This window comes from Pinus tabuliformis, chromosome 4_2 (genome assembly GCF_031772625.1).
Source record: "Pinus tabuliformis cultivar Carrire ecotype Pingquan chromosome 4_2, CPIR1, whole genome shotgun sequence".
Classification (NCBI taxonomy): domain Eukaryota; kingdom Viridiplantae; phylum Streptophyta; class Pinopsida; order Pinales; family Pinaceae; genus Pinus; species Pinus tabuliformis.
In genome coordinates this window covers 580,932,213-581,004,301 of record NC_142304.1, presented here as the reverse complement: position 1 = coordinate 581,004,301, position 72,089 = coordinate 580,932,213, and the positions used below count along the sequence as shown (strand labels likewise).

The 72,089-nt window shown below is 39.6% G+C and overlaps 1 protein-coding gene and 1 pseudogene across 1 annotated transcript; one reads left to right on the top strand and one right to left on the bottom strand.

The window, feature by feature from the left end:
* Positions 1 to 29,697: 29,697 nt before the first annotated feature.
* On the top strand, positions 29,698 to 30,345 carry LOC149170634 (protein RGF1 INDUCIBLE TRANSCRIPTION FACTOR 1 pseudogene; annotated as a pseudogene).
* Positions 30,346 to 63,787: 33,442 nt separating this feature from the next.
* Positions 63,788 to 65,382, bottom strand: LOC149170633 (uncharacterized). Its single transcript, XM_089425663.1, has 2 exons — positions 64,130 to 65,382; positions 63,788 to 63,857 (listed from the first exon to the last, which is right to left on the bottom strand). Exons 1-2 carry the CDS (start codon positions 65,380 to 65,382, stop codon positions 63,788 to 63,790), a joined length of 1,323 nt encoding a protein of 440 aa, XP_089281789.1.
* Positions 65,383 to 72,089: the final 6,707 nt, after the last annotated feature.

The window sequence follows — 72,089 nt, the reverse complement described above, 5'->3', positions numbered from 1 at the left end:
GCAAAGACTCTCTTTCTACCCAAAAAACACAAATTTTCTTCATTCCTAAGCATTCTAGTGTTTGCAGCTCTCTAGTAGGTTGATAGTCCAGTTTTGCTTTACTTTAGATATTTTTTATCATGTTCACTTCCTGATTTGCAATATTCCTTTTGCATGCTTTCCTTTCTTACAACATTTCCCAGCACTTCCTTCTATACATCATAGTTTAGGCCATTTTAATGCAAAACCCTGTTTTTCCTAGGATGCACTCATTTCATTGGTTGCTTGATTTTCTTGGTTGAATACCAGTTTCTATGTAGTAGATCTCTTCCATCAGTAGGCTAGCTTACCAGCAATCACACCCTCCATCTGATCCATGCCCTATAGTTCTCCCAAACCTCACGTCAATTTTGCCCTAGTTTCCTTCATTTTTCATAGAACTTCTTCCTCTCTCCTTGAGCAAACCCAATCATCTTTCTCTCTCCTAGTGATTCATGGTAGACCTTAGGCACCCTAACACCTCATTCCAACCTTCATCCACCTCTTACACCCACTCTCATAGCCTCAAAACAGTGAAAATTGCTCTCGGCCTCCTCTAGTAGGCCTCCTATGGTTTCCCTATTTTCCTCCTACAGTTTTCTTGTGTCCTCTTATAGGCTTTCTTTTGATGGCCGAGTGTGAGAAAATCCTCCAGAAGGCCACCTAAGACCTCCTACGACCCATCCACACCATCCTACATCTTCCCAAGCTCCAAAACTGCCCTCTAATGCCACCTGTTCGCTGCCACACTCACACACAATAAATTAGATGCATGTTAAATTCACATAAAAACACATAAAAACCCAAAAATATGTTTTTTGCTTATTTACTTCTAGAAATAGCATGGTTATATGTTGTTTACCTCCTTGAGTAGGTAATGGCATTTCTTTCATGGTTTTCATAGTGTTTTTGGCAAAAATAGAATTAACTTGTTAATTAGGGTTTACTAGGTTTTGCTTTACATTCCAGTCTTTCTCCTTTCTGCAGTTAGAATAGCATTTGTAGAGTAATCTTTCCTTTCTTTCATCACACATAGAGCTTCTTCTGAAATTTATAGAATTTGGCTTGAGCTCCTAGTGATCTCACGTCAGTTGACCAAGTGACAACCTACAATGAGAACTAGTACTTGTGCATATAGCACCAACGCTTCCAAGTTTGTTACGAAGTACCGAGTTGATAAAAGTAAAGTTTGTAGCCCAGGAGTTGCAGCATTCTTGCTGCAATACAGGCTCTCACCACTTTTTGGCGCTGTTGTCAAGGAAGCGTCAGAGTATTCTGTGATTACTTCTTTCTTCTATTTCCTATTGCAACATTCTGCTAATAGTTTATTTCGGAAAAAGTATACTAGTCATTTCTTTTCTTTCAGTTCTGCATTTCCTTTCTTTCCTTTTCAATTCTGCAAATTTCCATTCAGAAAGTTCATTTCAGCTAGATGCAATTTGTTCTGTTCAATCACAATTTCAGTTTTTGCTGGTACTTTCAATGTGGGGAAAGGAAACAAAAAACCAACCAAAAATATTTCCTTTCATGCCTCGTAGGAGTAGAGATAACTTAGGAAAATTTTTGCCCAACACCTCCACTGCTTCACATAGCCAACCTTCTCTCTTCTTTGGTGGCTGCAATCAAGAATAACCCTTACGTGAACATCCAGAAATATTTGAAGAACCTATAGGGGAAGAAGAAGAAGAAAACATTCCTCCGGAGCCAATGGCTAAAAACAAAAATGCTAGGGAAAATGGAGAGAGAATAGAGGGTACCTTCCCCATTTGGAAGACCAATGGGGACACCAAAATGAAGAATATAAGTCCTTCAGCCCTACCTCACTTCCATGGTCTGACTACAGAAGATCCTGACACCTTCCTGTTTGAGTTTGTTGTCATCTGTCGAACTTACGACTATGCAGAAGATGAGAAAAATTTGAAACTGTTCCCTTCTACTCTCAAAGACGCAACACTACGCTGGTTCATGGGATTACTTGGCAATAGCATCACAACTTAGGCTCAGATGCAGCAGGCCTTTAGCAACAAGTATCAAGACTATTGTAGGTCGAAAGATACTAAAGAAGAAATCTTCCAAATGACCATAGGAAGTGATGAGTCCCTGGAAGACTATGAAGAAATGTTCCAGCTCAGTTACAAAAGGGCCAGGTGTACACTTGACCTTGAGTCTCTGAAGTTGGTCTTGCTCAGGGGAATTCAGGAAGACCTTTTAAACACCCTCCATCTACTGGCTGGGGGAGACATTTGCCAACTATCCTATGAGGACATAATGGCTATTTTTAGAAACCATTCTAGAGTAGCCAGAAAGAAAGATAGGGGGAGTCAACCCATAGCTAGTACCTCTTCTTCCAATTCATCCATTAAAGGTGAAATTGGAAACATGCTGGCAGAGTTCAAAAGTGAGATGTTGTAGACTCTTGCCATGCAAATGGATACCTTACATATCAAAAGAAAACAAGAGGAAGCAAAGAGGGCTTTGGCCATTTTTTGCCCTAGATGCACTAGGAGGCAACCTAGGAATGAATGCCCATTGAACTCTATAGGGGTTTTTTTAGTCTGTGAAGAAGATCATTCTATAAATAAGTTCCCTTCCTTGCCCAAACTTAAAGCTGTATACCAAGGGGTCAAAGGAGTCACTGAACAGATCTATTACATAAACCAAAGGAGGCTGCATGGACCTAGACCATACCAGCAAGGGATGCAAGGGACATCTCAGGCATACTGCAACCCCAACCAAGTCACCTACATACATTCTTGGAGCCCCCCTACTCATCCTTCCTAGTCCACACCTCCTCCTTGGTCCTTCACATCTCAATATCATGCCCAACCAACCACCCATTGATTTCAATCTTATGCTCAGCTGCAACCTCAGTGGAGTGCATCTCATCAGGGGTGGAGGCCCCAATACAACTCTCTTCCCGCTCTTCTTCCTCCACCACCTACCCAACCACAACCATTACCTTCTACTCCACCAAGGCAATCCCAAATGCCTACCCAGCCAAATCTAAACCCGAACAATACACAGGCTTAGCAAGTGTATAGTGGGGAACCATCATGCCCAACTTATGCTATGGAGATTCAAGAAATTAACTTGTGATCCAGGAAAGTTCTCCCAGATAGCCAACCTCCACCTAGGGAGGTTGAGGAAGATAACGAGGAAAGAGAACCTAAAGCAAATCCACCCTTTCCTGAGAGACTATCCATGAAAATCCAGCCTACCCCAGAAGAGATTGAACTCCTAAGATAGTTGAAACATTTATGTGTGAAGATACCACTTATCCAAGCCATAAAAAGTGTGCCTATATACAATACGTTGATCAAAGAGAAGTGCTTTAAGAATCTAGGAAGGTGCAAGACATATGCCCCAACCATCAATGTCATAGCACAATTGTCTGACCTGATGTTGGGGCAGATAATTTGTCCAAAATATCTAGACCCTAGAAGCCCAGTAGTTGATGTCCACATCAATGGCACAATGGTTCCACATACGTTGATTGATCTAGGAGCTGCCATTAACGTGATGAAAAATGACACAATGCTCAAACTTAATCTCCAAGGCTCCTTGAGGAAGACCAAGATAGTGCTGCAGCTAGCAGACTGATCCACAGTGACCCCTGAGGGGATTGTGGAAGATGTGATGGTATCCATTGATTCTTGGGAGTACCCTGCTGATTTCTTAGTTCTCCAGCCAAAGGCAAAGCTCACTGGGTATCCTCTCATTCTGGGAAGACCCTAGTTCGCTACAACCAATGCCTACTTCAGCTACCGAACTGGGAACATGACCATAAAGAACAGGCACATGCCCAAGCAGTTAATCCTATATCATCTTGCCCAACCCTTGCTAGAACATGATCTACCTCTCTAGTTGGAGGAGGAGGATGAGGATGAAGTTTATTCTACACCACTTTGTTCATTCGAAATTGCCATGGGGTGAAAACCATAAGACGAGGACGATATGATTGAAAATTTGATTCAAAATCCACCTCCCAATGTATCACCATTAGAAGACATAGTAAGAGATCCCCAAAACAACCCCTCAACTGATCTCTATGTGGCTGACCCCACTTCTCTCCGTGTTAAAAGTATAGAGTTCAGCCCAGAAAGAACATTGAAAATCAATCCATTCCTATCTACTTCCTAGGAGAAGGAGATATGCAGCATACTGGTGGGCTCCAGTATTGTAGCAATAATGCTACAACTCCTGGAGCTTCCTTCTCTAATTTTATCAACCCGGTAGTTCGTAACAAACTTGGAAGCGACGGTGCTGTATGCACAAGTACTAGCTCTTGTCGCAGCTGTCACTTGGTCAGCTGGCACAAGTCCGCTAGGGCTCAAGCCAACTTCTATATGTTCTCAAAAGAAGCTTTTTAAGTGATGAATGAAAGCTATCTCAAAGGAAATTAACCTATTTTGCAAAAATGAACTGAAAGTCAACAAAACATGGAAACCCTAGTAAACCCTAATCTGACCAGCTTAATCCTTACGATGCAATGGTGGGAATGCAACTTCTAAAAATGATGCCATTACTTCTAATGAGATGAGATGCATGAGTCTAAACTACTTTCATCTGAAGAGAACATGTTTTTGTATTTTTGCTCAAGTGGTTGGAGTTATTATGACTGTGCTTCTGAATGGGTCTTGACTGTGCAGGGGTAGTTCGAGGGGAGGAAGGCTTGGAAAAGGTCAGGAGGACTCTGAGAGGGTCCAGAGGATCCCTAACATCATTCCACAGAAGTTCACAACCTTCGGATATCTAGCAACCGTGTTTGCAAGCTTCTACAGGATGTCTGCAGGGGATCCTACAGGAAGCTCGGGATTTCTACAGGAAGTCTGCTAACTTCTACAGGATGTTCTGCAATCGGAGTTTTGGGTGACGGAGGAGTGAATGAGCTGTATGGGTGGATGGGTAGGATGAGAAGGGAGCTTGTGATGGCTTATGGACAAAGAGATGAGATGGAGAGGGGGTGTGCAAAGCTGGTTGGTTGATAGAAGGGTAGAGGCAATGGAAGGCCGAAAAGATAAAACAACGTGGATAATAGAAGAGTTGGTGGGCAAATGATCTAGCTGGGAGGTAAGGAGATGGCTTAGGCACGACTGAGAAGGATAAGGGAGTAATAGAGTGGTGTTGCGCAGTGTAAATGAAACAAATCACCTCTGTCTTGCACAAAACCGAGAATTCATCAACCTATTCTAACTGTTTTATCAACAACCAAAGAACAACAATGTAAGTTTTAGAGAGAAATCGTGCATGGTGCTGGAACAAAGAGTTATTGCTCAAGATCTAAATGCATGGACACTTCTACAACTGAAATATTACTCTAAAGCTTGCATGAACATGTAAAACTGCGTTTTTGGTGGTTGGCACGGTCTACACCCCCAAGCTCTAAACAGAGGTGGAAGTGAGTGTACAATCAACCTTTTCTTGGAACTCTGTTGGATGCTAATCCTCCTACTCTAATCTAAACTGCTGAAAGCACTTTATCCATAAAACTAACCTACTTAACCACATCAAGAAATTCAAATCAGCAAACTGTGTTTTCCAAGTGCATGTAAAGGACAAGAAATATGATGCTGAAGAAAAGACAAGTAACAATACAAGGAAAGGAGGCCTATTGCTCTCAGGTTGGGCCCAAACCTAAGAGCTATAGCTCCTCTAAGGACTCAGAATTGAACTCAAATCTACCTGCCTTTTATTAAAAGATCATAATCATAAGTCTGACAACATGCCAAAAATGGCTTCCAAAGAGCAAAACAGAGCTGTAGCTCGTACTTCAGAATTTGCAACAAAGGTTCAAAAGTCCCCATCGAAGGCTACAACCTCAATATTTATACATTATGAGGGCCAAGTTGGCCTCCTAAATTAGTGGGGCTTGGCTGTCCAACTAAAAGTAAACTGTTGTTCCTGTAGAATCCGTTGGCTGCCTTCTAGCTCGGTGGTGATAGCTGTTGGGGCTCAGAGTTGGGGTGGAGATCATGAGGAAGGTCATTCAAGGCTGTGGACAACCTTCCTACAAACCCGCAATGCCACCTTGGCTGTCTCCTTGCCTCCATCTGCATGGTTTTGCTCCATTTAATGTCAAAAAGACCTGAAATAAACATGTATTAGCCACATAGGCATAATGACTGCCCTCCTTCCTACAAATAACATGAATATACTAAGAAATGATGCATAAGTGATAAAAAATGAAGGGTTGAGCAAGGTAAGTAGGCCAAATGAGCCCAAAATGTTACCAAAATTTGGGGCTCATCATCACCCCCCAGCTAAAATATTTGCTCATCCTTGAGCAACTAGTCCAACTCTTCATCCTTCATTGCCTTTACTGCCACCCTTACATCCCAAGCCTCTGTAGTAGTGTCCTCCTTGTTGATATGAAACCCAACCTTTCTGTTCACCTCTTCCCACTGTTCATTATCATCCTTCTCTGTGCTGCCTTCCATTAATCCTAGCAGCAGTGGTGGGCTTAGTTTTAGGCCAATCCAGCTGGCCTGGAGGTTTTGCATGGATTTCTTATAGAGGTCCACCCGTGCAAGTGCTTCTCTCATCTGAGTTGGGGTATGATACTCTCTAATTTTCAGACTGTGGGCCAAGGTATTCCATCTGCGGTGGCAAGCTTGGACAACATTGTCTCCTAACAGTCTCTCCATGTCCTCAAAATGAGCTATGGCTTGGGCCTGTTGATCCATATATCTCAATGAAGCTTGAGGGTCAGTGGACAAATGTTGGTGTGCCGAGATTAGTGCAACTGGGTCCCCTGGTTCTGGTCTGATGAGCAATGGCTCATTCAGCTCTCGGTTCATGACTGCTTTGGCTTCTGCTGCTCTTTTGTCCTCATGGTTTAGCCATGAGGCCAATGCCATTAATTGCATATCTCCTAAGGCCGTATTGGGATCCCATGAAACTACATTAGGCAGGGCCAAATTATGGAGGTAGAACTCCGCTAATTTGGCCTTATATTCTGATGAGCTGGTGCTGCATACTTCAGTGAATTGCTGCGGGTCTTCGAGCTGAGAGATACCTCTTTGCGCCAAGGTATTGATTTGAAACTGCAGCCATTGGTCTTTCAAGTACAGGCCATAGGATTTGGCCGGTGGTCTGCATTGTATAGCATCCATGGCCCAACTGGCCATGCAGGCCAATTGTGCCTCTTTCTGCTGCAGCTGTTGTCTGAGAGCTTGCACCTCAACTTGTGCTTGTTGTTCTGCTTCCTGTAGATGCAAGGTTGGCTCCCCAAGACCAGTTTGTAGTTCATTTTTGCCTTGCTATTCTGCTATGGTGTCATTGGAGGATGTACCTGTCCCTGTCCTCAGCTCCTGTAGCTGCAATCTCAGCTTTTGGTTTTCTTCCTGTAGGAACACTCGTTGGCAATTTGCCACATGTTTAGCCATGGATAATTCACTTCTGGCCTCCTTGAGCTGCTCCTGTAAGGGACCTATGTCCGCCACACCCTTTGACTTAGCTATTTTCATCCACGTGTGTGTACGGACTTTTTCTTCCTCCAATGCAAAAAACAGTGGCACAGTAAATTTTTGAGGTATAATTTTGCCAGCCTCTAAAAAGTTGTAATATGAACTCAGACTTGGCTGAGGGCTGGGCTCTGGTATATGCTCTTTCTCCACTTCTTTTGGTGGCTCGACTTCGCCCTCCCTCGGTGGTGATGAGGGTGCTTCTCCTTCCATTCTCTCAGTTTCTTTAAGCCTGGCTAAGGTTTCCTGTAGAGCATCCTCAGCATCCTGTAGCCAAGCTTTTGTAGTCAATTGGTCTAACCTTTCTTTCCAAGTAGTTTTCTTCGGGCTCCCCCTCTCATAGGTGACTGATATCCTCGAGGGGGACCTCTCCTTGGGCAAAGTAGGGGCATCTTCGATAATGATTGGGCTGCTGGACGGAGGCTGTGGCTTGCCCGTCTTTATTCTTACACTTCTTCTAGCTTTAAAATATAGAGGGGTCTCCCTCTTTCTCTTCTCCTTGGGCTTAGGAGGTGTGCTGAGGGCAGCCAGCATAGCTGCTGCCTCCCTTGCAAGAATGTCTGCTTTCTTCTCCTTGGGTTTCACTTTTTCAGGGCTTCCTGTAGAAGACCCTGTTTTAGTTAATTTCGGGCTTCCTGTAGAAGACCCTTTTTCAGTTGATTTCGGGCTTCCTGTAGAAGCCGATTTCGGTTTTCCTGTAGAAACAGGTGTCACCACTTTGGTTTGTTTTGCTACATGAGTTTTACTTTTTGACTTGGTTGCGGTTGCTGTCGAGGCACTTTTGCTGATGTGGACCTTCTCAGCCTTGTCCACTCTGCTTTGCAATCTTTTCTCTCTGGCTGTCAACATGGGTGTGGCACCCTTTTTCTCTTGTTTCTTCTCTTGCTTTTTCTTCTGCTCCGTGGTCGTGGTCTTCTGGCCTTTGTCTTTCTTCCCTGCGGGCACGGATTCTTTCTCCTCACTGCTAGATGAACCGAGCTCCTCGGTCAACATCTTTATATCACCATCCTTGGTCAAATTTCTGAAGGCCTCCCATGAGAGAGGAACCTTGTATGTGTGAAGCGCATCCTCCACGAGGAGTTTGATGAGTCCATGGTGGGCTACTTGGTCTGGTGTGCCTTCTTTCAACTTGGTGGCACACTCAATCAGAGACTGAAGTAGAAAGTAGGGGAGACTGAGTTTGTTTTCTACAAGTAGGTCCATCTGGTGCCTTAATTCTGTGAGTAACCGAAAATGGTACCCATATACAATGCTAAAACGGCCTTCGCAGGTGATGTACTTCATAATCTGCAGGCTAACTTCACTCCACGGTGGCAGTAAACTGGTTCTACGAACCCCATTTTTATCTTCTGAGAATTCCTCCTCTGGTGGAAAGAATTCTTTCTTAGCCTGTTGGCCCAACTTCCTTTCTTCTTTATCCCATGGTAATCCCATTGGGAGCTCAGTAACTCGGCTGATAAATTGTGGAGTGAGTCTGAGACTCAAACCCCTGAAGTTGACGGTGGCCAATGTTTTGGATTTCGGCCTCAGAGCTTGCAAAAACTCCTCTGCCACCTCGTCGTCACAGCCCTGCAATTTGTCACAGAATGATATCCATTGCGCTCGCGTGAAGAGCTCCACCACCTCAGGATTTTCTCTTAACTTCATTGAATCAGTTGGTTCCCTTCTGATGAACCCACCCGGCATGGTGAAAAACCTACGACGTTAACTGGAGGTGGCGGGTGCGGAAGAAAATTGGCTAACTGGGACAGAGCGTAGAATTACGCCTCTGCCACGCATACAATTCACAAAACTTATCTCCCGATGACCTTAACACAACTTAATTATACTGACATCCTGTAGGACGAAAATTCATGCAACGGCAGACAATATTTGCAAAAATTTTCTACGACCAGACTGTAGACGTTGATTCTGCCACCCTCAAAACCAATTGCATGGAGAGTTCAGGCTTACCTTTTTAATCCGCCACCTTTTGACGTGAGGACCCAATTTCCTGTAGAAACAGCCTTCCTGTAGAAGCAGCGCGAGAATTCCGGAGGATACTGCAGTGGGTCTGCCCTCTCTGTGCTGCTTAACAGGCGTTCGAATGGCCAAAGACTTGGAGTGTCGAGCTGCGGAGGGATCCGGATGATCACTCGAGTTTCAAACGGTGAATGATAAATGCGTGGGGTGGCAATCTAGCCGATTAGATTTGAATTCGGTGGAATCCGTGGCGCGGGAGTGAGCTGTCCCTGCCGGACCGTTGGACGACGTCACTCCATGATTTTTATGCAAGTTCCCTTACTGCCGTATCATTCCCCGCAGATCCGCCGCCGTCATTTCTGTTAAACTCGTTTCTCTGCGACTGGATGGCTCTCACGTGCGCACTGCCCGTTCCTTTTTGCCACGACCACCGCTCAAAGATCTGACTAGACCACTGACTGGTCAACGTGGCCAGTCGAATGGCCATATGACCGCTCAACCCATTCACTTTACACTTTGCAAACATTTTCAAAGTAAAATTCATGCAATTCGACGGAAGAAAGGGTCAAGGCACTTACCTGTGCAGCCGCAACACGATGTTCTAGGCTCTTGGACGATGATGGCTCGATTTGTTTGCTGCTGCCTGATTGCACAGGTTCGGAGGTTCCTTTTTACAGGCCACTGACGATGAATTTGATGCTTCGGCTGCATGTGCCTGCGTTTTCTTTGCATGTGGCAAGCGCTTTGAATGGTGTACACTCTAGCAGTTTTTCCTCCTCGGGTGCATGCTGCACGACGAAGGCAGTGGCCTCACGGTCATGCTCACAGAGCTCATGGATGGCTGGGATGGATATGGTATGACATCTCAGCATTTTTTTCATTTTCAGAAATTGCTTTCTCTTGATACTCAATGATCTACTTTGATGGTGCAGGTATCTTCATTGCATGTCGACAGGGGTAGTAGAAAGAGGTGACAGCAGTGTGTAAGGGTGAAAATAGTAGCTTGCATGCGTCCAAACCGATCCTTGGTCGTTAGATCTCCTCATACAATGAATTCTGGGCCGTCCCGAACTTCTACAGGAAGTTTCCTGTAGAAATACAGAACTTCCTGTAGAAAGTTTGCACCTTCCTGTAGAAAGTCTGCATCTTCCTGTAGAAGACTTAAGCTGTGATGAAATCGTGCCCATACCTTGGAGAAGATGAGTATTCTTGGAGGAGGTGCTGGTGAGGTCTCCTGGCAGCATGATAAGGATCCTTGACTTTGAGTTGAGAGACCTCCTCTCCTTCATAGAACACCTGCAACCTGCATGCATTTCCACATTATAAACTTGTTGTCCCTGTCTTCTTTTGCTTATTGTTTTTTCTTTTTTTTTTGAAAGATAACAGGGGCGCCTCAATGAGGTTTTCACCCTTGCCATCTGCCTTAAGCGCCTCAGAGAGGTTTTCACTCAAGGATCTTTTTTCAAATTTTCCTTTTTTTTTTCGAAAGACAATAGGGGCGCCTCAATGAGGTTTTCACCCCTACCACTTGCCTTGGGAGCCTCAGAAAGGTTTTCACCCAAGGATCGTTATTAATTTTTTTTTATATCTTTTAGGGTATGCCCAAAGCAGAGGCAGAACCCTTCTCTATGACCAACACTGATTTCTCCATAGTTTTGATGAACTCTTGTCTTGAGAGAGGTTTCCTGTAGATCTTCAGTCGATGCCCATTGACAAGCATGGGGATGGCCTCCTCATCAATGGTCCGAATAAGAACAGATCCATTGTCATGACATTTTTCCACTGAATATGGTCCCAGCCATCTAGTTCTCAGCTTCCCCTTGAAATCTTTGTACCTGGAGTCATACAACAGTGCCCAATCTCCTGGCTGGAATTGCTTGTCATTGAGGTGTTGGTCATGCCACACCTTTCTCTGAAGTTGAACCACTTCTAAGTGAAGGAGGGCCTGCATCCGGTGCTCGTCTAGTCCATTCAGCTGCAATAACCTTTCTTGTTGTGCATGGCTGAGATCTAGGTCCAGCTGAGCTGCCATCCTCAAAGTGTTGTATTCAAATTCAATGGACAACAAAGCTTTCTTCCCATAGACCAGCTCATAAGGTGTGAAGCCGGTGGTGGTCTTCCAGGTGGTGTTGTAAGCCCATGTGGCCTCAACCAGGCGATCTGCCCAATCTTTCCTACTGCTACTCACCACCTTAGTCAAAATCCCTTCCAATGCTCTGTCGGTGACTTCCACTTGCCCATTTGCCTGTGGATGATAGGGGGTGGAAGTCCTATGCTTGATTTTGTGATGAGCTAGTATGTCTTCAATTAAGTTGGATGTGAACTGGCTCCCTTGATTGGTGACCAGCTCTCTTGGGTAGCCAAATTTGTAGAAGATGTTCTCTCTTAAGAACTCAGCCACCGTTTCTTCTATTGCTGCTTTGATTGCTTTAGTCTCTGCCCACTTTGTCAGGTAGTCAGTGCACACAATGATGTAAGACCTTTGCCTCGAAGGAGGGTTGATTGGACCCACAAAGTCCATACCCCACTTCTCAAATGGCTCAAGGGTCACTTGAGGTTGGAGAGGCATCTCATCCCTTTGAGTCGGTTTCCCCATTCTTTGGCATCGGTCACTTTGGCTGATATACCTTCTGACATCTTGATGAAGTGTGGGCCAATAGTAGCCTGCCTGCAGGATTTTGAAGGCAGTCCTCTTTACTGCAAAATGTCCTCCACAAGGCCCATCATGACAGGTAAGGAGGATGTCAAAGACTTCCTCCTCCCTTACACAACGCCTTAAGATCTGATCAGGGCCAAGCTTGAACAGGTTGCCCCCGATCCAAGTAAATGAGGCACTTTTTCTGATGATTCTGCTCTTGTCTCTTGAAGATAGGTGCGGAGGGAACTGTGCTGAAACAAGGTAGTTTGCTATATCAGCAACCCATGGAGAGAGTACTGAGATAGCAAACAGATGTTCATCGGGCATCTGGTCATCCACTGTTCCATCCTCATCTGCAGACAAATCCAATCTAGATAAAAAGTCAGCAAGAACATTTTCTTTACCTGGTTTGTCAACAATGGTCAAATCAAACTGCTGCAACAAAAGTAACCATCTAATAATACAGGCATTCACATCTGGTTTATTCATTAAATATCTAATTGCAGCATGATCATTATGTACAAAGGTTTGATAGCCAGTGATATAATGTCGGAACTTGTTCAATGCATGGACCACAACCAAGAATTCTTTCTCGGTTACAGTGTAATTCAGTTCAGCTTTGGATAAGTTTTTGCTAACAAAGTAAATGGCATATGGAAGTTTTTGTTCAAATTGTCCTAAAGCTGCCCCTATGGCTTTGTTCGAGGCATTAGTGTGGATGTGGAAAGGTAGGGCCCAGTTGGACCTCTCAAGATTGGGGCCGACACCAACTTGTCCTTTAATTCATTCAAAGCCCTCTGACAATCGTCAGTCCATTTAAACTCCACATCTTTTGCCAACAGGCCAAACAATGGTGAGGCTAGCTTGCTGAAGTCTTTAATGAATCTCCTGTAATACCCTGCTAATCCTAAGAAACTCCGAACATCCCTTACCTTTTGGGGAGGTGGAACCTTCTTGATGAGAGAAATTTTGTTAGGATCCACCTGTAACCCTTGGCAAGAAATGGTATGGCCTAGCACGGTCCCTTCAGTCATCAAGAATTCACATTTTTCAGGACTAAGGGACAGGTTCATCTCAATGCATTTGGTTAGGACTTTTCCCAGATTGGACAATGCTTCCTGGAAGTTGGACCCATAAGGAGTGAAGTCATCCATATAGATTTCCACTGCATCATGGACCAGCTCCGAGAAGATGCTCAAGACAACTCTCTGGAAGGTAGCAGGAGCATTGCATAGCCCAAAGGGAAGAACTCGATAGGTAAAGGTACCCCAAGGACAAGTGAAGGTGGTCTTATCTTGGTCTTCCGGGCTTATTTAGATTTGGTTGTACTCGCTAAACCCATCTAGGAAAGAGAAGAACTTCTTTCCAGCCAGTCCATCCAACACTTGATCTATGAAAGGTAGAGGGAAATGGTCTTTCTTGGTAGCTTTGTTCAATTCTCGGTACTCCACACAGATTCTCCACTTCCCATTTTTCTTGGGAACCAACACCAGAGGGGACACCCATTCACTATCTGAGATGGGGTAAATGAATCCGGCATCCAACAGTTTTTGCAATTATTCCTTGACAATGTCCTTAAGGGCTGGATTCATTCTCCTCTTGGGTTGCCTAACTGGTTTACAATCCTCTTTGATGTATATGTGATGGGTACAGACCGAAGGATGGACTCCTTTCATCTCCTTATAGCTCCAAGCAAAAGCATCTAGATGACTAGCCAACAGGCTACACAGCTCCTTTTCCTGGGAAGGAGATAGGGAGGAGCTGATCTTTAACGTTCTCTCAGGGCCGAACTCCACATTCTTGACTCTGGGAGTGACAGGGTTGGCTACACACAGGTCCACTAAGGTGCTGGCTTGGGCATCCTCCACCAATTTCTCTAAGGATAGTGCACTGGGAGGTGGATTTTGGATCAAGGTCTCAATCAAGTCATCCTCGGTTGGGGGGTCTCTTCTAGTGGTGTCTAGGGTGCACAAAGGTGCTAAGTACACCTCATCCTCTTCTCCTTCCTCCAACCAAAGTGGTAAGTCATGCTCTAAGGAGGGTTGGGCAGGAGGGTATAGGACTAGCTACTTGGACATAGGACCATTTTTTATGGTCATGTCTCCTACACGACAACTTATGTAAGCATCTGCAGTGGCTAACCAAGGCCTTCCCAAAATAAGAGGATATCCAGTAAGCTTTGCCTTTGGTTGCAGAACCAAGAAATCTGCAGGGTATTCCCAAGAGTCAACAGAGACCAAGACATCCTCCACAATCCCTTCGGGAGTCACGGTGGAGCGATCTGCTAGTTGCAGGAATGTCGAGGTCTTCCTCAAGGAACCCTGAAGATTGAGTTTGAGCATGGTATCCCTGGTCATCACATTAATGGCAGCCCCCAGATCAATCAAGGTGTGCGGTATGATGGTGCCATTGATGTGGACATCTACTACAGGACTCCCAGGATCTAGATACTTTGGGTAGATGACTTGTCCTAACATAAGATCAGACAGTTGTCCTAAGACATTGATGGTTGAAGCATCTCTCTTTCACCTACCTGGGTGTTTGAAACACTTTTCCTTAACCAGTTTGTTGTATATTGGCACATCCTTGATGGCTTGGAGAAGCGGTATTTTCACACACAACTGCTTGAGCTCTCCCAGAAGCTCATCCTCCTCTGGGTTGGGTTGTGTGGTGGCTGTTAGTCTCTCAGGAAAGGGTGGAATAGCCTTTGGTTCACTTTCCTGTTTGTCTTCCTCGTCCTATGGGGGAGGAGGTTGGCGATCCGGAAGAGTCTTTCCAGATCGAAGATTGATCTCCTGGATCTCCACAGCATAGGTAGGGCATGATGTTTCCCTAGTGTATACCTGCTGGGCCTGTCTATTGTTGGGGTTCGAGTTCGGTTGAGCAGGCATTTGAGGTTGGCTTGGAGGAGCAGGAGGTAATGGTTGAGGTTGAAATGGTGGTGGAGGCAAAATGGCGGGAGGAGTGTTGTACTGGGGCCTCCACCCCGACTGAGGTGCATTCCACTGAGGCTGTGGCTGGGCATGTGAGTGATATGAATGAGTAGTGGGCTGAGTAGGGTACTGAGGTGGATAAGACCATGGAGGAGGCATAGACCAGGAAGGATGAGCAAGGGGACCCCAGGAAGGCATAGGAGTAGATTGGTTGGAGCTGTAATAAGCTTGGGGTGCCCCTTGCATCCCCTGCTGGTAAGGTCTAGGTCCTTGTGGCCTCCTTTGGTTGAGGAAATAGAGAGGTTCAGTGGGGGCTTCTGTCCCTTGGTACATGGCTTTAAGCCTAGGTAAGGTTGGACATTGATTTATGGGGTGATCTTCCTCACAAACGAAACACACTTCAACCGAATGCAATGGGCACTCGTTCTTAGGGTGTCTCCTTGTACATCTAGGGCAGAAGATAGCCAAGGCCCTCTCAGCTTATTCCATCTTCTGGTGGATCCTGAAGGTGTCAAGTTGCATGGCAATGGTCTGTCTCACCTCACTCTTGAGGTCTTCTAATTGATTTGCAAACTCATGTTTGGAGAAAGGAATACCAGCAGAGAGGAGGTTTCCTCTACCTCGTTTCCAGGCTGCCCTAGAGTGGTTTCTAAACATAGTCTTGATGTCCTCATAAGGTAGTTGGTAAATATCTCCTCCAGCTAGCATGTGAAGGGTATCTAAGAGGTCTTCAGGGACTCCTCGGAGCAGGACCAACTTGAGGGATTCAGGGTCAAGTGTGCACCTGGCCCGTTTATAGCTAAGTTGGAACCTTTCCTCATAATCCTCGAAGGACTCATCATTTCCCATGGTCATCCGAAAGATTTCTCCCTTGGTTTCCTTGGACCTACAGTAGTCCCGGTACTTGGTATTGAAAGCTTGCTGCATCTGAGCCCAAGTGGTGATACTATTCCCAGGTAAGCCCATGAACCAGCGTAATGTTGCATCCTTAAGAGTTGAAGGGAAGAGTTTCAGCTTATGCTCATCTTCAGTATAGTCATAGGTTCGACAAAGGACAGCAAACTCAAACAGGAAGGTATCAGGATCTTCAGTAGTCAGTCCATGGAAGTGAGGTAAAGCGGAGGGGCTAATGTTCTTCATTTTCATGTCTCCATTGGTTTCTCGGATGGGGAAGGCACCTTCTATTCTCTCATCTTCTCCTCTATTGTCAGCCATAGCTTCAGATGGGATGGTCTCTAATTCTTCTTCTACTATAGGATCTTCGTATATCTCAGGAGGTTCACCTATAGGTTCTTCTGGATCACTGTCACCAAAGAAGAGAGAAGGGTGACTCAGTGATGTGGTGGGGGTGTTGGGTAAGAATTTGCTTGTTTTATTTCGATTCCTACGAGGCATGAAATGGAAAGACTTTTTTGATTGCTTTTGTTTTTTCCTTGGTACCTGCAAAAACTGAAACAGATTGATCCACAACTAACTATCTTGCTGAAATGAAAATGCAGAATTGAAATGAAAGCAGGAAAGAACTAATGTACTTTGCTCAAAGGAAATTGCAGGAATGGAAATGCTAGTCTACACTTGCAGAATTGAAATGCTAATCTATGCTTGCAGAATTGAAATGCTAATCTATGCTTGCAAAATTGAAATTGCGGAATTGAAATGCTAATCTATGAAAGCAGGAAATGTCTATGCTACTTTTGAGAATGGAAATGAAATAAACTACTTGGCAAAAGGCGAGAGTAGGAAAATAGAAGAAAAGCAACAATTACTAATACTCTGACGCTTCCCCGGCAACAGCGCCAAAAAGATGGTGGGCTCCAGTATTGTAGCAATAATGCTACAACTCCTGGAACTTCCTTCTCTAATTTTATCAACCCGGTAGTTCGTAACAAACTTGGAAGCGACGGTGTTGTATGCACAAGTACTAGCTCTTGTCGCAGCTGTCACTTGGTCAGCTGGCACAAGTCCGCTAGGGCTGAAGCCAACTTCTATATGTTCTTAGAAGAAGCTTTTTAAGTGATGAATGAAAGCTATCTCAAAGGAAATTAACCTATTTTGCAAAAATGAACTGAAAGCCAACAAAACATGGAAACCCTAGTAAACCCTAATCTGACCAGCTTAATCCTTACGATGCAATGGTGGGAATGCAACTTCTAAAAATGATGCCATTACTTCTAATGAGATGAGATGCATGAGTCTAAACTACTTTCATCTGAAGAGAACATGTTTTTGTATTTTTGCTCAAGTGGTTGGAGTTATTATGACTGTGCTTCTGACTGGGTCTTGACTGTGCAGGGGTAGTCCGAGGGGAGGAAGGCTTGGAAAAGGTCAGGAGGACTCTGAGAGGGTCCAGAGGATCCCTAACATCATTCCACAGAAGTTCACAACCTTCGGATGCCTAGCAACCGTGTTTGCAAGCTTCTACAGGATGTCTGCAGGGGATCCTACAGGAAGCTCGGGATTTCTACAGGAAGTCTGCTAACTTCTACAGGATGTTCTGCAATCAGAGTTTTGGGTGATGGAGGAGTGAATGAGCTATATGGGTGGATGGGTAGGATGAGAAGGGAGCTTGTGATGGCTTATGGACAAAGAGATGAGATGGAGAGGGGGTGTGCAAAGCTGGTTGGTTGATAGAAGGGTAGAGGCAATGGAAGGCCGAAAAGATAAAACAACGTGGATAATAGAAGAGTTGGTGGGCAAATGATCTAGCTGGGAGGTAAGGAGATGGCTTAGGCATGACTAAGAAGGATAAGGGAGTAATAGAGTGGTGCTGCGCAGTGTAAATGAAACAAATCACCTCTGTCTTGCACAAAACTGAGAATTCATCAACCTATTCTAACTATTTTATCAACAACCAAAGAACAGCAATGTAAGTTTTAGAGAGAAATCGTGCATGGTGTTGGAACAAAGAGTTATTGCTCAAGATCTAAATGCATGGACACTTCTACAACTGAAATATTACTCTAAAGCTTGCATGAACATGTAAAACTGCGTTTTTGGTGGTTGGCACGGTCTACACCCCCAAGCTCTAAACAGAGGTGGAAGTGAGTGTACAATCAACCTTTTCTTGGAACTCTGTTGGATGCTAATCCTCCTACTCTAATCTAAACTGCTGAAAGCACTTTATCCATAAAACTAACCTACTTAACCACATCAAGAAATTCGAATCAGCAAACTGTGTTTTCCAAGTGCATGTAAAGGACAAGAAATATGATGCTGAAGAAAAGACAAGTAACAATACAAGGAAAGGAGGCCTATTGCTCTCAGGTTGGGCCCAAACCTGAGAGATATAGCTCCTCTAAGGACTCAGAATTGAACTCAAATCTGCCTGCCTTTTTTTAAAAGATCATAATCATAAGTCTGACAACATGCCAAAAATGGCTTACAAAGAGCAAAACAGAGCTGTAGCTCGTACTTCAGAATTTGCAACAAAGGTTCAAAAGTCCCCATCGAAGGCTACAGCCTCAATATTTATACATTATGAGGGCCAAGCTGGCCTCCTAAATTAGTGGGGATTGGCTGTCCAACTAAAAGTAAACTGTTGTTCCTGTAGAATCCGTTGGCTGCCTTCTAGCTCGGTGGTGATAGCTGTTGGGGCTCGGAGTTGGGGCGAAGATCACAAGGAAGGTCATTCAAGGCTGTGGACAACCTTCCTACAAACCCGCAATGCCACCTTGGCTATCTCCTTGCCTCCATCTGCATGGTTTTGCTCCATTTAATGTCAAAATGACCTGAAATAAACATGTATTAGCCACATAGGCATAATGACTGCCCTCCTTCCTACAAATAACATGAATATACTAAGAATGATGCATAAGTGATAAAAAATGAAGGGTTGAGCAAGGTAAGTAGGCCAAATGAGCCCAAAATGTTACCAAAATTTGGGGCTCATCACATACTGAGAAAACATCTAGATGCCTTCACTAGGAGTTATAAGGAGATGAAGGGAGTGAACCCTTCTATATGTACTCATCATATATACATCAAGGAAGATTGAAAGCCAGTCAGGTAGCCTCAAAGGGGGATGAACCCAACACTTAAAGATATTGTTAAAGAAGAATTGCATAAATTGCTTGATGCAGGATTCATCTATCCCATCTCTGACAGTGAATGGTTCTCTCCTTTGGTGCTAGTGCAAAAGAAAAATGGTAAGTGGATAATTTGTGTCGACTATCAGGAATTGAACAAAGCCACTAAAGAGGACCATTTTCCTTTACCTTTGATAGATCAAGTGTTAGATGGTCTGGCAGGGAAAAAGTTTTTCTCCTTCCTAGATGGGTTTAGCGGGTACAATTAGATTCAAATCAGCCCGGAAGACCAAGATAATACCACTTTCACTTGTCCTTGGGGTACCTTTTCATACTGGGTCCTTCTTTTTGGTTTGTGCAATGCTACAGCCACTTTCCAAAGAGAAGTATTGAGTATACTTTCTGAACTGGTCCATGATGTAGTAGAAATATACATGGATGTTTTTACTCCTTAGGGCTCTGACTTTCAAGAAACTTTATCTAACCTAGGAAAAGTTCTAGATAAGTGTATTGAGATGAACCTATTCCTCAGTCTGGAAAAATGTGAATTTTTTATGACCAAAGGGACCGTGTGAGGTCATGCAATATCTCAACAAGGACTGCAGGTCGACCCCAAAAAAATTGCCATCATCCAAAGGGTCCCACCTCCTCAAAAGGTGAGAGATGTTAGAAGCTTCCTAGGCTTAGATGGATATTATAGGAGATTCATTAAAAACTTCAACAAGTTAGCCTCTCCTTTATTTGGCCTCCTAGGCAAAGATGTTGAGTTCATATGGTTGGAAAACTGTTAAGAATCCCTAGATACCTTGAGGAGCAAGCTAGTGACTGCCCAAATTCTCAGAGGCCCAAACTGGGCCCTAACCTTTCACATTCACATAGATGCCTTGAGCAAAGCTATAGGAGTAGCCTTAGGACAAATTGATGAAAATTTACCTTATGCCATATACTTTATAAGCAAAAACTTGTCAAAGGCAGAGTTAAACTATACAGTGACCGAGAAGGAACTCCTAGCTGTTGTGCATTCCTTAAACAAATTCAGAGATTATATCATAGGCTATCAAACCTTTGTGCACATTGATCATGCTGCAATTAGATATTTAATGAGCAAACCAGATGTAAATGTTCGCATTATTAGATGGTTGATTTTACTGCAACAGTTTGATCTGACCATTATTGATAAGCTTGGTAAAGAGAATTTTGTTGTTGACTTTTTGTCTAGAGTAAATTTGCTTGCAGGTGAAGAAGGAATGGTGGATGACCAAATGTCAGATTAACACCTATTTTCTATATCAACTTACTCTCTCCATGGTTTGCTGATATAGCAAACTACTTGGTTTGAAAACAGTTCCCACCACACTTATCCTCAAAAGAGAAGAGCAAGATAGTAAGGAAAAGCGCCCCTTTCACCTAAATTGGAGGCATTCTTTTAAAACTTGGCCCAGATCAAACCTTAAGAAGATGTTTCAGGGAGGATGAATTCTTTGACATCCTCGTGAGCTGTTATGACGGGCCTTGTGGAAGTCATTTTGCAGCAAAAAGAACCGCCTTCAAGATATTGCAAGCAGGCTACTACTGGCTCACTCTTCATCAAGATGTGAGAAGATACACGAGCCAGTGTGATCGATGTCAAAGGATGGGGAAACCCACTCCAAAGGATGAAATTCCCATGCAACCTCAAGTGTCCTTTGAGCCATTTGAGAAGTGGGGCATGGACTTTATGGGGCCTATCAACCCCCCTTCAAAGCAGAAGTAGTACATCATTGTGTGCATTGACTACCTAAGAAAGTAGGTGGAGACAAAAGCAATCAAAGTTGTGACAGAGGAAAAAGTAGCTGAGCTTTTGAGGGAAAATATATTCTACAAGTTCAGGTATCCGAGAGAGTTGGTCACAAACCAAGGTAGTCAGTTCACTTCCAACCTGATCAAAGACCTACTCACACATCATAAGATCAAGCACAGGACTTCCACCCCTTACCATCCACAAGCCAATGGGAAAGTGGAGGTCACTAACAAAGCATTGGAATGGATTCTAACCAAGGTAGTGAATAGCAGCAGAAAAGACTGGGCGGACAGATTAGTTGAGGCCACTTGAGCCTACAACACAACATGGAAGACCACCACCGGGTTCACACCCTATGAACTAGTCTATGGGAATAAGGCTTTGCTATCAATAGAGTTTGAATTCGATACCCTAAGGATGCCAGCTCAGCTGAACCTAGACCTCAGCCATGCACAGAAGGAGAGATTACTTCAGCTCAATGGATTGGATGAATACAGATTACAAGCCCTTCTCCATACAGAAGTAGTTTAGCTTCAGAGAAAGATATGGTATGACAGAAATATCAGGGAGAAGCAATTATAAGAGGGAGATTGGGCACTACTCTATGATTTAAGATACAAGGATTTCAAAGGCAACCTGAGGACAAGATGGCTGGGACCCTACACTATGGAGAAATGCAGTGACAATGGTTCAATTCTGATCAGAACCATTGATGATGAAGCCATCCCCATGCTTGTCAATGGACATTGGTTGAAAGTCTACAAGAAACCCCTTTCGAAGTGAGATTTTATTGAAGATTTGAATAAAACAGTGATGGTAGTGGAGCATTTCTTAGCTTCCACTTCACCCACTCACTGAAGAAAAAAGAGAAAAAATAAGGAATTAAGTGAAAACCTCCATGAGGCACTTGAGTCCCATCATTGGGTTGAAAACCTCTTCTAAGGCAACCCAGTGATGCAAAAAAAAAGGAAAAGAATAATATCCCTGGGTGAAAGTCTCCCTTGGAGGCACCCAAGGTAGGCAAGTAAGGTGAAAACCTCTCTGAGGTGCCCTAGTTGTTTTCAAAAAAAAAAAGTAGAAAGAATAAATGAATTTTTATTGCATTGTAGGTTTGCAGGAGGACTACAGGGAGCAAAAGAAGGTGCCAAGGGGACCCTGAAATTCATACCGGCATTCATCTCATATTCTCCACACCTTCCTCCATCATTTTTTTCATCTCTTTCACCCCACTGTACCTCTTCTTCCAAAATTGTGTTTTCTATAGGAGGCTCAGTTTTTTCTACAGGAGGCTCTTGTAGGAATTACAATGAGCCAAAAGTGTCTACAAGAGGCAGTTTGAGGGACAAGAAAAGTTTCATGATGAACCTATAATCCCTCTTACCATATTCAAACCTCCTTGTCATCATTTCCAAGCCTGCATCACACTCCAAGCATCATTATTATTTTTCTTTTTTTTTTCGTTCCAAGAAAAAACACAGAAAAATAGTTTTTCAGTTTTGAAAAGAAAGACAAAAATAAAAGGAGGAAAAGGCACCATTAACTTTACCTTAAGCTTACCTACTATCCCTCCATCATTCATCTCCACCTCTAGCATCATTCTTGAGCTCCAAGCATAGGGAAATAGCTGAATTTTCAAGGGGAGAAGCAAATACGAAAGCTCATGTAGGAATTCCTGTAGTAGTTGATCCCATAGAAGTCTAGCACCAGCAGCAAGGGACAACACATCTGGAGGTTGAAAAGGCACATGCAGCTCAGCTCTAGAAAAAGAAGAACCTGCAAAAAAACACAACAACACATCAACAAGTAGAGACAACATGCATGAGGGATAGTGAAGGCATGCAGTAGAGAAAGCCACAACACCTCACAGTTGATGGTAGCAAATACACTTGGATTACAGTTAAGTAACTAAGTCACTCCTCTATCTATATTTGTGTAATTAGGAATCATATGAAGGCAACGAGATGGTTGAAATCGAAAGAGGGGAAGTTGGCTCGTTAACTTGGCCACCTTCATTTAGTTGACTCCACTTAACTGAGATATCACCCACACATGCACACAGTCAACAAAAGCAAAATATGTGAAGGAAAAGTAGTGGGAGGAAGAGTTAACTCCGATGTAGTAATGAGGGGATGATTACAAGGGGGGTCATGATGACCAAGCAAGTGGAGACCAATGGTCCTAATCTAGGCAACGTACACCTTGCTAACTCAGCACTCATAACCGAAAATAGCCATAAAAGGTAATGAGCACTCCTCCCCGTGCATTCTCATCACCTTTTCTTTAGTTTCTCCTCGTAACTCAACCACACAGCAGTCTTCTTATGCCCCCACAGCCTCATATCCACCATCCTCCATCGATTTCCTCCATATTTTTTCTCTTGACATCTTCTATAGGAGCCCTATAGGTTTTCTACAAAAGCACCTATAGGAAATCTACAGGAGGGATAACAGGCTTCTACAGGAGGGGCAGTGAGTTAGTTTGAAGGGAGGAAATGTGATTTTTGGCATGAATTTCGGTTTGAAGAGGTAGGGTTCATGAATTCCCTCTATTGAATATCAAAATGTGTAAGAGTTGATCTCAAATTGAAGATAAAATGAGTCTTTAAGAGGGTTGAAATAAATAAATAAATAAATTAATTAAAAAAAAAAACAAAAAAAAACACAGTCCCCTCTATTTTTCTCCTTCACTCAAAATTATTTGTCTCCACCTCCATATCTAGTTTTTCAAAATAAGTATGGGTAGTGTGACAAGGGGGTTTATGAGAAAAGAGCCCACTAACTCCACTAGACTCCATACACATCCTCAAGTGGTGGCAATATTTACAAGGGCAAACTGGATGAATTTCTTTGAGAAGTTTAGAGGGTCTGATGATGAAATTTCCCATGAATTTTCTCTCTCTCTGGTCTCTCACACAATAACTCATGCTACTGTAACCATTAGAGGCCTCTCCATTGAAATAACCCCTGAATTCATTAGTAGGGTCACTCCCCTTCCTCTTGGGCTGACTTGGAGTAAAAATGAGAAAATAATTGGCCAGGCTGCCAAGAGGAAATTTTTCCAAGATAATGAAACCCTTGTTGAAGACAAAAATGGAATTAGGAGGGCTAGTGTACCATATACTTGGGATGAGGTTAGCTACCAAGTGATCAAATACATTTATTGTGAGGGGAGGCACAACATTGTTTATGGATATCATTTCATAATCCTCCAAGAATTGAGATATGGCATGGATACCACTACACATAAAAAGCTCAGTATCCATTACTTTCTCCTTCAGTCCCTCATTAACTCCAACACCAAGGTACAAGAAGGAAATTCACAACAGCTAGCTCACCATGGCCTAATCAAGATCCTAGTAGAAGAAGCCCTCCATACCCTTACAATCCCTATAGCATGGGAAGTTTTTAGAAATATGACAGCTGAGGATGACATCAAGGCATCAACCTATGACGTCAGTAATACTGTCAGTGAGGAGGGAGAACACCAAGGAGGAGAAGATGAAGCCAGTGGTGACATAGCAGAGCAAGAGAGGAAGGAGGAAAGAAAATAAATTGAGAATAGGAGAGTTGAAGAGACAGAACAGGAGGTAGAAAAAGAGACAGAGCAAGAGGAGGAGAAAGAGATAGAAAAGGGAGAAAAGGAAGCAGAGAGGGCAGAGCAAAGAGAAGAGTCCCCTGAATCTTTGGAAAGAGAAGCAGTAGCTACCCTCACTGCCCTCAATACACCAGTCAAGCAGAAGCAGAAAAGGAAAGGAAAAACCTCCATGTATTTCAGGGCAAGGAAGAGTACCAGAATTAAAACAGGCAAACCTTAACCCTCATCAAATACTCCCATTAACATTGAAGATTCACCATCACCAAGGTGAAAGAATCTCCTTCCAAGACACCCATAACCTATGAAAGGAGGACTACAAGATATTCTACGTGGAAGGGAAATGAATTCAACAGGACCGCAAACCAGAACTACAGGAGGCTAAAACAGTCCTACAGGAGACAATGTCCAAACTACAGGAGACACAAAAACTTGAGGAAAAGATAGGAGGATAGCCAGAGGTGAAATAGGAAGCACAAGAGCTACAAGAACCTAACCCCTGGCCTAATCTTGACTCCTATTACAGACTACTTGAGGGAGGCAAGATAATCCCATAGAAATTTACAATTCCACTACTTTTCGAACTGGAAAAAGAGAGAGTGGGAATGCATAGGTGGATGCATATAGCCAAGTCCAAAGGAGTTGAGGATATTGGCCACATGGAAGACAAACTTAGGGAAATGGGCAGGGAATTGAGTGCTATCAGAGGCAAACAAGCCATTACAAGAAGCCACCTTGAGAATGAGAATGAATTACTCAAGAGGCAGCTGCAGGAGAAAGAGACTCATTTGGCATACATGGCTAGCTTATCGATAGAAGCATTACAATTCAAAACACCAGCCAAATCTTATGGCCTCTATCTGAAGCATCAATGGCTTCAATTCCAAATAAAAACTTTGGCACAGAGAGGCATAATGCCTTTCCAAGACTACAGGCAGTTTATGAATTTGTGTGACCAAAGCACCTTCGAGAACAAAGCAAAGATGGCAGAGTTCTATCTACACAACATGGCCCTCACAGACCTAAATGTGTGGGACCCCAATGCTAAGCTAGGGGACCTGCAATTAATGGCCATGGTGTCATGGATGAACCATGAAGAATTGAGGGCAGCAGAAATGAAAATATTGTTAATAAAAGAGTAGAATGAACCATTGATGATAAGAGCTGAGCCATCAGATCCTATGGCACTCATCAGCACACACAACTTGCTTGCCAATGACCCTTAGATTGCCCCTAAATATCTAGCCAGTCAGGAACAATCCATTGCACACTTTGAAGATATGCTTAGGCTACTTGGAGATGATTGTGTGCATGCATGCATGAGAAGATGGAACACCCTACCCCATAGCTTGCAGATCAGAGAATACCATTCCCCAATGAGGCTGAAGGAGGCATTGAAAAGAGTGCCAATGTACAAGTGCTCCATGCAAAGGCTGAAGGTGAACTGGATTGGCTTCAAACTGAGTCCTCCACTCATATTAGGCATGCTGGAATGTAGAAGAGAAGAAGAAGAGAAGGAGCAGTGGAAGGACATAGACAGAAAGGCAGGATTTTATGGAGAACATGAGTAGACCACATTAGAAGCTTAGAATGCTAGGTAGGCCACCAGGGCCATGAAAGACCAAGAGATTGACTAGGTTGCTCAGAGGATGAGCAAAACCTTTAGTAGGGGGTGATGATGAGCCTCATAAATGGGTAATTATATGCACTCATTTTACCTCCTAACCTAGTCAAATCAACCATTCTCTTAGCTCATTGTATTATTTTCTAATTATGTTTATGCTTATAGGGTGAGTTGAGTTAGTTATTATGCCATGTGGTCTAACATGTATTTAATGCAGATTATTGATGGATTTTGAGGTCAATGTCAAGGATCTAGTGGTCAAACTACAGAAATAACTCAAAGTAGACAGAGGAGAGGACTTATAGGAGGGAATCCCCCTCATTTATTGCTCCTCACTTCAAATTCCCCTTCATTCATCTCGAAGTACAGGCAGCCGAATCATGCACTAGAAGGCAGCCAAGCAAGTGGAAGATGATTGACCTCCCTGATTTTAAGGAAGATGTTGGTAGCTTCAGATGTATAAGTAGAAAGGCCTAGGGCCTCACTAGGGTCGAATTTTTTTTGCCTGTGTAAACTCTACTCAAATTTTGAGCTTGCTATTTTATGACAGTTTTATGTAATCATGCTATTTTTTGATAATGAATATGGAATCCTTTTTGAGCTAGCACTAAGTTTTTTATGAAACCAGCTCACAAAAAGATATAAAAGATAGATGAACGCCTTAGAAATAAGCCTCTTCGAGGGGGAAACCTCCTTTACATTACACAAAGGAGTCTAAGGGGTCATAATATAATCAGAGCCGACATAACAATAATAATGTAAGGGAACAATAATAACAATAGTGGGCTTCTATGGGGCACAATAATAACAATATGGGGACTACATGGGTACAACAATATAATAAGGGGGTTGTACTAACAACAATAAGGGGTTACACTAGTAGTATAGGGGCCTAATAGAGTTACCTCAGAGGGCTGAAGCTCTAGGGTTAGGGCCCAATCCAAGTAGCCAAGCTTCTCTTTACTTGTATTTGTATGCTTTACTTCAGTTCGTAGATTAGTTTGTTTTTAGATGTATTTCTCTTATGGTTAAGAATAGGTTGCTTTTGATGATTTAGCAGCTTGCTTCCATTTGTGCTTTCTATAGTAGGTTAAGCAGTGATCAGAGAAGATTCAAAAGGCTAGAAATAGTGCCTTCGCCTCTCTTCCTTCCTATGGGACCATGATTTGAGGCAAAGACTCTCTTGCTACCCCCAAAACATAGATTTTCCTCATTCCTAGGACTTCTAGTGTTTGCAGCTCTCTAGTAGTTTGATAGTCCAGCTTTCTTTGCTTTAGATATTTTTTATCATGTTCACATCCTGATTTGCAATAATCCTTTTGCATGCTTTCCTTTCTTACAACATTTCCCAGCATTTCCTTCTATACATCATAGTTTAGGCCATTTTAATGCAAAACTCTATTTTTCCTAGGGTGCACTAATTTCATTGGTTGCTTGATTTTCTTGGTTGAATACCGGTTTCTATGGAGAAGATCTCTTCCAGTAGTAGGCTAGCTTACCAGAAATCACACCCTCCATATGATCCGTGCCCTATAGGTCTCCCAAACCTCACCTCAATTCTACCCTAGTTTCCTTCATTTTTCATAGAACTTCTTCCTTTCTCCTTGAAGAAACCCAATCATATTTCTCTCTCCTGGTGATTCATGGTAGACCTTAGGCAGCCTAACACCTCATTGCAACCTTCATCCACCTTTTCCACCCACTCTCACACCCTCAAAACAGCAAAAATGTCTCTCGGCCTCCTCCTGTAGGCCTCCTATAGTTTCCCTGTTTTCCTCCTGTAGTTTTCTGTGTCCTCCTGTAGTTTTCCCTATAGGATTTCTTTTGAAAGCCGAGTGTGGGAAAATCCTCCAGAAGGCCACCTAAGATGTCCTACGACCCATCCACACCATCCTACATCCTCCCAAGCTCCAAAACCACCCTCTAATGCCACTTGTTCACTACCACACTCACACACAATAAATTAGATGAATGTTAAATTCACATAAAAACACATAAAAACCCAAAAATGTGTTTTTTTATTATTCACTTCCAGAAATAGCATGGTTAGATGTTGTTTACTTCCTTGTGTAGGTAATGGCATTTCTTTCATGGTTTTCATAGTGTTTTTGGCAAAGGTAGAATTAGCTTGTTAAGTAGGGTTTACTAGGTTTTGCTTTACATTCCAGTATTTCTCCTTTTTGCAAGTAGAATAGCATTTGTAGAGTAATATTTCTTTCCTTTCATCACACACAGAGCTTCTCCTGAAATCTATAGAAGTTGGCTTGAGCTCCTAGTGATCTCACGTCGACTGACCAAGTGACAACCTGCAGTGAGAACTAGTACTTGTGCATATAGCACCGACACTTCCAAGTTTGTTACGAACTACTGGGTTGATAAAAGTAAAGTTGGTAGCCCAGAAGTTGCAACATTCTTGGTACAATACTGGCTCTCACCAAGGCTTACAGGTGAGGTTGCATTGTTGGGAATGATTAAAAATTGGCGCTTGTGATTGTTCATAATTCAATGCCTCAGGTTGAAAAAATGGTCCAGGAATTCTAATTCAAGATTTATTTGGCAGAGCAGGTGAGTTAGTGGACCATTAAACTGGATGAACTGAATTTCAAGGATGGGCATAAAGTTAATATGTTCAAGCCAAGACTTTAGAAAGTGGTGGTAAGGATGAATGTAAGAATTTAGCCTTCATGGTGTTAAGTTTTCTACTATATTTGGAATTGCTCATCCTAAGGGAATGGATTTAGTCATCAATGGTTGTTTTTTGTGTCTGTGTTGAATGATTAGGTAAGTCCTATGCCCATTCAGGTGCCCATGTGCAATGCAGGGGACATAGGGCCTCAATGGTTGAAACCCCTTCTGGAGACCATATTTTTTGTGCCCTGTAAAAGCCATGGAGTCTCCAGTAAGAGTGAGTGCAATATTTATTGTTTGGATTGTATGGCCATTGCATTATGCTCTTACTACCTTGTCCATCATAGAGACAATTATATAGTCCAGGCACTGGAAATTCAAATAATTTCATCATGACTGCTTTTGTTTTTGAAGTTCTCTATTGGGAAACTAATGGGTTGCTGATGTGTCTAGAGATAATGTTTTTCCCATCGCAACCCCAGAACTAACTTCTAGTTATGCGTGGTTCTCCTCTTGACCATACCCAACTTACTCGCTCTCAATTTTGGATTGCGGTTTTTCTGTTTAACTTTTAACTCAATGTTCTCTGCACAGGTGCTCTAATCTGTTACTAGAGGGTTGCACCATTGGATGGTTGCCTTCAGCAGTCTATCCCCTTTTCTGTAATAGGTACCTCTCTCTCCCTTGGCTACAAAAATGAGGAAAAGGGATAAAGCTATTGGATGCTTTGACAGGCTTACAGGTGAGGTTGCATTATTGGAATCATTGAAAATTGGTGCTTGTGATTGTTCATAATTCAATGCCCGGATTGAAAAAATGGTCCAGGAATTCTAATTCAAGTTTTATTTGGTAGAGTAGGTGAGTTGGTGGACCATTAAGCTGGACGAACTGGCTTTCGAGGATCAGCATAAAGTTAGTCTGCTCAAGACTAGATGAAAGAAAGTGATGGTAAGGATGAATGTAAGAATTTAGCCTTCATGGTGTTAAGTCTTCTGCTATATTTGGAATTTCTCAACCTAAGGGAATGGATTTAGGCATTAATGGTTGTTTTTTTTGTCTGTGTTGAATGATCAGGTAAGTCCTAGGCCCATTCAGGTGCCCATGTGCAATGCAGGGGACATAGGGCCTCCATGGTTGAGACCCCTTCTGGAGACCAGCTTCTTTGTGCCCTATAAAATCCATGGAGTCTCTAGTAAGAGCGAGTGAAATATGTATTGTCTGGATTGTATGGGCAGTGCATTGTGCTCATACTGCCTTGTCCATCATAGAGACCATTATATAGTCCAGGTACTGGAAAATCAAATAATTTCATCATGCCTGGTTTTACTTTCCAAGTTCTTTATCAGGAAACTAGACCATTACATAGTCCAGGTACTGGAAAAATCAAATAAATTTATCATGCCTGGTTTTGGTTTTGAAGTTCTTGATTGGGAAACTAAGGGGCTGCTAATGTGTCTGCAGATAAGACGGTCTTCATACCATAACGTTGTTCCTGTTTCTGAGATTCAGAAAGTGCTCGACATTAGTTGTGTGCAGACTTACATTATAAATAGCGCCAGGATTGTTTTTCTCAATGAAAGGCCTCAGCCGAGGCCAGGTAAGGGCGTTACAAATACCTGCGAAATATGTGACAGGAGCCTCCTAGACACATTCCGCTTCTGTTCTCTCGGTTGCAAGGTATGACATCCATGACTCTTGGTATTGTGGAATTCTTTTTTCTTCTGTTATTTTTATTCTTTGCATCAGGCCATTTTCACTAAGAACAATTCCAATTCCCTACACAAACTAAAACAATGAACTCAGATTTCTATGTTTCAAAAAAATAACATGACAAATTTAACCAAGAATGTTATTCAATAATTTATAAAGGAATAATATTATTCCTTTGCAGTAGATTGTGTTGACCAACATGAGTCATGCCACATACTCTTTGCAGTAGACACCTTCATAATTGCATGTGTTACAACTTTGAGGTACATAGTGTTCAGAAGCATAAGGTGAAGGGGATTTAATCCAGGTTAGTGTGTAGAAATGAATATTTATGAAGTTTGACCACTTCTGAGATGGAAAGTTTAAACTTTATGAATAGGTATTGGCTGATAGTTTTATGATTCACAATAGCAAAATTTTCATCAGTAGAGTATATGTATATCATCCTGTTTAACTCTATTTGCATTACCGTAAATACATATCAATGAGAGTTAGACTCATAGTGAACGAGCAGGACTGGACTGGATACTTATCAGATAATCGCCAATATGTCAAAATTTTGCTCAGTATTGATAATATATGTTGAGATGGCCAAGTTGGTCTAAGGCACGAGATTAAGGTCTGGTCCGAAAGGCGTGGGTTCAAATCCCACTCTCAACAACCTAGGGGCGTGAGCTCAAATCCCACTCCCAAAAACCGAGGGACGTGAGTTCAAATCCCACTCCCAACAGGGAAAGTTTTCACAAAAATTTAGCATACTAGGATGAAAATAAATTTCAAACAAATTAAATAGTTGTGAGGATGGCCTTTTCACAAAATGTCAGCATGCTAGGATGAAAATAAATCTCCAACAAATTAAATAACTGTCAGGCTGGCTGAGTGGGTGGTCTAAGGCACTAGATTTAAGTTTTGGTCTTCGAAAGAGGGCATGGGTTCAAATCCCACTTTTGACAAAAAAATTAGGAATTTCCTATTAATAAATCTAACAAAACAATTAGGAATGTCCTATTAATAAATCTATGTTTTTATCAAATGCGATTCGTCATGTTTTCTTCAAATTAACCATTTTTCATATGTTTCAGTCCTATTACTTACAAGGCCACATGATATGCAGGTTAGGACATCAAAGACAGAGTGCGAGAGGTTCCGAGTTCAATTCTCGGAATGCCTCGTAATATGGTAACATCTGCTCTTTTCTTTCGTCATGTTTTCTGGTGTGATTCTTGTTGAGGGTGCGACAGGTCCCGAGTTCAACCCTCGGAATGCCCCGTAATATGGTAATGTTTTCTCTTTTGCTTTCGTATGTTTTCTTCAAATCAACTATCGTTCCTATGTTTATGTACTGTTACTTACAACCAATGTGATGTACGCCACAGCAAAGGCCATATGATATGGAGAGCTGGAGATCAAAGATTGAAAAGTGTGTGTTAAACAAGGATGAAGGTCCGTTGTTCCCCAAGGAAATACATAAGAACTACATAAAAGAAAAAATGATGTCTGTAAATTATATTTAGCACTCCTAAATGATTATAAAATATTTTCAAAGTTTGAGAATCTGTCATTATCTCAACTACCACTTGCATTTAACTGAATTTGATAAGTATAAGTCATTTGGATCTCTTAAATACTTGTAACACTTTTGAGAATTTTTCATGATGTTAACTACCAATGCATTTAAGAGAGCGGGATAAGTGATGATGCTCATAGGTTTTCATGGATATCAATTTCCATCCACAGTAGCAACCAACTTACCCAAAAATATCATGCAAATGCAGTGCACCCAGTAGTACTTGACACATGCAAACCTAGCTCTTAGGTCTGATAGTTTGGCTGGATGTACTGTGAAATAACAGTTGGTGGATGTCCGACCCCTGCAACTTCACCTTACCATCCTTCGACATCTTGAAACTTAACCAAGAAAGACTTGAAATCTCCTCCAGCTTTGACATTATGCTCGACGCCGGCTGAGCTCATCCTACTTCACCACATCATCCTAGAACAAGCCCGAGAGATTGAACCCCGGCGAGAGGGAAATTATGTCGAAGGTGGAGTTCATAGATAGGTCTTTACTTATGCACAATGAATTCGTAACTACTTGCAACGAATTCGTAACTATTTTCTGGTGATAGAACGGTTTAGCCTTTCTCAATCATCTAACATACAATCTTGGGGTGCATAAGGATGACAGGTGGGCAAGAAGGGGAGTTAATTTCAAAGAGGGACGCCTTAAGACGTAACTAACAGGTTATTGTGGATAATCCAAACATGTCAGTATGTATAAATGAGTATTGGCCTTTGGATTTGATTAACTATCAACCTAAGTCATATATGGTTATTGTGGATAGGTCAAAAATGTGAGCACATATAAATAAGTATGAGTAGTTAATATATTATTATTATTTGATCTAATTGTAAAATTAGGAAATAAATACATTAATTAATTAAATTATTCATAATATTTTTCAATAATATTTAATAATAAATCTTAAATCTTTATATTTATCTAATAATAAATTTGGAAAAAATGTTTAATTTAAAAAAATTGATTCTTGGTTAATAATGTTTTGATAATATTCTTCCACATTAATCCTAATGAGTGTTTTTTGAGTTGACTTTTAAAACCAACCAATATAATTTATCAACCAAAGACTTAAAAATATGATCTATCTAACCGGAAAAATAATATAAAGATGCAAAAGAAAAAAAATTCAAAAAACAAACTCACAACATTTGAAGTTCAAAACATTGGTGAAAGTCAGAAAACAATATATCCAAAAAATAATAGAATAACATATGATGAACCTTAAGAAATAAACACTGAAATAGTGCATATGGTCATAACTTGTACTAGTCCAATATTTTAGACCTTTTTTTTAACGTTATTTATATTAAATTAGATTTTTTTGAACATATTCTTTTCTGGCTTTTGACATTTCCCATCTTTGTTTATTTTTTTTTTACTATTATGAATTTGTTTTGAGTTTTTCCTTTGCATTTCTACGTAATTTATTCCCTTGAATAAAAAATTCATCGAAAGAAGTTTTTCCATTGCATAAAAAAATGAGTTAAATATTCTTAACCTATATTTTGAATATTTATAATGGATATTGAAGATTCACAACACATTGTCCACTTACACTGATTTTTTATTTAATTAATTTCGTTTTTAATAGTATAATTATAACATCACATTATAAATTTATTTATTTTTGTCTTTCTTTTTAATTAAATAAAATAAAAAAACACATTACACTAAAAATCATACAATTATTTTCTTTATTCATAATAAGTATTATTCTACAATACAATTAACACAAGTAAGTATTAATTGTGTTCGAAGTTTGAATGAAAATAATTTAGAAAATATTTTTATATGTTTAAAACAATTGATATAGGTTATGTTTTGGAAAACGATTGATAATTTATTGTATATGGACATTATAAATCAAAATAAATTCAATTTTATAGAAGTTTTCAAACCAAACCAGAGAGAATTCCATCTGCCGACTCAAAAGCAACATTCAAGGCCTTAGAAATGTGAATAGTGAAATATGGAAAAATGATATACTTGAATGCAAGGAATATTGTTACTTTGTTGTATGTAAATATTTTTTATTAGTTATTTTTAAAACTATTGTTGTAAGTGGCCAACAGGCCATGGGAGAAAAACTAAATGTTAAATGATATTTTGAATAATAAACAACTAAGAGTTAAAGCTGGAAAATGTGAGAAAGAGAGTCTTGCCAAATCTCAGATTATTATCCACTAAGTTGAAGATAAACACGAACGGAATGGATCTGTGGGAGAGAAAAACAAATTTTTAATATGTGGGAGAGAAAAATATTTTTCCCTTGCCTTTTCTTAAAAAAAAGAAACAACTTAGGCTAAGGGATAAGAAGAACTCTGAAAAGAAAGCCACTGTCAAAGAAACATAAAAAAAAGGGAAAAAACCTAAGCTAAGGGACAAGAAGAACCCTGAAAGGCGAGCCACTGCCAAAGAAACATCTTCTAAGAATCATGTATATGATACATGAACTTGAATTTGCAAGTGGTTGTTGATTCAAGCCAAGATGCTTCTCGGCTCAGGGGAACTAGAAGATTTAGTTCAAGGTTGAGAGGAAAAAGCATTCCCCAGTTGCATTTTCCAGCCAAGGCATCAGTTAGAGGCTTCTTTACTATTGTTGTTCTATAATAAGTTCTTATTTTACATTTAGGGTTCTGATACAGAATTGAACTAGAATTGTGTGGTCAACATAGATTATTTTATAAATGCAATATTAACAAGGGAAGCTGCATCGCAACAAGTCCCTGCCCCTGGAAGGCTTTACAATGTCTTAACCTGGAAGGATTTACAAGTTACTGTAGAAGAATAGTACAGTGCAATTTAATGCCCCTAGAGTCTGCATGCTTGCCAAAGATGCAGTCCCAGTCCCGCAAAGAGATCCTCAGGAAGAAATGCTGCCCTCGCAGACGCCATCAACCATCAGAATATTAACATGGTATTGTTTATGTTTTATGCGAGTCGTCAGCTATTGATTCCAGGTTGTAAATTCTTATTGTTTCCATGATTTACATTGTAAGGAATAGTGATGCATGTGACTTTTCAGGCTGCATATCAAATGCCTTCTTCCGGATCTGGGGTGCATGCATACCAAATGTCCAGATTGGGAGGCTTCTCTGTCACGTTCGATGAAGGCCAAATATAGGTCGTTGAAACAGGTGGATAGAATTTTCTCGGAATCTATTATCGAGTGAAACAATCAATTCGATCAATCAATGCATCTTCTGGAATATGGGTCAGTCGTTGGAGAGATAACCATTGTTGAAAGATACGAGTTAGCCCACCGTCATTTGCAAGGGAAATTCCTTGATCATAGAAATTGAATGTAGCAGGGATGACAGAGAATGGGAAAGGCATTATCTAGAGCAACAACAGTGGGAGCATAAGTTGGCTCCTGCAGCCGGATAAGAGACTTTGATCCATAGCTCTCTGCAGCCGGATAAGAGATTTTGATCCATAGCTCTTGTGTCACTATTGACAAAACAGATCAATATCCATTATATATTAGAAGTCTTCTATCATAATATAACAACAATATAATTTTCACATTCAAAATATTTTTGTTAAACATTGTGGCTACGGTGTCCAAGCATTTAACAAGATATGTATTTAGCATTGAAAAACTTAATAAGTATTGGGAAGAGCAGTGAGTTTATTTGCATCTATTGGACTCAAACTTGATTGAAAAGCAATAACCCTAGTTAAATGCGATAATATTTGATTAATTTTGTGTTATTGTGAGAATAGAGTGTGCGTAATCTATTATTGTGACTATTTGGTTTATCGAGATTGCATATTATTGATTCCAGTTTGATTTACAAATATTGCACTTGTAATCGTTAGAACAATGGTTTAAAATTATGAACTTATAATATTTCATGGATAGTGATAACATAAAATACTATTGGATGAACGAGTTTTTGATGATTTAAACCATATATCTGTTGCTTTGTTTTGGATAATTATTTGCGGGAAATTAGCTTTTAATCTTAAGATTAAAAAGTGTGTTTTTTTTCAATTTTGTTTTTCTTACACCCACATTAGTAATTTGAACATTTTTGGCATCAAGATATGATTTGCAAGAATCTAATAAGAAAATCATCGAAAGTCTCACCTTCAAATCGGTGAAGTAATTTAAGTTGACTGCAAACCTTTTCATAATGGTAATCATGAAAAACATTAAGAAAGCTTAACACTTAATTAGGGGTTTAACATCAACACCAAACTACAGTTTTCTGCTATCAGTGAGTTGCATGCAAGAAAGGCAACGGACGAAGAAAGAACAGCGTAGACTGCAAGTCCACAGTACATAGTGATATGATTACTGATTGCAAATGGAGGTTACTGTAAACACTGTTCTTATATTCATATGGCAAGTCTTTAAAGCAGTCTTCATTGTTGTCATTTCAGCTTTTCTTAATCATGGATGTCGTCAAGTGACTCAAATATACACCTTGTAGAATCTGCTAACTGCTTCGAGCTAATTTTTTTCCAGTACTCACGTTACTGCAAGCTATAAAGTAGAGTAGACACTGGCTTCTAAATGATATGAACAATTTGCTGGAAAATGGAACACAAGAAAAACTGTGAATCGATACTGACCCCCTCGAAGAAGCAGATAAAAAGCCCCAAGCCCCAACATCCATTATGATTAACCCAATACCTTGAAAGACATAACTCCAAAGCTAGCCATCGTAAACTCAGTAAAGTATTTAATTTAAAAATAAAAATAAAAAATTGTTATTAATAAATATAAATCAAAGTGCCACATTTAACACAATGATATTAGATATTTTCGACAGATGGTATCCATGCCTGCATACTTTCACAAGTATGCCACATGGATTTATGCTCAGAGACGATAGCCTGCCATTTTTCCTGTTAAAGCTAATCGAAGGTGGAGGTCACCACTGGTTAGCTTTCCTGAGAACGTGGCGGTCATCACTGGCTAGCGTTCCTGAGAACCTGAATTGACCAAAACTCAAAGATCGAAGATTCTCCATGCGAAAATCATAGAGTTCGCAGCTTCCATTCCGAATCTTGGTCTCGGTCGAGTTTGCAGCTTCCATTCTGAATCTTAGTCTTGGTCTAAGCGGTATGAGTTCTTTCTGTGCCTTGTTTTCTGTCCTTTATCTATTAGCTAGTCCTCATCTGTAGAATTGTCCGCTTTCCTGTGAGTTTAGCCCGAGGTTGGTGTTAGAATGTGTACATTTTGACAACATGTGAATCAACAGTTGATGTGAGATTGCCTTGCAAATTTCATGGAAGGTATGAATGCCGCAATGCTAAAAAGAGATAAGGTGTCATAATCATTCCATAATTTTCCTAAATGTGAAAGTGAAATCTGCTACCGGTAATGGTTTTGATGAAAATAATGTAATGAGAAATATAATAAAGAGGAAGAAAAAATAGCCATACAACCCACAAATATCTAGCTTGAACCATGGCATTGGACGGAAGGCCAATGTCTCCCCAACTGGCAGTTATAGCTGCTTGTGAACCGCCTCTATTCCACAGGATTAGAACAACTCTGTTATTGGACATTGCCCCAGCCCAGACCTGCAGTTATTTATATGTTCAAAAAGACATTAAGAGAAAATATGTCAAAATTACAGTATATATTTTAACATTAAAGGCCAAAAAGAGAAAATGCATAAAAAGGATAAGAGAGAATGCATAAAAAGGATAAGAAAGGCAGTGCATACAAATATGGAAACTGTGCATACATTTCGACATAATCTTGAGATAGAATCATATGCCTCAAGATGCCCTTGCTGGCTGACTTTCTTCCCTTGAACTCCTAATGGGTCTGTACAAATCCATAAGAGTAAGAAGATATCAATCAACTCAAAATATATTTTGAAATTCATACTAAAAAATACTTGTTTTAAACGATTTTATAAATATGACCTTGGTTAACACTAATGACTTCCCTGTTGCATTCTACAGTGTGTCTATATAAAAAGAGTAATTTGTTGACTCCATGAATTCTGCTATGCATACTCCGTTTTGTTCTGTTATTGTTCCTATTCTGTTTCATTCTATTATTGTTCATATTTTGTTTTGTTCTAATGATCAATTGTTTTCAGTTGTTTTCAGTTTTATGCACTACTATTTTCTACCATTTGTTACCTTGATCAAAGCCCGTATGCTGAAGTGTGACTGGTACTGGTACTCTGCAATGCTCATATTGCCATTTTCAACCTCAAACATGTCGGGATCTGATTCCAGGTCGGGGATCTGATTCCAGCAATGACCAAAAACAAAACTTAAATTGGTAAGAGGTTGAAATTTATCATGAAATATAAGCAGAAAAAAAATTTGTTTGTAGTGATGGTCAAATGTTTCCCTGTCAACACGATTTATATAATATCAATAAAGTTGTAATTTACCATTCCATCTACCGACCTTCTGCTCATAGAACCGGCCATACCTGGGAATCGCGTTGGGTAGATGGGCTTTGGAATTTGCATTTTCATATCACTGCCTAAGATTTGCACTTGCACATTCATATTGAGATTTTCACTTTCATATCGCTGCCTTTCAGTTTCATATAGCTTTCTGAGCACTGCCCATATCTGGGAATCGCGTTGGATAGACGGGCTTTCAGATTTGCAGTTTCATATAGCTTCCTGAGCACTGCCCATATCTGGGAATCGCGTTGGATAGATGGGCTTTCGGATTTGCACTTTCATATCGCTATCGCTGCCTCTGCAAGTAAACCACTGCAGAAACCAAACACTGCAGCAAGTAAACCAGACACCGGAGCAATTTGAATTTTATTGCAGCGCTTTAAGCAAAATACCTGTTACATGCCCACAAAAAGCATAGATGTGGTGGCAGGCGTACATGTAACGGTGGCAAAGTAGGGAAGAACGTAGGCGGTGGTTCATGACACCTCCCGCCATGCACGGACACCTGCACAACACCCGTTAACATCAAACCGTAGCATACCCTGCAACCTTAGCATACCTGTTTGCAGATAATACGAATTAACGAATTAATGTTAACATTAACATGAGACCGTTGACGGTCAGCCATAATGAACTGGGCCTAAATAGCAATTTAGGCTATGCTCGGGCCTCTTCCGCCTCGGGAAGAGGCCAAATAATATGGCAAAGCCTCAGCTCAGAATAAAACTTTGACTATCTCCGCACATCACCGCACAACACATTTGGGAACTTTATACTAATCACCGAATAACACACTAATAAAACTGCAAACTAATGTTAAGTCGAAGTTGTTCGATTACTATAGTCCCTGCCGATTGCCAGATGGTAGGGACTAATAAAATGGTGAATGGAATGATTGATGGGTGAACCGTTACAATAATTGATCTAGATTGCAAAATCCAATAGTATTAGATCCGAGTATGCATTCGATTTGCATAATACATAAATGAGTAGTGAATGGTTAGACTTAGTCTTTCATTCTATATCACAGTTGAGTGTTAAATTCTATGTACATATGGGGTATGCTCGATGAATTGAGAAAGAAAAACGAATGTTCATATTGTGTTTTTATATATGTATAATTTTAGAATTTTGCTACAATAGTTGTGAATATAATAATTTGTATAATGGCTTACAGTAAGTGATTACTTGACTGATATGATAGGTTATCTACTATAAAATTGTCTAACTTCATATATTATATCTAGTCCCTACCTGATCTACTGATGACGTAAGGTGATTGGTTGTGGGTCTGTGTATGCCTTGAAACCTTCAGATGGGGAATGCAAAGACCTGCTAGTGAATACGAAGAGCAAGTCACATCAAATGCGGTTAAGGTGGGGCACCAGTGAGTAAAGTCGTTGTCACATGGGGTAGAAGGTTTAGTATTGAACAAACCTTACCTAATGTGATTATAGTAATAGAGTGGTTCTACAAAAATGAAAGTATGGAAGGGATCTCCTCTAACCCTCCTTTTCCCCATCAAAAAGTGATATGAGCTGGTTGCTATAGGAATAGTAATTATGTTGGAAGAGAGACTTCTCTTGCAAAATTAAATTGAAGGCACGAGATAGCCAAACATTTATGAAATCAGGAATTCAGTACCAAGGATCAACTTAGAAAAGACAACTCGAACCAGACAATTTCAAGGATTTAACTTATTCGCTCCCTGGATTAAAGCAACGATATATAGAAGTGTATGAATATCCCTTACGTATTGAAAGGGAAGTAGAAAATTAATACATGGACAATAATCTATAAATCACCTAAGAAACAACATATTTATCATTAATTATTAAACCAAAGTACCTGTGTAATAATTATCTTGAATTATTGTAACTATTTGGAGAAAAAAAAATATGAACTCAAATCATTCGAGATCCCCACAAAATTAGGAAGACTCAGATTCTAAAGGATCTAAATGAAGTTGGTGAGTCAAGAATATTCTACTCTTGTAGAACTTTAACAAATTTAAATATCATGCCACAGTAAACAGTAGAATTGAATAACGTGAGAAATACAAAAATACGAGTATAACTACAATTCTTTTGTTGGAAACAAGAACTCAAAAAAATATATATATATACATGTGTATGAAGACAACATAGGGGATATTTGGGTGATATCTATATATATATATATATATATATATATATATATATATATATATATATAGATATATATATATATATATACAGATATATATATACAGATATATATATATATATATATATACGCTTAACCACAAAACGCTATGGGAAACCAAGAACTTTAATAAAAAGCATGAATCTCTTCATTAATCTTCCATAGTACTCGAATATAGCGAAACACTGCATATATATATATATATATATATATATATATATATATCATAGTTTTCAAAAATGGCCTTGCTAACTGGTTACTGGTCTAACCGGCCGGTTAGCAGTCCCACCGGTGGAAACCGGCCAAAAAACCCAGTCAGGGGGGCATTTCTCATTTTTTTACAAAAAAACGGTCCTAACCAGCCGGTTTGTATCAAACTCGCTGATTCCATCCTAAATTGACTGGTTAGGAGGCACGTCCACCATCAACTGAAAAATCGATTTTTTGACTATGTTTTAGGGGTTTTGGAGGGAAACTAAGGGTTCTTTCCCTCCAAAAACACCCTCTCCAAGCCTTTAAGAGGCCCCTCTCCCTCTCATTTGTCTCACACATCTCATTTGGAGTGTTTGTGAGTTTTCTTTGGAGCTTGGAGAGTGATGTGTTTTTGTTGAAGTAGTGGAACAACAAATTTTAAGCTAAGTAGTAGTCATCATGCCTCCAAAAGCCAGAGATATTGCATGGTCTCATTGTGATATGATTGATGCCAAGATGATCTGCAAATATTGCCAAAAATCCATTCAAGGAGGGGGTATTAAGAGGTTCAAGCAACACTTGGCTGGGATGGGAGGCCATGTAAAGCCATGTGGAGCACCAAATGAAATAATACGGCATATTAGGGCAGAATACCTTCAGAGGTTTGAGACTCAAGTCACTGAACCAATAGAGAAGTTTGTGACTGCAAAGTTTGGTCGAGACTCAACCAATTGAGTTTAATCATGATGACCCATGAGAAGTTTCAAGTGATAATGTTGATCACTATTATAGTATTATCATATATGTAGACTTGAGTCTTGTATTAGGCCACTGGCCCCATAGTTTATAGGCTTTGTTTTTGCACTCTAGAGGCCATTTAGAGCCTCATTGCTTATGTATTTTGTCAATGATATGTATATAAATGAGCAATCTTTGCATATTTTGTCTCTATTGGCTTGGAATCATGGTTTTAAATATTAAAAATAGTTTTCTTCATTAAAAATTAATTATTTAATGTATTTTTCTAAAACAGATTCGTTTAGACCAAACCAGTCCCAGTTAAACCGATTCCGATCGGTAAACCAGTTCATTAGGTGGACCGGTCTGGTCACTGGTTCTGGTTTTAAAAACACTGATATATATATATATATATATATATATATATATATATATATATATATATATATATATATATATCCTAGGAAAATGTAAATTGGTTAACTATTAGATAATGAAGAAACTCAAAACAACAGAAAGGACTTTAGACCCCTCATATAATATTTGAACAGTTCATGTAATTGGAACCATAAGAAAAGCACTGTAAAATTATAATCTATAGGGGAGATAATATCCAAAATCTGTGACATTTCATGTAATTGAAAACTAGATGAAGAGAAACATTGTATTCACAATTTAATCAACTATTACAAAAGAAAATATAATAAGGTGAGGGCACAAAAGTTATAGTGTGGGGTTAAAAAATTTCACCCTTCTTGAACGCTGTTATGCCATATTTGTGTCGTAGTTTACTTTTTGCGCCATAAATAAATACAAAAAATTTAGTTACAAAGCATCACTCAGGAAAGATTAGGGAGGCTCATAGGGGTAGTTTCCTCGATCGAATATGGAGTTACAGTGTGAAAAATAACCATCATAGTGACACATCCATACATCCATAAATAACCGACTATAAATTCAAAGGTACCCACCTATAATAACATGGAGGACTGATGAGAAAACGTTGTGCCAATTTCCAATTGAAACCATAATAGAGGGAAAATGCACCATAGCTAATTACCTGCCACCAAATGAAGTAAATAATGGATTAGGGCATAGGCTACAGTAAAATTTAGGAAGGAAATGAACATAGAAATATAAGAAAGGTGCTAAGATCAAGAAGTTACCCATATTAAATTCATTTCGGAATTGGGTGCCTCACAAATTACCTGTGAACAAAAATCATAAATTAGAACATGGACCATAGATCTTGTTTCGTAGAAGCTAGCAAGGAATGGTCATCCAAACATAAATTAAATGCAAGGATTCCTGATAATGAGAAGGGTAACATATCCTTACTGGGTAATAATTGGCTAAACCCTTGCTTGGAAACATACTGCTTCTAAGCGAATGAACGGTAAAAATGGGAGCCATCTACATATCAAGTTCAAACCACCACCGAGATATTTGAGTAAAGAGCTTTGCGCCATGGCCAATGTTAAGGAGAAAAACAGGGGTTGGATCCATACCCAAAATTTGTAGGAAGGTTATGCATGTTAATAATGAAAAGGGGTTTTAATGCCAGGAGGAATGATGGTCACCATATCCCAAAAGTAACCTTTGACGTGAAGCAACCATAAACCAACCATAAACCCTTAAACGTAATGCAGTAAATTGATATGGGAAAGTGAGAGGGAGAAGGTTAAATGAGTGGAATTTGTGGAGGTTTTCCACTACACCATAACCCACAAGTGTTGGTAAACTTTCCAAACTAGTAACTAGGATCCCTGGTGTGGAAATTATGGATTCCATAGAGGTGCAGAGATTCTTCCAACACCCCCCTCAAATGCAACTCGGGGGAACCGAACCTGGGTCCAAGGTTTGCCATTACACCAAAACCCGCAAGTGTTGGTAAACGTTACAAACCAATAACTAGGATCCCAGGGTGGAAATTACGAATTCCATAGAGGTGCGGAGATTCTTCCAATAGAATTTACCTAAGAGAACAAGGGAGTCTTGCTTGGGTGTTAGAGTAATGGATAGAGAGTGTGGGAACTACCACGAAAAAACAAAAGAAGAAAGCCATGTATTTTCCTTTGCTACTGCTATCAGGAAACCAAGCAAATAAAACCAAATAGAAAAGTTGATGCAAGGTGTTGTCGTTCCAGACAGTCTCTGGATTGCAAGGACACTAGTGGCTAGGACATCCAGATTTGGTGCATTCTGATTTACCTTTGAAAATTGAGAGCACCATTTGTTGTCATTTATAATTCAAGTTTAGTCGGTTTAGGATATTTCATAAAGATAAAACTCATGAATTATACATGAGAGATACACAGTGGTATTATCTGTCAATCAACAGTGGCCAATACCATTTGAGGGCTTACAACTAATTTGCATTGATATAGATACAATAGCATAAGGAATAAGAAATGAAATCCATCACATAGAGCTTAAAAACTCCAAAATTCTATATATATGGATTTAGACAGAAATTATAGAAAGGAAATGTTGGTGGGTGCTAAGATACATGGAGCGCATTTAAAGATTTGACTTCCAAAATTCATACAGGCATTGTTAATCAATAATTTAATTTAAATGAATTTGCATTTAAGAGGAAACACATCTCACAACTTCTTAACACGAAATCTAAGATGAAAATGTAACATTTGTGAAAACACGAATGGGAGAAACTTACTAAAATCCCAAAAAATAAGGAATCACCATAAATATTGCATAAATATTTTGTGGAACATACATGCCAAAAAAACCAAAACAGTGCCTTCATGAAACAATAAGAATTTATTTTCCAAAATTGTGAACCCTTCTTTAGCCTTTCACAACTAAATATATAGTCCTTCTTAGAAAGAGAAAGGTCGTTAACGAGATATTCCTTTCTTGATTTAGTTCATCCTCACAAAAACATCTCAAAACTCCAGCGTGTGCAAATACACAATTGTGCTTAACTAGAATGTAACCATGTAACAAAACAAAGTAAAAGAAGTAAGTGAAAATAACATAAAAGTAATTGAAATGCCAAATTTTGCATGATCAGGAAAATCATCAAGAACAGTGAGACGATGTGGTCCATTGTGGAATGTGTTGTACCTGTGGATCAATGACTTGGACAATTGGAGGATTAATAAATGGTTCACACTGTTTCCATAAGACTTGAGGTGGGTGAGGAGTAGAGCTTAACTGTTTGTAGCTAATATTAAAATCAATTATACTTGAGTAGTCTAGCTTTTGATCAAAGAGACTTGTAACCATCCCAATTGGTTGAAACTCTCTCTTTAAGAAATTTACCATTGTTTTACCCTTAACAGTGGCGATTTTCTCATGGGATGAACCTACCCTGCTTTTAGCCTCCATCATCTTTTGATTGTACTATTCTTGAGGGAGAAACTCCCCACAAAGTCCCCAGTAGTTAGGTATCCCAGCTTGCATCTATCAAAATCTTCATTGCCCCTTCCTTTTGTACATTGACAAGCCTCTATTATGCTCTAGCTCTAGCTTCTTCTTTCAAAACAACTTTGGAGATCTCCATCACAGCATTGACCCTGTCCACTACATCGATAGGTCTCAACTCCTTGGTTGTCCTTTCATTCACAAAACGAATGAACCTCTAGGCAATCTGGGAGTTCTTTATACTTACCTCTTTAGTGTTCATGATGAATGGTTCACACTCCCTACTGGTAAACCTTTGCTCATTTATTAAAGTCACATATTCCTAGTGCAGATTCATTTCCTCAATAATCCCATCCCACACCAATTGCCTAGCTTCTAGGAGGGACATGTTTCCCTTTTGTTTTGGCCTTTAGCTCATTTATCTCCTATGTTATAGCCTATAAGTTCTTATTGGCATGTTCAACATTGGTTACTATGATCTACAACTGTTTTTCCTTTTGATCTAACTTAGCATTTGTAGAATCTCAGTCCCTTTACGTCTTCTTCATTTCAATTTTTGAGAGTTGAATCTCTGTCAAGGAATTCATGAGGCATTTGGTGGGGTTCTGGGAGTCCTCACACACCTTATAACACATACATGAGTGTCTATCATCCTCTGCAATTCACTCACTATTTGTTCCAGAGCTAATACTTCATCTCTTCTATCAGTGAACTCCTTCATCGGTTTCTCTTTCTTTATCTCAACCTGTGCCAACTATTTTGTCTGGACATGTTCACTGCTAGGGATCTTAGCCTATGCCTTAATTCCTGATTCTATTTCTGAGTTTGTTGGATAATGACTTCCACAGTTGTTTTGTTATCTAGGTTTACACCCAGTTTTATTATCAACTCTATATGACTCCTCTTGGAGATGTAAAGCTTTAGAGTTGGCCTTCTCCATTTTTACTCTATTGGAGACTTTTTCTATAAATGTCTCTATTGTACCCATGGTCATGAGGTTCTTCCCAAGATCGTTATATAACATCTCCCCTACCTATTTATGTATGTTTATCTTGTCTAGTAAAGAGACGTTTGTTACGTTTAGAGAGACATCTAATGTTTTGAACTTAGGTCTTGTAGGAAATGATTGTGTTAATGGATGTTGCAGTGAAATTCTCATTTCAACCTACTCTAGGTCAATAGCAGTCAGAAATCGAGTATGAAGGAATGTTGATTGAGAAGGCATCACTCTTTGCATCCTCTCCTTGACCTTTTTGTTGCTTTATTCAATAGATTTTCCTATAGGCCAACTAGATCTTGTAGTAGTAGCATTATCCTCAGGTTCTGGGATGACTATATTTCCATTACTTGAAGCTACAACTAGTGGTGGATTTTCTAGGGTAATATGAAAGTCAGGATGATCTGGCACTAATTCCTCTAGTTGTATCCCAACTTCTTCTTCCTCTTCCGAGCATTGACTTCCATCCTTTTTATTTATATGGGCTTCCTCCATATTAGTATCCCCAGCTGAGTCAATGGTCCTCTTTGACACTTTACACGTGTTTACTAGGGATTCGATCTCCATTTCTGTATTAAAAGGCCATGATTCAAAATTAGCTTTCCATTCAATTTTGGGCTTAGGCTCATGTACGTAAGTTGATGCTTTAATATTTTATATCCTTCGAGAAATAATGCCTTGCGGATCATAATGCCAAGTGTCTCCCTTTTTAAGTTCCATGGACTCAAGTAAGGCCTCAATTATTTTAAAATCATGCCTTGTGTTTACTAGAAAAGGACCCATAGGTTGTCCCATTTTAAAATATAACCCTACTTTGCTGGTACAAAATGAAGCAAGTCAACATTAAGGATTTACCAAATAAATTCAATGGAAATAATCCTCATAGGCATGAATACTGGTAGGCCATATGGATGAAGTTCACAACTATAAACTCAAAGCTTTGTGTAATCCTCATAAAGGTATCAGTCTCCTACCATATCATCCTTACTGAATTGAAGGAGCTCTTTTTTCTGTGGGAAGGTTCTAGGTTGCGAGGCCCCATGGATAATATTGTATGCCATGGCCATGAAGGTCAAGATGAATTGGGAATACTATTGAGGATGGGTCTTCTTCTCATAGAGATATTCCAGTCAAAGACATAATTTCATTGTTTGTTGGGAGAAAACACATGGAGGTCAAAACATGGGAATTCTTCAATATGGGTATATAGGAATAGGTATAACATAAGGGAATAATAGTGAAAGTAAGCAGTGGTGGGGAAGGAATGAAGCTGAAAACATACGGTCGTGGATAGGTAGAGAGGGATGTTGAGCGGGAAACTGGGTTGCTTCATTTTCTGAAGACACCCCAGAATGGCCTTATTTGTCATGTGAGACCTATATTTAGCCATTAAACATGTGATTAAAGACAGGATGGGTCAAACAGACTCTTGGAAGAGGGTAATTGAAAAAAACTCCTCAGGAGGAAGGGATTTAACTCCAGGGGTCAAAATTTGGTCTAGGAAGTACTGTTGTTAATCGTAAGGGAGAGTAACGAAGTGGTGAACTAAGGTAGCATCTGTGAATGACTACATTGTGGAAGAAATATGGAAGATTAAAGCCCTTTGGATCAAGGTAGGGGTTACTTCCATAATTTTAGTCCCTGAGGTTGAAACAAATCGGTTCTTGTCTTCTTCGTTCACTGCAGCAAGCCAAGATATCGATTCCAGGAAGTGATGAACTGAAGGTGTGATTTGAAAATCCAGGCTAGAGTAAAAAACCCTAAAGGTGTCTTCTTCCCTCACATGGCTAGAAAATAGGTCAAAGAAGAGGTCAGTGAGCTGATAACAACAAGTGGTGTCTGTAATTTGACTCTTGGAATCCAATAAGGGCTCGAGACCGGAAGACTTAACCTCACAAGGTTTATGGGTTTTAGGCCAAGTTTTCTTCATTTTATTAAGCGAATCAAAGTAAAAAAATAGGTGGTCAGGGTGTCAAGTTACCTGAAGCCTATAGGAGTAGGTTACGTTGAGAGAGGTCCTTATATGGTTGGGGTACTCTAAGCGGGAGATCCTGCGCAAGTGACTAAGAGGGGATTTTATTGCTGGGAACTGTAGAGTAGTTGTCGGGGAAAGGTAATTTTAGTGATAAGTTACTATATAGTAAAGAGGGAACATGCGCCAAAGTGGTGAACTTAAGGATTAGAGGAAGGGTACATGTAGGCATAGGGTTGTTTAGGAGAGAGGGAGGCAAATAATGGGAGCGGGAGAAGATAATGTTAGCTTTACCCTTTACCTTTTAGCCATGTGGTCGCTAGTCATGAGGGACCAATGGGAGTGGCCCATCTATCAGGTGGTTCCCACCATACTAATACAGGAAATATCGTGAGCAGATTGGACTTTCTCTTTTCCCCCAGAACCAATTAGGACCATTGAATTGGTGTTGAATTTTGAACATTAGCATTGTTATACCCTTTAACTCTCGTGAAAGTTACACCCTCAGAGTTCGTGTAGGAGCGTTGGAGGGTAATGATGAACAATGATCCTAGTGAAAGAAGCATGCCTTTTACCCTGTGCTTGAAATACCATAGAGTCCCTTGATTTTTTGGGTCACGATTTGGACAAAGCCCCAATAGCATAACAGGTTGCAGTACAAATTCTTTATCAAATAAGCTTGGTCCTTATGTTTTTCCCTTGAGAGTGATTCTTCCTTTAGCTTTGATATTCATAGTCTTATTAGAATCCTTCAAGAAATTTACTACGACTGGAATGTGATACAGGTGGAACCCGAAGGAGACTTCCTACTCGGGAAACTCCGTACTCTGGATCAGAGAGAGACCATGCTCTAGAATCCATTTGTTTCTCAAGTTAAAATACAATGGAAGTAATTTACTCCAGAGGAGGCTACATGGGAACAAGAGGATTCTATGGAGGAAGTGTACCCATGTTTATTTCAATAAGAATTATTTTGATAAATAAAAACACCGAATATAATGTTATTTCAAGAGGGGGAAATGTAACACCCCTCCATTGTATGTAAATATTTCTTAATAGTTATTTTTAAAACTCTTGTTGTAAGTTTCCAATGGTCCATGGGAGAAAAAATAAATGTTAAATGATATTTTGAGGAATAAAAAACCAAGAGCTAAAGATGGAAAATGAGGGAAGAAGAAGCTTGCCAAATCTAGAAAGAAAAATATATTCATATTATTATCGACTTAGTAGAAGATAAGAACTGAAGGAACATATCTGTGGGAGAGAAAAAAATATTTTTAATCTGTGGGAGAGGATTATTTTTTTCTTTCCTTTTCTAAATTGAAAAAGGAAATAACCTAGGCTAAGGGATAAGTAGAACCTTGAAACGCAGAACACTGCTAAAGAAGCATCTAATGAGAATCATGTATATGATACATGAACTCGAATCTTTAAGGGGTTGTTAATTCAAGACAAGAGGCTTCTTGGCTCTGGGGAAACCAGATGATTTGGTTCAAGGTTGGGAGGAAAAATCATTTCCCAGTTACATTTTCCAACTAGGGCATCAATTAGAGGTTTCTTTACTATTGTTTTTCTATAATAAGTTCTTATTTTACATTTAGGATTATGATAAAGAATTGGATTAGAATATCTGTGGTCATAATAGATTGATTTATGAATGAAATATGGGTGAATATTTACCATAATTGAGCTATATTGCATAAGCTAGTAATAATAGTTCTAAGTATGCAGTTGATTTGCATAATAATTAAATGAGTAGTAAATGGTTATACTTGAATATTTTATTCTATATAACAGTTGAGTGTTAAATTTTTCGTACATATGAAGTTTTCTCAATGAATTGACAAAGGAAAATTAATTTTCATATTGTGTTTTCATTACTAGATGTATAATTTCATAAGTCGGCTACAATACTTGTGAATAGAATAATTTACAGAACTTCTTATAGTAACAAATTATTTAGCTAGTATGATAAGTTATCTACAATAAAATTGTCTAACTTCATATACTATATCTAGTCCCTACCTGATCTACTGATGAGGTAGGTGATTGGTTGCGGGTCTGTGTATGCCATGAAACCTTCAGATCGGGAATTCAAAGACCTACTAGTGAATAGGAAGAGTGGGTCACATCCAATGCGGTTAAGGTCGGGCACTAGTGAGTAAAGTCACTGTCACTTGGGGTAGAAGGTATAGTATTGAACGAACCTTAGCTAATGTGATTATAGTAGTAGAGTTGTTCTGCAAAACGGAAAGTAAGGAAGGGATCTCCTCTAAGCCTAATTTTTCCCATCTCAAAGTGATACGAGTCGATTGCTGTAGGAGTAGTGCTTTCGCTAGAAGTGATACTTCTGTTGCAAAATTAAATTGAAGGCACAAGAAAACCAAACATTTATGAAATCAGGAATTCAGAGCCAGGGATCAATTTAGAAAAGAAAACTAGAACTAGACAATTTCAGGGATTTAACTTATTTTGTCCTTAGATTCAAGAAATGATATATAGAATTTTATGAATATTCCTTACGTATTGAAAGGGAAGTAGATAATTAATACAAAGATAGTAATTTATAAATAACCTAAGCAATAACATATTTAAATGGGGAACAATAGGTTATCATTAATTATTAAACCAAAGAACCGGTGTAATAATTTTTTGGCATTATTGCAATTCTTTTGAGGAAATAGAAAATATGAACTGAAATGGTTCGAGATTCCCAGAAAGTTAGAAAGACTTGGATTCTAAAGGATCTAAATGAAGTTGGTAATTGAAGAATATTCCTTGTTCTACGTAGGCCTCTAGAAATTTAAAAAAAGTAAATATCATGGCATATTAAATAGTATAATTTATTAACCTAAGAAATACATACGAGTATAACTAAAATTCCTTTCTTGGAAACAAGAACTCAATAACAACATGGATACATGTGTATGAAGACAAAAGAGGGGGAATATGTGGGCTATATATATATATATATATACACACACGCTTAACCACAAAACACTACAGGAATCCAAGAACTTTAATAACAAGCATGAACTTCTTCATTAATCTTCCATAACACTAGAATTAAATGAAAAGTTGAATATATATATATATATATATATATATATATATATATATATATATATATATATATATATCAAAAGAAATTGTAAATTGGTTAACTATTAGATAATGAAGGAACTCAAAAGAGGGGAAAGAACTTTAGACCCCTCATATAACATTTGAACAGTTCATGTAACTGGAACCATAAGAAAAGCAATGTAAAAATTACAATCTTGATGAGAAGTAATAACTTATAGCAATGTGACAATTCAGTAACCAGGTATGTGAGTAAAAACAACACTAAATGATCAATTCCAAAAGGAGAGATAACATCCAAAATCTGTGACAATTCATGAAATTGAAAACTAGAGGAAGAGAAAAATTGCATTAAGAATATAATCGACAATTACAAAAGAAAATTTAATAAATTAAGGGAACACAAGTTACAGTGAGGGTCTCGAAACTTTCACCCCTCTTAAACTGTACTATGGCATCTATGTGTCATAGTTTACTTTTTTGCACCATAAATAACTACAAAACCTTAGTAAGATTAGGAAGCGTCATAGCGGTAGTTTCTTCGGCCAAAGATGGAGTTACAGAGTGAGCAAGAACCAACGTAACAACACATCCAAACATCCCTAGATAACCATCCAACAATGCAAAGGTACCCACCTATAATAACATGGAGGGTTGGTGAGAAAACATTGTGCCAATTTGCAATTGAAACAACAATAGAGGGAAAACACACTATAGCTAATTACCTGCCACCAAATGAAGTAAATAAGGAACTAAGATATAGGTTAGAGTAAAATTTAGGAAAGGAATGAACCTAGAAAGATAAGAAAGGTTGTAAGAAAAAGAGGTTACCATTATTAAAGCCATTGCTAAACTGGGTGCTTGAAAAATTACCTCTGAATAGAAATCATAAATTAGAACTTGGACCATAAATCTTCTTTCACATAAACTAACAACCAATGGTCATTTGAACAAAAAATAAATGAATGGATTACTGATAACAAGAATGGTAACATATCCTTACTAGGTAATAATGGGCTAAACCCTTTCCTCGCAACATACTGTTTCTAAGCGGATGGAAGGTAAAAATGGGATCCATATGCATACCAATTTCAAACCACCACTGAGCTAGTTGAGTAAAGAGCTTTGCACCATGGCCAATGCTAAGGAGAGAAACAGGGGTTGGATCCATACCCAAAATTTGCAGCAAGGTCATGCCTATTAATAGTGAAAATGGGCTTTAATGACAGGAGGAAGGATGGTCATAATATCCCAAAAGTAACCTTTGATGCGAAGCAACCATAAACCCTTAAACATACTGTAGTAAATCAATACAGGAAAGCAAGATGGAGAAGGTTAAATGAGTGGAATTTACCTACAAGGACAAGGGCATCGAGCATGGGCACTAGAGCAACAGACAAAGAGAGTGGGAACCGCCCTAAAAAATAAGGAAGAAAGCTAGTTATTTCCCTATACTATCGGAAGCACGAAACCAAGCAAATGAACCCAAATCAAAAAGTTGATGCAACGGATAGGGTTATGATTATTCAATCCAAGGGGATTCGTCAATCTAAAGTGAAGAGATATACATAGTCGATTACAGTTTCCACCCACGAAAATTGGACTGGGCAGGGAATGTGAACACCATGTGATAGTATTTGAGGTGGAGAGCAATGACTGAACAAGATAGGTAGTGGTAAGGGCCACAGGGGTGCATATTAGCTCTTTAATATATTTAACTTAATTACTAGATTGTATGGGTCACCATTACATGGTAAACATAGGGTTAATAGGTAAATAAATATGGTAACAACAATCAAATGTGACGGGTTTAAAGGGGACCAAGGTGTCCCTTAATGTAAATAAAGTTCTAAGCCCACTTTAACATAATTTATGATCTAAGAAATTAAAACTGTAAAATCAATATTGACCTTAATGTAGCTTAAAAATTATATAAGTTATGATGGCATTGTGACTAGTAAATCTAGAAGTATTTCCCTTATACTTTAGAATAGATTAGATATGAGAATTACTCGATCATGATATAGAAAAAAAAATCACTTAGTGCTTGTGATGTGCATTTACAAAATTCTTTAATGTTTTAGATGAGGTCTATGAAAAGATATTATAATTTAGTGGTATATTTTACTTCTCTTTCGTATAATCACTTTCGATAGTCATAAATCAATTAGGTGAATGCATGAAGATGGGTTACGCTTTGGGTCAAATGTGGCAATGGAATTTCAAAATTTTATTGTTTTATCAAATTGGATCCCTCAAATTTCATATAATCATTGTGAATTTTTATTTGGACTAAAAACACAATTTGCGGAGAATTATGTTTATGTCTTAATGATATATTTTGTAAAAAGAATTAGTGTCATATAATATTTCGATTTTCCATTAAATGAAATGCTTTTCCTTGCAGATTTTCACACATCTTAAGAGGTATATGTGTGTTGACGTATCATAACTTAGTGTTGACGTATCATAACTTAGTCTAGAATATATATATATATATATATGAGAATGACCTACATGGAGATAATTAATTTTTTATATTATATTTTTTTAATGCAAAATTATAGTTTTTATTATTCTTTGAATTTGGTGAAGTAATATTTCAACTACATTTTGTAAACACATGTTTGCGTAAGTTTTTCTTCAACTATTTAAATAAATTGAAAACCCAAGACAACCCAATTGAAGAGGACTCATAAATGATGATAGTGGTATTTTTTTAAAATTTATTTACTATATGTATTTTATGTTATTGATTATTTATTCAACCCTTTTAAAATTGTTAAAAAAATTCCAAACGTTATGCTTAAAAGAAATTAGATGAAATATATCATATGAATTCGAAAATATCAAACGCATATGCCATTGGATAGAGTTTTCCTTCATAAATCCAACATGTTCAACTCATACACCAAAAAACAAATTTTTCCCTAAGTCTTTTAGCGTAAAAAATTGTGTTGTAGGAAATTTTGCAGAAGCGATGCTGAAATTGTGAACTTTAGGACTTTAGAGGCTTGAATGAGTGCTTAAATTTCAAATTCAAATAGCTCGATTGAGAGTTTCATAAACCCTCGAGTGATCTATTTACATGGTTAGTAGGGGCTTGATTGAGATATATGGCTTGATTGAGCCTCTATAAAAAAAATTGTGAATTTCTTAATTGAGATTTTAGAATCCATAAAGATCTAAAATTTAATACATAAATAATTTAACCAAGTTGATATGATATTATTTTACTAAAAAAAACATTGAACTATATCTAGGATATGAAGAACATTCGAATTTTTTTATGTTCTTGCATCTAGATGCAGATTGTATAGCCAAGTATGTCTATTCATGCTCAAAATATACCTTATCATATACCTTTGAGTTTGAATAGGTCATAAATTTATGTTCCACAAAAGTTTTTACCACATTTTAGAATTCCAAATTTTATTATAATGTTTGTTATCATGTCACCTAGAAACCTTATTAAATGTAATATTAATATTAAAAAAATAATGTTAATATATAAATAATGTTAATATTAATAAATTTATTAATTTTAGATTAATATAATATTAACTTTAGTATAATATAAAAATTGATATATTATAATATATATTAGCACAACCACATTAATAAATATGGTTGACATATGTCATAGACGTTAACAAAAGAATCATTAACACAAAAAGGGTGATGCATGTTGACTAATATCTTAATTTTATTTAACCTATTTTTTTATAAATCTAAAATAATAGAATATAATATTTTTAAAATCCTAAAGTAATCATAACTTGAAGCTACTTAAATAAATAAAAGCTAAACAATTTCAATTGGATGCCATGAAGCACTATATGTATCTATGATGGAAGTTGCTGGAACATTAATATTTTGGAAAAGTTTAGATAAGCTTTTGATGGTAAATCATCATTTTAACTCTAGGTGAATGTACAACACACATTTTAAATACATTTTTCAGGATAATATAAAATCAAGGACTGGTTGTTTCTCTGTGGATGTAGCCCAAACTGGGTGTACCAGGTATATCTGTGTCTCTCTTGTTTTATGCATTCTCTATGTTTATGTTTCTACAATATTTTGTGTGTTCGATTACTCTGTAATATATAATTTTATAACACCAAGTCTTTGACAAAAAGTCAGTCTTGGTTGGGGATGCTCAGGTCAAGTCCTCGTTCTAGATTTTGGTTTAGAAGCATTGTATTCATGACTTTTATGAGTTCTTGAAGTTTCATAGTTTTCTAGGAAGAGGCTAAGCCCCAACCCTAGAAAATCGCCTTAATTCGCGTAGTCGCTGGCACAAGAATGTGTTATGAAACCAGCTCAAGAAAAGATAGAAAAGATAGAACAACGCCTTAGAATTCAGCCTCTTTGAGGCGGAAACCTCCTTTACATTACATAAATGAACAATTCTTGGATGATTCAAATGACAAAACCTCCTTTCTATATATAGGAGTCTAAGGAGTCACAATATAATCCAGCCGACCTAACAATAATAATATAAAGCCACAAAAATCACAATAGAGGGATTTTATGGGGCACAGTAATAACAATATGGGGGCAATAGGGGCACAACAATATTAATAAGGGGTATAACTACAATAGTAATGGGGTAATCATTAGTATTATAGGGACCCAACGTGCCCCTCTCCTTCAAAAAAAGTGTTGTCCGCTTGAGTAGTTCTGGATACTTCTGCATAAAATTCTCATCCTCCCATGTGGAATCTTCAGCGAATAAGTTCTTCCACTTGATAAGATACTCTGAAATTGAACGATTTTGTAGCTGTCGAGTTCTTGTTTCTGTGACTGCTTTCGGTTCCAATATAATTTTTCCTTCCTCGTCAAGTTCTGGCAATATTGTTTGAACTGGGAGCTTGTCGCCTATAACCTTCTTTAAACATGAAACATGGAAAACTGGGTGCAATCGAGAAGCTGCAGGAATCTCCAATTTGTATGCCATAGTACCAATCTTTTGCAACACCTTGTACGGACCATAATACTTTGGTGATAATTTATTATCCTTCTTAGCTTGCTTGAGGGACATTTTCTTATATGGTTGTAGCCGTAGGAATACCCAATCACCTACATCAAAACTTCTTTCACTGTGATGTTGATCTGCCTGTTGTTTCATTCTATTCTGTGCCAACACGAGGTTATCCTTTAAGAGTTGGAGGACTTGTTGTTGATGTTCGATGTGATGTTCCACTGCCTGAACCTTAGAATTTTCTCTTAAATATGATGTGATGGATGGTGGTTGATACCCATAAAGTGCCATAAATGGGGTCATTTTTGTTGTTGTATGGAAGGAAGTGTTATACCACCATTCAGCCAGAGGCAACCATTTGACCCATTGTGTCTGTTTATCAGATACAAAGCAACGAAGATATCCTTCCAAACATTTGTTTACTATCTCAGTTTGCCCATCAGATTGAGGATGATAAGATGAGCTATGAGCTAACTGAGTACCAAGACAAGAAAATAATTATGTCCAAAAATTTCCAGTGAAAATGGGATCTCTGTCACTTACAATAATCTTTGGGTTTCCATGTAGCTTTTGAATTGTTTCCATAAATGCAGTAGAAACTGTGCTGGCTTTAAATGGATGTGATAATGCACAAAAGTGTGCATACTTGGTAAGTCTGTCAACTACCACCATGATGACACTCTTTCCCTCAGACTTGGGTAAACCTGTGATAAAATCCATTGAAACCTCCTCCCAATGTTGGCTTGGAATGGATAAAGGTTGTAATAGACCCGGTGTCTTAATTGTTTCAACTTTATTTTGTTGGCAAACCAAACATTTAGCCACAAACTTTTGAATATCTGATTTAAGGCCATCCCAAAAAAATTCCTTCTTAACCCTGTGGTAAGTTTTTAAAAATCCTGAGTGCCCTCCTAAGGGAGAAGTGTGCAATTCCATAAGAATTTTTGTTTTAGCTGGGAATTCTTACAGAGGTATAAGCGATCTTTGTACCATAACGAATCATTTTGCCAGCTAAATGTATCAGACTTACTGGAATCTTGTTGTAACTTTCGAATAAGTGCCCACACTTCTTCGTCATTCTTCCATTCCTCCCTTGCTTCGTTTATCCAATCTGGTTGGATAATAGAAATGGCGCACAACAATGCTTCCACATCCTCATCCTTTCTTGAGAGTGCATCTGCCACCACATTTTGCTTCCCTTTTTTGTAGATGATTTCAAAGTCATAACCCAACATCTTTGTGACCCACTTTTGTTGCTCTTCAGAGGATAATCTTTGTTCTAAAAAGTATTTAAGGCTATCATGATCTGTTTTTACCTTGAAGTGTCTTCCCATTAGGTAGGGTCGCCATTTCTTAAGTGCATGGAGTATTGCCAACATTTCCTTCTCATAAATAGCTTTTCTTAAAAACTTTCCCTTGATTGGACGACTTTCAAAAGCAATGGGTCTTTCATCTTGCATTAGAACAGCACCAATTCCATTTCCTGAAGCATCACATTCCACAATAAAGGTTTTTGTGAAGTCCGGTGTAGCTAAGACCGGTGCTTGGCACATTGCCTCTTTAAGATGTTCAAAGGCCTTTGTTGCTTCTGGAGTCCATGAAAATGCATCTTTCTTCAATAATGTTGTTAGAGGTGCTGCTATTCTTCCATAATTCTTAACAAACTTGCGATAATACCCTGTCAACCTGAGAAATCCTCGCAGATGCTTTATGGATGTGGGGATTTTCCATTCCTTAATGGCTTTAATTTTGCTAGGGTCTACCTTAACTCCTTCATGAGATACAATATGACCCAAATATTCCACCTCCTGGACTCCAAAGAAACATTTGGATCTTTTTGCATATAATTGTTTCTCCTCCAATAGTTGTAGCACCTTGTCAACATGTTCAACATGATCCTTCCAAGACTTGTTGTAGATTAGTATATCATCAAAAAATACTAACACAAATTTTCTAAGGAATGGTTTGAAAATTGAATTCATCAAACCTTGAAATGTTGAAGGTGCATTGGTAAGGCCAAAAGGCATGACCAAAAATTCATAATGACCCTCATGAGTTCTAAATGCTATTTTCAGAATGTCTTCAGTCTTCATTCTGATTTGATGATATCCTGAACGAAGATCCAACTTGGTGAAGTAAATTGATCCATGCAATTCATCCAGTAATTCATCAATGACAGGAATGGGGAACTTATCTTTAATAGTGAGCTTGTTGAGCTCCCTATAATTCGGACACATGCGCCATGATCCATCCTTCTTGTGCACCAATACTACTGGAGCAGAGAAAGAACTTTGACTCGGTTGAATTATACCAGCCTCTAGCATTTCTGCAACCATACGTTCAATTTCACTCTTTTGGACATAGGGATATCTGTACGGCCTGATGTTTGGAGGAACACTTCCTGGAATCAGATGAATAGCATGATCATGATCACGCATAGGTGGGAGACCTTTGGGAGTCTCAAATACCTTGGAATGATTGTCCAGGACTTTTTGGAGATCTGGAGAAATAGATGATTCTGATGTGGAAACATCTAGCGAGCATAATTGTGCAATTACACCTCTTTGCTCCTTTTTTAGAAGCTTTGTCATACCATTAGAGCTGATTATCTTTCCTGGTTTCCCTGCAATACCCCTTAATTCAACTTCCTTTCCTTCCGTAGAAAATTTGATGAAAAGTTCTTGAAAATTAAAAGCTATTGTACCCAGGATTGTAGCCATTGGACTCCTAGTACAACATCAGCACCTCCCATTGGAATGGAAAGCATTGGGCTAGTCAATACATATTCTCCCATGGATAGCTTGATATTATGGCACTTTCCAGAGCAATTTATTGTTCCTCCATTTGCAATCATCACTTGACACTCTGGTGCTGGATATAGGAAGCAATTCAATTCTTTTGCTACCTTACAATGAATAAAATTGTGGGTGCTTCCTGAATCAATCAACACTATTACCTTTTTCTTCTTGATTTGTCCTTCTATCTTGATGGTTTGAGGAGTGGTAATTCCCGCCAATGCATTACAAGATATGGTCGGATTTATTTTTTCTTCATCTAGGCTTTGTTCCTGGAGTATATCCTCTTCTTTTGACCTTTCTTGCTCCTTTTCTTCTTCCTCTTCACAATCTATGTAGAATAATTTCTTCTCAGCACACTTATGACCTTTAGTGTATTTGCTATCACAACTGTAACAAAGCCCTTTTGCTCTTTTTTCTTCCAATTGTTGTGGTGTCAACCTTATAGGTTGTGGAAGACTAGGGGCAACAACACTTCCGTCTTTATAGTTGTGAGTGTTATGCTTCCTGGTTGCCATAATTTTTCTTTCCATTTTTCTTGCTAACCTGAATGCCTTCTCTAATGAATCAGGTTCCCAAAGGCGAACATCATGTTGGATATTATCCTTTAAAGACCCTATGAAAACATCAATCCTATGCTCCTCTGGAATATCTTTTACCCTTATGTTCAATTTTTGGAACTCCTCAATGTGCTCCATTATTGAACCCTTTTGTTTGAGACTTATCAATTGGCTAAAAAAAGTGTTGCTTTTTGTATCCTCATAATGTGCTATCAATTCTTCCGTAAAAATTTCCCAAGTGATAAATTGTTTACGAGAGCAAAGCCATTGATACCATACAAACTGATTTGGTTCCAAATATAAAGTTGCCATACGTACCTTTTGTGTGTTTTGCACATTATTGAGATCGAAGAATTGCTCCATCTGTAATATCCATGTGGCAGGATCCTTGCCATCAAACTTCCTCATATCGATTTTTGGAATATGGTGAGTCTTCGATCCAACATTAGCGTCTATGGAATCATGATTAGCATTTCTCTTATTCTCATCATGAGTTTCCTTTAGTACCCTTTCACCCTTAGGGACCATTTCTTGTAGCAACTTATTCATATTTATCTTCAATTCGTCCATGTCTGTCTTCAAATATATCTTCAAATCATCCATCTTAGCTTCCACGTCAATCATCTTAGCTTCTACGCCTTTCTTTAAACAGTCCATCTTAGCTTCTACACCTTTCTTTAAACCATCCATATTAGCTTCTACATCTTTCTTTAAACCATCCGTCTTAGATTCTGTTCCTTTTTGTGCAAGGGACAGTTGTTGCACTTGGTCTTGTAATTTTGATATATCATGTTGCATTTCTTCCTCTTCTTCATGAGTCATGCTAGAGCTTTCAGGCTCCTCACTAGGTGTTTGCATTTTCTTTCCTTAGGGCACCAGTTACCGATAATAATGCTCTACTATGCCCTTTGAATTCCTTCAAAATAAATTTTCAAACCAAGCTTAAGCAAAAATTTAAGAAAATCTACACACCTTTTTTCACTTTGTAGGATCTCGATATTGCCTCTGATGTATCTCTATACTTTCCAATCATCTAGCTCTGAATTTGTGATATGTAGTAGCCCTCTGTGTCCTCTTTCCAATGCCACAAGTCTGACCCAAATTGGATTCTCCAGGGAAGAGTTATGTGAAATCTCCCACAGTGACTTGCTTATAGACTAGTTCAGTAGAGCGAACTTGTACGACGTGCAACGAGTCACTGTTTCAACCTTTGGATCTAAAACAAGCATACAAGAAACCAAAGTTTGTCCTCTTTCTGTACCTTCTTATGAAATTTCAATCCGATCCCTGGAGAGAAAGTTATGACGATTTTACCTAGGTCACCTGTTTTGAATGTAATTCAAGAGTCTGCAAAAAGACCAACTTCCTCAGATCATATCTCTGCAAATATCATGCAAAAAGCTCTGAAATTGGTAGCCAAGGTTCAACGTGATTTCTTCTCAAATGGGTTTTTTTTGTGACTTCTGAAATGTCATAGAAAAAAAGTTATAGCGAAAATTCCACAATGACCTGTTTGGAGCAGCGAAACCCTAGAATCCAAAGCTCTGAAACCAAATGTTATAAAACCAGCTCAAGAAAAGATAGAAAAGATAGATCAACGCCTTAGAATTCAGCCTCCCCGAGGGGGCAACCTCCTTTACATTACATAAATGAACAATTCTTGGATGATTAAAATGACAAAACCTCCTTTCTATATATAGGAGTCTAAGGAGTCACAATATAATCCAGCCGACCTAACAATAATAATATAAAGCCAAAAAAATAACAATAGAGGGATTCTATGGGGCACAGTAATAACAATATGGGGGCAATAGGGGCACAACAATATTAATAAGGGGTATAACTACAATAGTAATGGGGTTATCACTAGTATTATAGGGACCCAATAGAATGGCATAAAAGGGCCACATTCACACTGATGTAGGCATATGGGGGTGACTGAGAACCCATAGTCACATGGAGGCCTTGATAAGGGAGCGACTTGGACTCTAGGTCAGGGAAAATTTTAGTTATTTGAAGGGTTGGTCACCTGGAGGCATTTGGGTGCTCCTGGAGGTCTTGTGGCACGTGAGGGTAGTCAGTAAGGCCTTGTTCGTTGACTCTATTTCCTTAAGGTCACCTAGTAGTCCCTCATATTATGTTAACCCCAGGTAAGTCGGTGAAAATGGGTAGATGTGAGATGAGGCATGCTACAGTCTATTAATTCTTCAAGGGTGGCGAGAACCAAATATTCAATTGTAGAAACCACTATCCCAGTAGGTGTGGTTGGGTTCTTTTTTGGATAATAAGGAAGATTGGGTACTCCTAGGATCAATCTAATAGCTTTTGCAAATTTACAGTTTCTAGGACATGTTGTATCTTTGTAAACAATTCTAGGGTGGGGAAATGTGCCAAAGCATCTAAAGTAAGGTTTTGATTTAAATGGATGACCAATTCATCAATATTTTTTTTTTCTCGGTAAATCTACTCTATTCTATTATATACATGAAAACATTACAGTCATGGAGTCAGGTTGCCCAAGGTCGACTGTGGCTCTTTGGGTTAGCATTTCTCAGCACAATACCAGCCCTCGCAGAGGCAGCACGTCCAAACAGAACTATTTCCATATCACAACAAAACATAATAGCGTATCTAGACCATACAAAATCATCCCGCACAGGGGCACCAGAGAAAAAAAATTCATCCCTCGCAGGGGCATCAAAAGACTTATAACAACATCCCTTACGGATCCTACAAACGTAACCAAAGCAGACATAGACATATACATAAACCAGAGAGACATAGACAAAGACGTATGACCTATACCGGACCTGAACAATTATGGAGGACGACAGAGTGTGCCAATGGAGGCTATTCCTCCGGCTTCTCCTCGAGAATTCTGCACCACCCGTAGTGTTCTGGGAGGGCGTCCCAATCTTCAGCCATGTTCTTCTTGGAAGTCGACGCCTCCTGCTCCTGAGGGCGGTTAGGAGTTTGCTCGGGTGCCCCCGCTGGTTTATCCTCGTCGTTTTCCAAGCTTTCACCTGGGAGCTCCTCCTTACTGCTCGAACCACCTTCACTTTCCTGAGTTTCCTCAATGAATAAAACCGAAATGTGTGCATTAATGCGAGATTTGTCCCTCGAGCTGCCGAGAGTGAAGATGGCGGAGCCGAACGCTGGAAGAGGGTTCGGTCCAGAGTTGGGATTGCTCGCGTCCATGAATTGGCTCGCCTGGATAGTATTGGCCCCTGCCCTTCTGTGGCAGTAGCAGCAACAACAGTGGTGATGGGGCTCTGCGGCTGGATGGCGAGAAGAACCTCCTCGAGCAGAACCTCGTCGACTGAGCAGCCTTTGCCGGGGTCTAACCATCTTTGCAGGAATGCCGGTGGCTTGAAGCAGAGCAGCAATTGAAGGCCTTCCCGGCTTGAGACGTCCCCCAACAGAATTGAATCCGCTCCCAGCAGTCCTGGGACGATACTCAACAGAACAGAGACAGCGACCAACAGAATTTCCGAGCTTGAGACTTCCCTCAGCTCCTTGAATGCCGGCCTTAACAACAAGAGCTGAAGCCTGGATGATAAAATTGCCAACAGAAACCTGAACTGCGTGATCCCAGCTCTGAGCATAAACCTGCTCCATTCCCTCCTCCTTCTTAAACTTCTCAACATTCCCTCGAGACCTGTTCTCCATAACTGCACTCTGCAGTCTCCCCATTTCACCTGACGCTGCATTGAATTCCCTGCGATCTCACCTTAGCCCTTAACTCCTCGGCGGCGAGAGGCATTGAATTCTCCGTTCATACTCGAGGCAGCACATGTCTGGCATGTGGCTCCTCACTGCCACTCGTCCTATCACCCGCATCCGGGTTAGCAGCGTCACATTGGACCAGGCCATTGCATTCCTGAGCCTGGACAATATTTGGAATTATGGTGGTATTTCCAGTGCATAGGGTGTTCTCGCTTTCCACTCCTATATTGGCTAGAAGGTCAGCAACCTTGTTGCCCTCCCTTTTTGTGTGATTAAAAGAGATGGCTCTGTTGCTGTGAAGCATTTGTTCAATAGCCTCCAGCCTTGCTTCGAGCCTCCAGCTAGTGGCTATTTTCCTTGCTTGGGATCCATTCTGGATGCGCTTGGCCATGTTTATGAGAATCTGGGAGTCTCCTTCCACGACCAGGGGTTGGAGGTTGAGATTCCAGGTGAGAGTGAGCCCTTGCCAAAGTCCCTCTAGCTCCGCTGAGTTATTAGTATCCCATCCTATGTTTCCAAAGTATATCTGTACGAGAGTGCCTTCATGATTTCTTAAAATCCCTCCATATCCAGCCATTCCAGGGTTGCCTTTGGAGGCACCATCGAAGTTGAGCTTATAGGATTGCTTAGGGGGGGGGCCATTTGCCTTTGTTGTTGCTGCTGCTATTGGTAGGGCTTTTTTTATGAGGTTCCTGAGGCAGCTACAGCTGCCAATTGTCTAGGATACTCTTCTCATTGTTTTGAGAGGGAAGATCCTCTTGTGTCCAGGAACGGAGCAGTAGCGTTTCTTTGAGATTCCCTTGTAACCTTTTCCATATGTCCTCAATCGGAGAGTATTGGTTTTTGAATATTCGCTTGTTTCTTTCCTTCCATATGCTCCAGAGGATTAGACCTGGGAGTATGTTCCATAAACAGTTAAGAAGCTCACTTTTATAAGGTTTCTGAGGCCATTGTCTTAAAGAGTTGGTGATGTCGTTCTCCATTCTGCATCTTCGTTGACATCTGAAGCTTGCCTTTTCCCATAGCTGATTGGCTAAGGGGCAGGAGTCCAAGAGGTGTTGGAGGGTTTCCTCATTATGATGGCAATTATAACAAATGGAGGGGCCATGAAAGTTTCTTCTTCTTAATTTATCCCAGGTGAGAATTCTTTTATGACCTACCAACCATAGAAAGTAAGAGAGTTTGGGCCAGGAATCGAGCTCCCAAATTTTGCACCAGATAGGGTCAGACGGAGTGGTAGTATTGCTTACTATTTTGTACGCCTCTAAAGGAGTGTAGGTGCCTTTTGGTAGATATCCCCAACGAAGGATATCATTTCCTTCATCATGTCTGATATTTCTTTTCCGAAGCTCCTTCTCCAGCTGCTCAGTGTCTCGAAGGCTTGTGTTGTAGATTAGCTGATTTCCTTGTTTCCATTTTCTGAAGCCATTCTCCGTTTCTTGTAACCAAAACTGTTGAATTTTTTCTTGATGCTGCTCTTGCCTGTTGAATTCTGGAGCTGGGTGCAGAACGCTGTTGAGCTTAGGCATCTGGTTCCATGCATCCGTCCAGAATCTTGCCATTCTGCCATTCCTCACTTCCCAAAAGTTGTGTGCTTGAATTAAATGGAAGTGTTGTTTTGCTGCATTCCATATGAGTGAGCCTTTGGCATTGGGCGTGAATCTGATGAGTTCCTCCTGATGTCTATTGTTGGCATATTTGGCTGTCCATAGTTTGACCCAGGGCTTTTCTGGATTAGTGACCCATTGCCACCAAATTTTGGTGCTCATGATGAAGTTGCTATGCTCAGGATCTCTCAGTCCAATGCCACCTTTGTCTTTGGGAGTGCAGACGATGGCCCATTTTACTAGAGCCCATTTACGGTTAGTTGCCGAGCCACCCCAAAGGAAGCCACGCTGAAGATTTCTTATTCTTTTTATCACCCACTTAGGCACTGCAAGGATTGAGAATAGATAGAGAGGCATAGCCTGGAGGACCGACTTGATGAGCACGACCCGACTGGCTAGATTTAAAGATCTATAAGTCCAGAGGTTAAGGCGAGTTTCGAGTTTTTCAAGGAGAGAATGCCAAGAGGGATGCTTTATGGCTAATACCGTGAGAGGGGCTCCAAGGTAATTGGAGGGGAGGGTGGCAGATGGAAAACCCAAGATGCGGGTAACCACTGTCTTGACAGAGGGAGGAGTGTGAAAGAAAAAAATCTGCGACTTGGAGCAGTTGACATTAGTACCAGAGGCTTCGGAAAAATCAGAGAGCAGGGATTTGAAGCAGGAGGCTTCCTGGACAGAAGGGTAGCCAAATAGCATAGTGTCATCAACAAACTGCTGATGGGAATTAGCAGGGGTGTTGTGAACAGACAAGCCTTTCAGCTTATGAGAATGGAGGGCATTTTTTATGTGACGCCCTAGACCTTCAGCCATAAGAACAAAGAGGAAGGGGGATAGGGGGTCCCCTTGCCTTATTCCTCGGGAAGGTTTAAAGGGGCGAGAGGGAATGCCATTCACAAGGATAGAGAAGTGTGTAGAAGTAATTAGACTCATGATCCATCAGACCCACATAGAACAAAATCCGAAGGCTGTGAGCATTTGCTGTATGTAAGTCCAGCTGAGTTTATCAAAAGCCTTAGAGAGATCTAGTTTGAGAATCATACTTGCCTGTTTGGTTTGCTTGAGGGAGTGTATTATCTCGTGCATGAGGAGAATTCCGTCCATGATCTGTCGCCCTTCCACGTACCCTGACTGTTCCGGAGAGATAAGCAGGGGCAAGAGGGGCTTTAACCGATTCGCAATCACTTTAGATATAACTTTGTAAATGACATTACAAAGAGCAATCGGCCTGTACTTGTCCGGTGTAATAGACTCTTCCTCTTTAGGGATAAGAGCGATGAAGGTTGAATTTAAAGAGGGAAGCAGCCAGTGGAGAGCTCTTGATTCTTCTACGATTTGCCATACCTCTTGCTTTATCAGCTCCCAGAAGGTGTGAAAGAAAGTAGTGGTAAAACCATCTGGGCCAGGGGCTTTTCCTTCCTTGAGCTGGGCCATTGCTTCATCCACCTCCTGAGACAGAATGGGGCGAAGGAGAAGTTCATTATGCTCCTCTGTGATGATCCTTGGCACATTTTTAGTTATTTTCTCAATAGCCTGACTTCTGTCTCCTTCAGGCTCTCGATGGACCTGATTGAAGTGATTGAGGAATTCCTCCTCAATTTCCTCGTGCTTCTCTACTCTTATCCCCCCTTGTTTTTGGATGTAGGGGATGCTGTTGTGCATTCTTCTCTGAACAGTGGTTCTGTGGAAGAATTTGGTATTTCGCTCACCTTCCTTCAGCCATCTGATTCTGGACTTTTGCTTCCAATATAGTTCCTCCTGTTTCCTCCTTTCCTCCAGTTGATTGTGGATGCGTTGTTCCTGTTCCAGAGTTTCTTCAGTGTGCCCCTTTGTGATTATCCTTTGCTGAAGTTCCATTAGTTCCCTATTTAGTTCTTTTTGTGCTGTAAATATGTTGCCAAAGGTTTCTCTGTTCCACCGCTTTAGTTGATTTTTTAAAAATCTGAGCTTCTGTTGGAACTGATACATCTTTGATCCTTCAGGCGGGTTAAAGGATGTCCATGTAGTTTTGACAAAGTCTTTAAACGAGGGATGCGAGAGCCAGAACTCTTCAAAGCAGAAGGGTCTTCTGGTCAGGTTGCCTGGTCTTTGCTAGTGGAGGGCAATCGTGCAGTGATCCGATCCCATGTGAGGAAGAATAGCTGCTGAGAGATCTCCACCCAGGTGAACCGCGTTGTCTGATATGAGGAAGCGATCCAATTTGGATGCAATTTGGTGCTTGCCTGCTCTGCGATTGCTCCATGTGAAAGTTCCATTGCAGAAAGGCATATCTATGAGGGAGGAGTTCTGAATGAAATCCTTGAAGTCGGAATTTTCTTGTTCCATTCTATTTCTGCCCCCAGTCTTCTCCTCTAGCTTGGGGATCATGTTAAAGTCCCCTCCTATTATCCAGAGCAGGTGCCTTATATTGTTATTCAAGACCTCTATGGTGTCAAGAAGAGCCATTTTACTTGCTGTATCCTGCGGGAAATATACATTTGAGAGGTTTCCATGGATGTTCGTACCTAGGATGTGAAACTCAGCCTGGATGAGGTGATGAGAGGCGTGAAAATCTGAAAGAGCTATAGCTTGAGTACTCCATGCTATAGCCAACCCTCCTGAAGCTCCAGAGGCATCCACCACGACCGATCGACAACCTGGCCAAGCCTTGGAGAGAATGCTACCTAACGTTGTGCTGTTACATTTGGTTTCTTGGAGAAAGCACATTTGTGGCTTTTCCATTTTAATCATGTTTTTTAACATTCTGAGTTTTCCTGGGCTGTTGAGCCCTCTTACATTCCATGATACCAGCTTCATGGGTTAACTATTGGGGGAGGGTTTGTAGTACTTCGTCAACTTAGCATACCTGCCTGAGTCCACCAGGATTTTCATGATCTCGATCGTTCGCTGAAGATCCGTCCTTCTTCCTCTCTTCTTGGTGTCTTTTGGGGGTAAGCTTCCGTCCCATAGGCTGCCTGGCTGTATGCCTAGTTGATGTTGATTGAAGGCCCTGGAGATGACCACTTCCAGCTTGTTGAGTTGATTCTCTGGTATACTATCATATGCTTTCTTTTTGCATGCTATTTCCAGCTCTATAATGTCTAAACCAGTCAGATCTATGCTCTCTGGTTCCTCTTCCATTTGTTGCACTTGATTGCTTTCCTCCGTATTGATCTCTGAGTTTTGTGGGGGGTCTAGGTTTCCATCAACTTCCATATCCTTGCATTTCCCTTCCGTTTCCTTTTGACCATTAATGAGGATTACAGGATTTATAATGGGAGATTGAGGTTTGGATGAGGAGGCTGTTGGGGGGGGGGGAGGGGAGGAAGATGAAGGAGGGGCTGGGGTAGTCTCAAGAAACGAGGGATGCTCCTCAGAGGCATTCGCCAGTATTTCAAAGCTGTTCTTTGTGGCTGGGCCATGGGTAGGATTTTGCTGGGGTTTATTCCCATTAGAGGGTTTCTTGTGCGCACATCGTCGACTCGAGGCTTTGGTGAAGCCGTCCTGGGTTGGGACTTCTGATGTACCAGGAGTATTGGCTTTGGCATTCAGCGGACAGTCCCGAAAGAGATGCCCAATAGCATGGCATTTCCTGCAATGGAAGGGGACATGCTCATAGTCCAGGGGTTGGACCCATTCTTCATCATAGTGAGAGAGACTTACCGATTCTGGCAAAGCTTCATTTAGTCGCATGAAGACGCATATGCGGGCATAAGAGGTGTACCTGCGCATTTTTGTTTCTTCTGTTACCTTGATGTATTCCCCTAATCCATTTCCTATGTCTTTGAGAATGTCCTCATCCCAATATTCTTCCGGAAGTGAGTACATTCGAATCCAGACTGGCGCCCATGTGAGATCTTCCTTGTCTGGGTTGAATCTTGGTATCCAATCCCTCAGATACAGTCCCGCCGAGTTAAAAAAATAGGGCCCTGTTCCCAGGATCCTGTATTTGTCTTCTAAATAGACGAAGATAGCAGTAAAGAAGCCTTTCGGCCCTAGCTGCAGGGTGACGTCTCCTTTGGGTTTCCACTTCGCCGCAATCCATCCATATAGGGCTCTTTCCGTCGGCCAGAACCCTATGAACTTCCCAATGAGGGCATGATCCCGCATGTATTCTATTCTTTTTTCAATCTTGTGTCTCGGCAGCTCTATTTTAGGTCTTTCTTTGGCTATAGGCTTTCATGTGGTCGAGGAAACTCTCGGAACTTCCTCAGGTTTCTCCCCATTGCCTTGTGCAGCACTGGCTTCATCCTTCCCTCCTTCTTTTCCTTTGTTTCCCTGCTGATACCTATTCTCTTGATGCATTGTCTCCTTGTCGATGGATCCGAAAACAATATCCTGTTCAGGACCGTGCAGCGAGATATTTGAGCTGGGGGAGGGCTCTGACGCCCTCCCCTGCGGAGTTTCCATTTTCCCTTCCTAGTGCCCTGCAACGCTGCTGCGCAACAAGTTTCCTGGTTTGGTTCTTGAGTAGATCCAGAGGGTTGCAGTTTGCACCGTCATAGAGTCTTTCAGAACCCTAATCGCTTCGCTCTCCGTTCGCATCACAAAGTTCTAGTTCATCAATCTTTTAAACATGTGTAATTTATAAGTATTTTTGGGAAAACTAAAGGGATGATTTTCATTCCTTAGATAATTAATATTTAAATTGATTTGAAGAGTAGAAATAAACAAGGTATATAACTTTCAAACATTCATATTGAACATTTAATTTATCATATACATTTGATGCATGTAGAATTTTTCTACAACCAAAAAAACCACATTCAAGAGATGACAAAAGCAAACAATTGAAAGATTTAGAGGAATTAACTAAGACAAATTGTTCAATTAATTAATCTTTTAACAACTATGACTTTGCAGGGGCCTGTAGGGAGATTGATATTCAATCTAACCTTGCCTAAACTTCTAGGTTACCTTTAATATGTGAAAAAATAAATATGAAAAATATAATTGGTAACAAGAAAAATTCACGTAGATACACAAGTTGTTCAAAATGAATCCAGAATCCTTTAATTATCTTCAGAAATAAGTTTTAACATTATAAGCATGTCATTGGTTCATTACAATGTTTCCTCCCTGACCTCTTTGAACTACCAAATACTTATAGAATCGAATTCCAAAAATATCTTAGGTCTAAGACAAAATTTATTACAAAATGATATAATATCTGAAACTGCTTTTGATTTACAAAAATAGAACTAAAAAGTAGCTATTCTTACACTGATTCGAATAATTAACAGACAATTTAAGGGTATTGTTTGATGACTATTGCCTCTTAACTCAATTTTTTGCTTTATTCTCCTCTTTTTCCTATGACTAGTTATTAAATTCCTTGCATCATGTTTATTCGATGATTTCAAATCACTTATCCCATCTCTTTTCATCTGGGATAGAAAATTATATTACTTTTCTATATACCTCATCGACTTTTGTGTATTTTTCAAAAGTTGGCCTAGTGATAAGAATGATTAACTTCATGCTGAATGGAAATATCATACTCTAGACCTTCTAGGAATGCTTTCCCACTGATTGTCCCATTGACTTTAGAAAATTTGGTTCTATCTATAGCCATTTGGTACAATTTATAGTGATATTATTCGAGTGGAATCAATTCACCAGTAGAATGTGGTAGAGTTGGAAGTCCCTTTCGCTACAGAGTATTAAATTTTCTGTGAAACTTTCTAATCTTTTCTTCTAAATTTTGACACTTGTTTTCTAACTGTAACATCATTTTTTTCTTTAATTCTCCCTACCTCTAAGATAGTATCAGTTATATCATCAATTCCAAGTCCTTATAATTCTTTTTTACTTTTAGGATTGAGTACTTTAATTATTTTATTTTCTTCTCCACGCATGTGCTCCAAATCTTCTCTGATTTTTGTGATGTTTTCCTTTGATCTTTCCACTAAATATTCTCTTTCAAAAATAATCTAAATAGATGTCTGGAGTTCAGTCATGGTAGAATTTATGTCATTCCAAATCTTCTCCTTTGCCTCAACCAATGTTTGTGCAACCAATGACTCATTTTTGTATTTCTCTCTCTCTGGTTAATCTCGATTTTTCTGAACTTCGGCTAGATATGTGTTGTCAGCCCTTATCTTGCCATTTTGAATTTTCTCTAATAGAGTTCTGATTTTTTCAATATAAATATCTTTTATTGACAAGTCTCCCATTCTTTTGACAATTGATTTACTAAATTTTTTCCTATGGACTCTGTTGTAGACATGGCTACTGTAGAAATTGTTGGTGTTGAAGTCACTATAATGGAAGTTTCTACTCCAGTACTAAGTTATAGCTCTTTTTCCTTGATTAACTTTTCCATTTCTGCTTCCATCTTTTGTATCTGTATGTTCGGTTCAACAAACATCTGAAGCATGTTCTCCTTCTCCTTCTCTAACTAACTAACTTCTTGAGCATGTGGATGTTCATTGGTCGTCATCTTCAATTGTTTTCTCAATGCTTGAATATCAACATTTCTTCTCTCGATTATTTTCTTAGCTTCCTTTATATCTACAGAATCTAATCATCATTTTATAACCAAATATTCAAGCCCTTTGATTTTGGTGTCCTTTGATAAGGAAGACATCTTTTCCAATTTTAATTGGGAATGAATGTTATTCAGAGAAGCCTATAACTTAGAAGATTCCATGGAAGAACTTTTCAAATATGAATATATCATTTCCCTTGCTTGCTAATGAAGGTAAATATCATCAATAGGATGAATTTTCTTGGTGTCAAATGAAAACACGAAAGTTTTATAATATTCAACACTTTTAGGCACAGGGACCTCTGGTTCGAAGAATGATAATTGGAACTGGCCTTTTTCACTATCAAGGGAATAAAGTAATATGGTCGAGTTGAGGAAGACTCCTTCCAGAACTCTGCATATGTGGAATTCTATAGGGCCTCATTTTTCTTCTTCATTTCTAAGGACTTGGAAAAAATACTTTGTTGTTTTAGAGAAGATGGAGAATCCAATGTGTCTTCAAGAATCTACTGTAATGAAAAAGGAGACTGTGCTCATAGTACAACTTTAGTAAGCTCTTTAGAAGTCTTAGCTTCTGAAGATTCTTCTTCAAGGTTTACAATTTTCCTCCTTTTGAATACTTTGAATGATGATCTATGTAACTCTGACCCTACTAGAGATACACTTTCTCTTGGTCCCGTTAGATATTTCTTTCTCATCCATGGAGTTTCCAGTGTTCTTTCACTGGAAGTTCGCTCCTCAATCTCTTGCAATGTATTCTCTGCCCATTCTTCTTTGCTAGCATACTTCTCAATTTCAGGCTTTTCCACATGCATATATGGTGCAAATTTATGAAAAATTATCATTAATGAGATTACTCATAATGGATCATATGACCAACTAAAACTTAACTTAAACTTAATTTGGCTCAATAATTCATTGACTTATTTCTCTGCAGCTTTGGTATTGACTATGAATGGACCAACCTGCACTTTCAATTTAAATTGAGCTCTTTTTTCTAGAAACAAAATGAACCTCATCCATGTTCAACATTTTTCTAATGTACTCAAGT

Coding starts and splice junctions, on each gene's coding strand:
- LOC149170633 (XM_089425663.1), bottom strand. CDS start 65,382: ATGGCTGAAGGTCTAGGGCGTCACATAAAAAATGCCCTCCATTCTCAT. Junction 63,858..64,129: donor AAACTCTCTTACTTTCTATG/GTTGGTAGGTCA, acceptor ACATACTCCCAG/GTCTAATCCTCTGGAGCATA.